This window comes from Equus caballus, chromosome 10, assembly GCF_041296265.1.
Source record: "Equus caballus isolate H_3958 breed thoroughbred chromosome 10, TB-T2T, whole genome shotgun sequence".
Lineage (NCBI taxonomy): Eukaryota > Metazoa > Chordata > Mammalia > Perissodactyla > Equidae > Equus > Equus caballus.
This window is the reverse complement of record NC_091693.1, coordinates 70,341,456-70,413,544: the sequence shown is the minus strand read 5'-3', so window position 1 is coordinate 70,413,544 and position 72,089 is coordinate 70,341,456. Positions and strand designations below refer to the sequence as shown.

Sequence of the window (72,089 nt, the reverse complement as noted above, 5' to 3'; positions counted from 1 at the left end):
TGTAATCAATCTCATTATATTACCAGGGTCTTTAAAACTGTGGAGCATGACCCATTGTTAGGACTAGAATTAATTTGGGGAGTCACAGTTAGCTTTTTCAAGAACAGAAGAATATAGGATGAAGTACAATGGAATGGGATAGAAATCGCAGAATTTTTGCCTCCCTACTAAGAGTAAACACTGTTTTAAGATTTTTTGTTTTCAGTGTGTATGCACTGGGTTATAATAAAAATTTTATTTTTTTACTGTGGGCCATAGACAAAAGTTGAATACCCACTAGATTAGACTACTGTCTCTTCTAGAACAACCTGAATCAAACTATAAGAGGAAGGATTGGAGGACTAAATTACCTGGGTTCAATCACAAGCTCCAATGCTTACTAGCCGTGTTTTCGTGGACAAATTACTTAACCTCTCAACTTCTTAATTTTCTCACCTGTAAAATGGGTATAAAAATACTACTTCCCCATGGGCTTATTGTGAAGATTAAATGAATTAATACAGTTATTGCCTGACATCGATGAGTATTTTCTAAGTATTAGCTATTCTTAAACAATAAAATACCTAAATACTCTATTAAAGATTTTAAAATTATGGGAGTACCTGAGAACCATCCCTATATAGGCATATTGTATATAATATAGAAATGGACAAATTTATCAGATTCTTTCACCTTCTTCGTGATGTGACAAATATGGAAAATGATAATGTTTGTATGGCGCCATGAGGTAAAGAGAACAAGCCATTCTGGCTGAAGATGACTGGCCAGATGTGACAGTAGCTTCTGGACAGGAAAAAATGGCAGCCTCCAGGCCTGAAGGGATCAACATCTCTACACCTGACCCATTCTCAGCACAAGGTAGGAAGTTCTAGACTCTAAACCAAGAGGTGTGTCTTTCCCATGGCCAGTTACCAGTTCAGGGTAGGCCTGTGATCGAGGCTGGCCAAGTCGACTAACGAGAAGGACTTACACTAATATGTCTGCCTTTCTCCTACTGGATGAGGAAAAGGAAGCTCATTGCCCAAATTGACACCAATCTTAAGATGGGACTGACTCTGTGGGCGGCAGAGAAAGTGATCTAAGGAAACTGATCTCTGATAAAATGACGGAGCTGCTGAATCTACCAACCCTGAAGGCCACTCTATTCTAGATTGCCTATTGGGGGATAATGTTTTCACTGTTTAAGCCATTTCAAGTTATGATTTCAATTACATTCAGCCCAAAGTATCATAACCAATTCAGTGTCTTATTCTATTTTATGGGTTTTTTCAACCTTTATAATTAATTGAGTAATACCATATCATGAAATGTAAAGTATTACATACTACTTTAGAAATCAGTATTATGGGCCACAGAACACAGATAATCAAAAGTATTTACATTTGGGGGCTGGCCTAGTGGCATAGTGGTTAACTTCACATGCTCCACTTCAGTGGCCTGAGATTTGTGGGTTCAGATCCTGGGCTCAGACCTATACACCACTCATCAAGCCAGGCTGTGGTGGCATCCCATGTACAAAATAGAGGAAGATTGGCATAGATGTTAGCTCAGTGACAATCTTCCTCAAACAAAAAGAGGAGAATTGGCAACAGATGTCAGCTCAGGGCCAATCTTCCTCACACACAAAAAAAAGTATTTACATTTGGAGTTTCAGATTCCTCTGTGATCTTCGTTTATCCTTCCATGGCAAATGTTGCTGCTAACTAGAAACTACTTGTTCCATCTGAACCTTATTTAGATTTTTCTGCTTTCTAGTGCATTTGATGCACTTCCTTAGGTCTGGATAATTTCAGAGTGTAAACTGCTGGAAGCCACAGTGCCACCTTCTGCATAATTGCTTCTTTGGGTAGCCTATGGGGAACTGTGTCATGGTAATTCCATATCTGCTGTAAAAAGATCTCAGTGCATGGAACTTAATATCTGTGTGGATATATGAGCCCCATGCCCTCTAGATGGCCCATGACCGGTTGTGCATCCTCTGATGATGTGACCATCACGAAGGTGCCAAAAGCATTCAGCTGCTGCGGATAGGAAAAGGCCATGGCAGGCACAGGGGAGCATCTTCATAAGCTGCTCATTGCTCTCCCAACTCCCCTTCAGGGTGCTGCCCAGCATCATCCTCCAAATGTATTTGCATAAATGGAAGACACATCCATGGAGCAGGCAGCCTGGGAACTCCTGAGAACTCCATTGATCACCACCATTCCAAAGCCTCTCCTGAGTGACAGAGGATGGGTGATGGGTCCCAGCTCCTGTACGTGCTTCAGCAGGTGAGTGTGTGCAGAGAATAGGACTGGAGTCAGTTTACACAGAACTCTAATGAGCGGCTGGAACAGTAATGAAGTTTCGAAGCAGACTTTACATTGTTCCTACGTTTTTAGGCAACTTTGGGTGACAAGGGGTAGCAACACATCTTCAGCCCTGCACTCACTTGAAAGGAACTCCTCCCCTCTTCTCTGCCACCTGAATTCACCTGGAGGCAGCCCACCAGGGCATGAGCAGGGCTTCTTACAAACTCCCCCTATGGCTTTTATTTGTTTGCTTTCATATTTAATATTAGAAACATTAAGGAGCCGAAGAGCTTTGGCTGCTGACACTGGTCTCCCCTTACCCATTAACTAGGTTCTGCTTCACTCCTGAGCCAGCACTTTGAATTTAGCACCCACTAAATTCAGAGCGACTTCCCCTGGGGAAGGATGGCTAACTAGGACAGGTTCTGGGGGACTCCTCGTGAGGGCCTCTGAATTCTCATCCCTTGAAGATGCAGATGGCCCGATCCTCCGCCAAGCCACCTCCACTGGGGCCCATTCCAAATTCCTCTCCCTGGAGTGTGTGATGCTTCTTTTGAGGAAACCTTCTTAAAATATTTATTTTACAGCAAAGGAATGGCCTTTTGCACAGTTAGTGGCAGTTTCAGTCCCTAGAGATGAAGACACCATCACATTTGGGTTTGCTGCCCTTCATTTTGGGAAACTTAATGGGGTTATTGATACAAAGATAAAGCTAGTAACCATCCTTTGCCCTCAGAGATTAGTTTGAGTCACCTTAAGTCTGTGACAGATGCTACAGCCTAGGATTTTAAGGATTATAGAGAACAATAAACACTGATTGAACACAGGTTAAGTTAGACATCTTCCTCAAAATAAAAAAGGAGAAAAAGTTTTCATTAGGAGGAAATTTAGGCAGTGACTCTCCTGTGAGATTATTTAGTATTGAAGAATCAATTACCAGCCATGCTCTTCTAGGCCATAGTGGCCTTGATTATTTATATGGAGCAAAGAATCTGTGTACAGTTAAAGGAAACAGATGCATCCCTGGGAGTAAATGGAGAGGAGAGAGCTTGTTCGGAGCATAGAAAGTGGCTGATGCCGGAGCCTCTCCTTACCTGGCACCCTGAGGACCCAACAGTGGGAACAGCAGCAAGAGCAGCAAAGGGGCTGCTTCAGTGGACCCTTAGACTTCCTCACAACAGTAGCTATGGCCCTTTTGGATGAAGCACACTCAGTATTCTTGAATTTATCACAGTAGTGACCCTAGAGAGATCAAAAGATGAAGGGAATAGGAGTCTCTTAAAAAGAAAAATGGCATTGTTTTATCATCTAGCCCATGAATTGAAACATAGTCGTATTACAAGCATGTGTAATGGGTATATACATTAGAGTACATAGTACTCTTTATTTTCTGTTTAATTGAGATATAATTGATGTACAATAAACTGCACATATTTAAAGTAAATAATTTTTTTTGAGGAAGATTAGCCCTGAGCTAACATCTGCTGTCAATCCTCTTTTTGCTGAGGAAGACTGGCCCTGAGCCAACATCCGTGCCCATCCTCCTTTACATTATATGTGGGGCGCCTACCACAGCATGGCTTGTCAAGCGGTGCCATGTCCACACCCAGGATCCGAACTGGCTAACCCTGGGCCGCCGAAGCGGAATGTGCACACTTAACCACTGTTCCACCTGGCCAGCCCCTAAAATAAATAATTTGATGAGTTTTGACACATGTACACCCCTGTAAAACCATTATCACAATCAGATCAGATAACGAACATACCTATCACTTCCAAAAGTTTCCTCTTGCTTCTTGGTAATCCTTCCCTCTCCTCTGCCCTTCCCTACTGCTTTTCCTGTCTCTAGACAACCGTTGATCTGCTTCCTGTCACTATAGATCAATTTGCATTTTCTAGAATTTTCTATAAATGGAACTATACAGTATGCAGTTATTTTTGTCTGGCTTCTTTCACTCGGCATAATTACCTTGAGATTCATTCATGGTGCTTCGTATATCAATAGTCCATTACTTCTTTTATACTGCATGGTATTCCTTCGGGATGGATAGACTACAATCTGTTTATCCATTTACTGTTAATGGACATTTAGGTTGTTTCGAGTTTTTGGCTATTACAAATTAAGCCCCTAGGAACATTCATTGTATAAATCTTTGTATGAACATATTCTTTCATTTCTCTTGGATAAATATTTAGGTGTGGAATGGCTGGATCATAAGATAGATATATATTTAACTTTCTAAAGAAACAGCCAAATTGTTTTCTAAAATGGTTGTACCATTTTACACTCCCACCAGTGGTGTATGAGAGTTCCATTTGCCCCACATCTTTGCCAACACTCGGTATGGTTAGTCTTTTTCATTTTAGCCATTCTGTAGACATGTAGTGGCACCTCATTGTGGTTTCGATATACATTTCTCCAATGGCTAATAAAGTTGAGCATCTTTTTCTGTGCTTGATATCTGTATATTTTCTTGGGTGAAGTGTCTGTTTAGATCTTTTGCCCACTTGTAATATCCATCTACATATAATATTGTTTAATTAAAAATACAGTTTTTTGGCTAATTCATACTAGATCAATATGTTGAGACAGATTAGTACTTCCTCCAACTGCTTATTTCCACAGCTACTAAATACAACTTACAAATAGGAAATTTGAAAAGTCTCAGCCCGTTCAAGGAGTAGAACATAGAGCCTGGAGTCTGACTCCAAAAGTTTCCACTGCCTTAGAAATTTTACAGCATGGAATTTAGATGGTCTTGGGGCAGGGGAGTGGAAGAAGTCAACTGTTAGATATGCACAGATCCTAGGTCCCGAGTATAAAAGTGGCATCCACTAAAGAGCAAGGAGGTTATAAAGTCAACTGCCGTTTGTAAGTGGCTCTGGGATGAGGGCAAGATGAGGGTCCTTTTTTGGCTGTGTTCTCTTTTTTGCCAGCATGGCTCAAAGGAGTGTTCCACCTTTCATCTGGATGTCTGTGCTGGATGGCAGCAAGAGTCACATGAGATGACAGGGTCCCCCCCAAAATCCACTGGACATTAACGCTGAAGCTCCCTTGAGAATGTAAAGAGAGTTCACAGAGGTCTATAATTAAACAGACTGGGCACACAGAATGGGAGGGGTGGTACTGCTGACAGAAAAGGACTATGATTCAGTAGGCATGGTGTTGCCCAGTGTGGCAGACAGCATTTTTCAAAAATGGCTGCCAGTATCATTCACAGTAGCCAAGATAGAGAAACAATCCAAATGCCCATCAACAGACGAATGGATAAAAAAGACGTGGTATATATACACAATGGAATATTACTTGGCTGTGAGAAAGGAAGAAATCCTGCCATTTGGGACAACATGGATGGACCTTGAGCATGTTATGCCACATGAGATAAGTCAGACAAAGATGAGTAATGTATGGTATGACTTAAATGTGGAATCTAAAAAAGAAAACCTCAAGTCTGCAAAAAAAACAGAAAGTAAAATGGTGGTTACTAGGGGATGGGGGTGATGGGGTAAGAGTGACGGTGTTTAAGGGTACAGACTTGTAACAAATAGTAAAAAAGCCATAGAGATCTAATGCACATTATAATGAATACAGACAATACTACTGTGCTATAATGATGCAATGTGATAAATATTATTTCAACGGCAATCGTATTACAATATACAAATGTATCAAAGTAACATTCTGTATGCCTTAAATTTATGAATTTTAACATGTCAAATTTGTGAAATAAAAAAAAATGTGTAGAGATAAGAGAGAGGCTGCACCTGCCGAACAATGTTCTCTGTTAAGCTTGTTCAGTTCCGCCGAATACCAGGCACTCCTCCATCATTCTGCACCATTTTAATAATAATATAATTATTATTTATGCTTACTGAGTGTTTGTCATAAAGGAAGTATTTTGAAAATTTGAAAAAAAATAGCTGCATCACTTTCAATCTGTGTTTTCCTTAAATGTGACCTTGACATTCCACCCATCAAGTAGCGAGCACTAAGTCCCCTTGCCTTGAACTGGGGTGCTCCTTCGTAGTTGCCTCATCGAAGAAAGTGCTGTGGAAGTTAAGTCATATGACTTCTGAGGCAAGACCACAAAAATGTCATGTTCTTCAACTTTGCCATCTTTGTGTGTTCATCCTTCAAACTCAGCCACCACGCTGTGAGAAATACTAAGGAACCACATGGAGACTCTCGAAGTATCCCCGACAAATAACTTACTATTTACAAATGGAAAAATAAAAACTATGCAGTGGAGAAACCTGGTGGACACCATCTTACCAAGTGATCAAAGTTAACATGGTCAGCAATGGGGAAAACGGATCCCATGTGTCTCCTGATATGATGGACACAACATCCCTTCTAGTGCTATTTCTGCAAAAACATGCAATCTAATAATGAGAAACATCAGATACACACAAAGAGAAAGATATTCTACAAAATAACTGGCCTGTACTCTTCAGAAATGGCAAAATCAAGAAAGACAAAGACAGACGGAGGGACTGTTACAGACTAAACGGAACTAAACAGAATCATAGCTACATGCAATACATGATCCTGGATTAGATCTTAAACTGGAGGAAAAAACAGCTGTAAAAGTTGTTATTGTAGTATTTGTAGAAATTTATAATAGACTCTGGATTAGATAATAGTATTCTATAAATATTAGGTCTCCTCATTTTGAGCATTCTACTCTGGTTATGTAAGGGAATGTCTTAGTTCTTAGGAAATACACACTGAAATGTTTCCAATCTACTTGCAAATGGTTCAGAAAAAAATTCTATGTGTGAATAATTGGTGAATCTGGAAAAATGGTATTCAGAAGTTTCTCATACTATCCTTGCAACTACTTTGAAAGTTAAAAATTATATCAAAATAAAAAGCTCTCTTTAGGGAGCCAGCCTGGTGGTGGAGCTGTTAAGCACACACGTTCCGCTTTGGTGGCCCAGGGTTCGCCGGGTTCCGATCCCAGGTGCGGACATGGCACTGCATGGCAAGCCACGCTGTGGTAGGCATCCCACGTATAAAGTAGAGGAAAATGGGCACGAGTGTTAGCTCAGGGCCAGTCTTCCTCAGAAAAAAAAAAAAGAGGAGGATTGGCAGATGCTAGCTCAGGGCTAATCTTCCTCAGAAAAAAAAAAAAAAAAACACGTCTCTTTAACCCCCTAAAAAGAAAAGAAGGACCTAAGTGTTCATAGGGCTGGTTTGGGCACAGGCAATACTTGCTCCTAGAAGTTTCTTTGAATCCAGCAATGTTCATAGGCTGGTTGTGCTTTGGGAAGCAATGGGTGATCCCCAGAAAATGGGAATAAACTACAGAAGGATGTCATGGATTCTGGACAGGGGTTTGGACCTGCAAGGGTCGCCTTGTAGCAGAGGGTGGTCAGTCTGTGCAAGCTCTTCCTTCTGTGACATCTTGTGGCAATAGAGAGCTACTGCAGACTTCAGCGCCGTCTCTCTCTGCCAGGATTAACCTTTGAACTAGTCAGCTCTCAGAGTGTTGAAGAATTTGAGAGAAAAGATGTTAAGAGGAGACACTATGCTTCCTGTTAAAGATGGCACGTGAGTTTTCAAACAAGAAAGTGGAAAAGTAAAAGCCATAACTATATTTGTATCCTGAGTTTATGAAGTGATGCCAATCAGACTTCCTTAGCTTTATACACTCCTGTACAACAATTGTGTCAAAAACTATGCAACTGCGGGCCGGCCCCTTCAGGCGCTCTGCTTTGGCAACCCAGGATTTCACCAGTTCGAATCCTGGGCTCAGACATGGAACCACTCATCAAGCCATACTGAGGTGGCATCCCACATGCCACAACTAGAGGGACCCACAACTAAAAATACACAGTTATGTACTGGGAGGCTTTGGGGAGAAAAAGGAAAAAAAATAAAGTCTTAAAAAAAAAAAAAACCACTGTGCAACTGCTAAGAGAAGATGATGAAAATATAACTGGATAGTTCTCACAAAAGGGAAAGGTGCACCTTCAAAACAAAATCATGTAATAGTCTTTCTGCCTAATATGTGTTCTTGAAAAGCTATAAATATATTGAATTTTTATAATTGAAACCATATTTTCATTGCACATGAGAACCATTTAAAAGAACATTATAGAACATTTTAAAATGTGAAAATATACAACCTTTTTAGTTTTTTAATCTCAATTTTCAGTCTCTGAAAAAATCGTGTTTCCTTAAAGTGCAATATTCCTGCAAAGTTAGATGTTTAGATAGGTAAAAGCTAGTGATAAATCATGTAAGCTTGAGAACAGAAATTCTATGTTTTAAAATAGTCAACCACATGCTAGGAAATAAATGTGTGTATGGCTATTAAGATAATTTACTGATAGGACTGGCAAATTTTTATTTATTTTTTATAATGCTTCATGTGTTATCAAGTCTGTTTTAGTTATAAGTGACAGTGATCCAAATCAACTAGTTTAAGCAAAAAGTGGGAATTTATTGGCTTATTTCACTGGGAAGTCCAGAGATAGTTCTAAGTCTCTGGCAAATGTTTTCTCTTTCTTTCTTTGTTCCTTTTCTTTCTACCCATCATCATCATCATCTGCCATTTTTCTACTTCCCTCTACATTTCTCTTAGTTGCTCCCTGTACAAACAGCCCTCTCCTTAAGGCCAGGGAAGACAGCCAAGAGCAGACAGACTAAGTCTCTCCATTTGCTCCATCCGCAGTGTCTGGGGGAATACTCTGGTCCAATTTGGATCTCAAGCACATGCCTGGGAGGGGAGGAGGGAGGCCATGTGATTTATAACCCTTCCAAGTCATAGTCCAGGGTAGGGGGCCGTGTATAGGAGGTTATGAGGTGCAATTCACCTAAAGAACCAGAAGAGAGAAGGAAAAACGTGGTAGAGAGAAAAAAGCTATAGCTACAACTTTCCCCTATGCTTTATAAAGGCATGGTTTTATAATATAATTCTAATGGACCTAAACATAGATAACTATATATCAAAAGCTCTTCAAGGTCAACCTTGGACAAATACATAAAGACCTATTATAGCATATTTATAGAAAACACTATTCTATGAGTCAAGAATTTTTTTTTAGCCTAATAGAGGTTTGGTCAAATAAATATTATTTTATTCATGAAATGGTTTTGCATTTATTTATATAGAAATTTATTACTGAGAAGGGAAAGGCAAATTTAAAACAGTGTATACTTATAAAAAGTATATAAACATTAAACCCTTATTTTTATTTTATAGTGTATTTTCTTACCTGCTTACAGAGATATATATGCATTTAAAAAATAGGAAAGTTTATGCAACAAAATGTTACCAAGGGTTATTTCAGGCTGGAAAGAAATGGATGATTGAAGATTTTTAAAACATTGGCCTATTTATATTTTCTTATTTTCCTACCAAACTATATATAAAACAAAATTCAAGTTCTATGTAACTAAAGAGCTTTATGCATTCAACTGTAGTTGCAAGTACTTATTCATTCCAAGCCAGCATGGTGCCTGATGGCACCAATTACATGATGGCGGCAACGGGCAGGTGTCAGGCCGCACCAGCTTCCCTAGTGAACTTGGATTTGGTCAATAAGAAAACTTTGGCCAAAAATCTTAGTGGATTGCATTGACCTGCAGGAAAATGTTTGGATACCAAGGGTTGGTAATGTTTCTCAACGTGTGGATCTTAGGCCACCTATCAGAATCACTTTGAGGTGTTTGCTAAAATGCAGAGTCCGTCAATCCAGTCTTTCTGATTCTGATTCAGAAATTTAGGAAAACTGGCATTTTCAATAAGTCCCCCAGGGCATTTTTATGTACACTGAAGCGTGAGAACATCTGTTTCAGAGCTCGTGAGGTAGAAACAGTATGAGACGGAAGTGATCGAGCTGCCAAAAGAGGATTGCTGTACGTCTCAGTGCCTTCATGTTATCGTTATTATTAAAGCATGGTGCTTTCATCTAACATTCAACTATGAACGTTAATCAGGAAACATAAAGTTGTCATTAAACATTCTTTAATTTGAAAAATAGAATAATTTTTTACATATAAGTCTTCTCAGTAGGATACATTGCAAATTTTCATAAGTCAAAATTTCTATCTACAAAAATTCACATTATGGGAACCATTCTAGCATCATATCTATGTGGTTAGCAAAATGGTCTGAGAAGTATAGATAGTTCTGAAAGAAACAGAAAAGGAAAGGAAGGAGAAAACAAAAAGGAAGGAAAGAAAAACTCGTTAGAATTTTCTAGGTACCAAGTAAGTACCTAGTGCAAGCACTTATATAATCAGAAGATTCCATCAAGGTTATTTTTTAAATGATTTAAAATATAAGATACCAAAGTTCAATTTACAGATTAACTTTTGGGGAATCTAAAATTTAGGTGTTTCCTATTATCCTAAAAATTTTAACAGAATAATAATTAAATGAATAAATAAAAGTAAGACAAATAATTAACCGTACTTCAACTCTACCTAGCCAACTAGTGTTTGCAAGGATTGTAATGGAAAGTAGTGAGTAATAAAGGAAACAATTTAATGGAAGAGTTTTGTTTAATAGAATAAAATGAGCTAAGCTAAATTCTGGTAAATCTTTATTACAAAGATCCTGAATGATTTTCCATTGGGAGTAGCAAAAATCTTTACTGCCTGTGAGAAGTAGTTTTAAAGTACTTGGAAATACAGTGTAAAGGGAAATCCAATGAAATATATAAATTAAATTATCTATTTGGTCATTTTCTTCTTTAGTTTCTATGGTGTCCTAACAGCTTAAAGAGGGCTTTAATAAAGGAGAGCTGTAGTGCACCAGATTTCAGTTATGCAGCACACAGTTCCTTCTTCAGTGACATAGTACTTACCTTATTAATATGATTGTATTAGTCAGGGTTCTCCCGAGAAACTGAACCTTTGGCTTTCCCATCAATTTTGTGAGACACTCTACCCATTCCTCTTATGCTCATGGTAACCAGAATTGAGAACCAAGAACTCTGACTAATGTAATACTCCCGTCTAGGAAGTTTCAGGGGAAGTTATTGTGATATACTTTATACAGTAGTTAGAGCATAGGTGAGACTATTTCGATCTGTTACAAAGCCTGGGTTAATTTTAGAACATAATGACTTGAGTACATTTATATCAGTCATCTCAAATCTGAAGACAAATAAGACAAGTGTCCCTTCTGTTATGAACTGAATTGTGTGCCCCCAAAATTCATGTGTTGAAGCCCTAACCCCCAGAGGACCTCTGAATATGACTGTATTTGTAGATAAGCCCTTGAAAGAGATGATTGAGTTAAAATTGGGCTGTCAGGGTGGGTCCTAATCCAAGAGGACTGGTGTCCTATAAGAAGAGATTAGGACACAGACAACACAAAAGGATGACCACGTGAGGACACAGTGGAAAGGGGGCCACCTGCAAGCCAAAGACAGAGGCCTCAGGAGACACCAAACCTGCCAACACTTGGATCTTGGATTTCTAGCCTCTAGAACTCTGAGAAAACAAATTCCTATTGTTTAAACCACCCAGTCTGTGGTATGTTGTTATGGCTCCCCCAGCAAACTAATACGCATGCCTTCAAGGATCTTACAACTTTGTAAAGGGCGGTAAACAAGAATAATTCTAAGAAAAAAATTAGATGCTAATATATAAATCACATACAGGACGGTGGAGGATAAAAATATGGAGAGTTAGGAAAGAGAGGTTAGGAAAATGCTATATGAACTTAGAGATTGTCTTATTTTTAAGCAAGATCTTTTGTGTGAGGAAGATTGGCCCTGTACTAACATCTGTTGTCAATCTTCCTCTTTTTGCTTGAGGAAGATTGTCGCTGAGCTAGCATCTGTGCCAATCCTCCTCTATTTTATGTAGGATGCTGCCACAGCATGGCTTGAGGAGTGGTGCTAGGTCCGTGCCCGGAATCCGAACCTGCAAATCCCGGAAGTGGAGGGCACAAACTTAACCACTAAGCTACTGGGCCAGCCCCAAGCAAGATATTTTCTTGAACCTCATATAAATACCAGTAGTTTAAGCTTAAGAAGAAATGAAAATGAAAATGTGTTTGGCTAATTAATCTACCATCACAAAGGAAATGCAATAAAAGCAAACTACAGTCATGTGCCGCCGAATAACAGCATTTTGGTCAATGAAGGACAGCATATCCGACGGTGGTCCCACAAGATTAGGACCACATAGCCTAGGTGTGTAGTAAGCTATACTCTCTAGGTTTGTGTATGTACATGCTATGACATTTGCACAATGACAAAATTGGCTAACAACGCGTTTCTCAGAATGTATCCTCATCAGTAAGCAATGCGTGACTATATAAAGCAACTGTTAGAGAAATAAAAACAAGCCTGAACATTCTGTTTTTAAAGTTCTGCCTGAAAGACGCTTTCTAACTTACTAACATATCAACAAATGTAAACATTTATTGTGTGAACAGAGAGAATATAAAACTAGTATCAAACTATCTCTGCAAAGCAAGGTGGCCAAATTACGATACCAGCCCACCGACTGAATGTCCCTTGAAGAAAGATTACTAGTGGCACAACTAAGACCAGAGTCCACAGGGAAAATTTTAATGCTTTAGAAAATGTGAAAACTTGATTGTAGAAAGAAGAGTTAGCAGTACCAAAGAATGCAGTTTCTATGATTGTGCACACGCAGGTGGAAGTTGTTATATTAAGGAAAGTGTGGTAATCTTTTGGGGCACAGCAATGAAAAATTTGGATAAAAAAGAAAACAAGGTCACATGTCAATTATATCTCAGTAAAACTGGAAAAAAGAAAACAAATTTAGTTAGAAAAGAGAAAGAGAAGGTGAAGGAAAGTTCAGCTGGCATAATCTAACCTCCATTGCTGCTGAGTAATATCTGTTTGGGTTATCAGCATTCTCTGTCCATGTTCATATGAAAAAGATATTCAGTCTTCAATAATTTGTGATTCTATTCAAGTGCTTTTTTTTTTTGGTGGTGAGGAATATTGGCCCTGAGCTAACATCTGTTGTCAATCTTCCTCTTTTTGCTTGAGGAAGATTGTCACTGAGCTAACAACAGTACCAATCTTCCTCTATTTTGTACATGGGATGCCACCACAGCATGGCTTGATGAGCAGTGTGTAGGTTCATGCCCAGGATCTGAACCAGCGAACCCCAGGCCACCAAAGTGGGGCATGCAAACCTAACCACTGTACCATCGGACTGGCCCCAAGTGCTTTTGATTAATATTCAACTTTTTTGTGTTAACATCAGCACAAACGGGATAAGAGCACATCAATTATTCTCTGCTAAATACAAATCTGATGGAGTTTTCTAGTTAAACCTACCCAAAGCTAATGTGCAGTTTCCTGGGAATTTTTGCATTTTTTTCTCCAATGATCAAGAAGAAGAATCTAGGATTCATCCTGAGTTGGATATAAAATATCTGTGGATTCATGGTATAAGGAAAAATTTCTCATTGTTAACAATGCTTTGGCATTATAAGGTCATGAATTGTGATGCATTTGAGATTTTATCCCTCTTGGAAGCTGATAAGTTAACCTGTTCCAGCTTCTTGGATGCTGGCTGAAGTCAGGAGACGCCTGGGTTAGAGACAAAGTACTCACTTTATTGCTCACAACATAGCAAGCTGCATGAGCATCAACATATTTGAGTCAGTTCCTCTTGCCCCCAAGTCCCACTGGGAATATGTAATGGACCAAGATGACACCTGCACACAGAGTGGGTTGCATTGCAAAAGAGAATGGCAGGAGCACAGGCCCAGACTTTCGCAGCGAGCAGTGAACAAGCCAGTCTCCCTTCCCCTGAGAGTGAGCAGTGACTCGACAGTCATGACATGGGCACCTTGACCTACTCAGTTGTCTGTGTGACTGGCCTTGAGCAAGGAGACAGATAAGGCTTACACTCCGGCATATTCAGAAATAACATGCAGGGACTCTCAGGGTCACTCCGGATCTGTCTCTTCTAACAACCCATCCCACACGTTCTTGGCAGACTCAAATTTTCACTTGAACGTATAACTCTGTAGACCACTCTGATTAATCTGACTGACAGGGGCTTCATTCAACTCGTCTGCTGTGGCATTTAATTAAGGCACTGCCACCAATAGCCAAGCAGCAGGATGAGGCCAATCTGCAGTATCGACCTCAACCAAGGTCTACCTTGGAGAGCCAGTGGCTTTCTCCTTAAGATTTGACCTTTCTACTCGGTCTGAGGCATTAATCCAGTAGAGCTGGGTGCATTAGGGATGGTTCAGAACCAGCATCTAGGGCAATTCTATCATCTCTATCAACTCTGGCCAGTGAGTTGAGGTGAACCTGACCGCCTTCTAAGGCTCATGTGGTATTACCGATCGTCTTAGCTAAACTCAGGGACAGATTTCTTACCATCTTTTCTAACTGACTGACTCACCACATGAGGATAACCCACCATGGAGAGCACATAAATGAGTCAGTTATCCCTCTGGGGAGTTCCTCCAAGTAACCGAAGGTGGTCCCATTTCAGAGAGATCTCCCCTGTCATCGGAGGGCTGTGCGATCTATTGGTGGTTCCTTAAGCACTTGAAAGTCCCTTATAACCACACCTTGGGTGCAAGTTACTATGATCTTGGAAGTGGAGAAATTAATGTCTGGCTTCCACACAAGAAGTACAGTCCTGGGAGGGAACAGGGTGCCTCTAGAAAGAAAACATTGATTATAATTGTTGGGGCTCCCTAGTGGGACAAGTCTGAGAGCACAGGTTAATAGTGCCTCCAACATGGTGAAGAAGTCCCCCCATCTGGAGGAAAGTTATAACAACCAGGACATTGTTCAGGCATCTGTCTTTAAACTTACTTTCTGGCATTCAACCTGCAATCCTCTCCCCAGTTCCTCCTCATAAACAGGCAATAAAGTGGGGACCATTTAATTCCTAGTTGACCACACAATCTGGTCAATATGTTTGATATGGATTCCCATGAACTTTCCTCAAATTATGTTGGTTGGCAAGGCCCTCCTCTTTCCTTTTTCAGAAAGTTGTCTCTCTCAGCATCCTAGCCTCACCACCAAAAACTGAAGAAATGTGAAAGGTCTGAGATTTTACCCTACTTGCAAGCTAACCAGCTAGCCAATCACAGTTTCAGAGATACTAGTATAAGACACAAGACACCCATGTTAAAGACAAAGGATAATTTATTATTCAAAACAGCACTGACCAAAGTATCAGTGTTATTTTTGTGCTGTTGCCCTGAGCCCCAACTCCTACAGGCCAAGAGGAAGAGGGCCAGACGACACCTGCACTTGCAGTAGATTGCATACAGAAGAGGAACCCTGAATTTAGGGAAGCTGCATCTTCTATAACGGGTAGTAAGGATGCCTGCCCTTTGCTGCAAAGGGGGTCATTTTCTCTATCTTCCAAAGCTGTTCACTATACAAACATCTTTGAATAGATTGTTTGGAACAAAGGGCATTCAGTACCTCAGCTCTCAAGATAGTCAGAAATCTATGGAGAGTTGTCTCCCAACAGAAATCTATAGTTTCTTAGTAGAAATAAGCAGAATTCACTAACTTCTAACGCATATTTTGCATGAGTTAGGATTGTATTCAGCTACATATAACGAAATCCTGACTACAGTGGTTTAACCAAATGTGTTGTTTTGTTTTTTCCCCGCATTTAACCAGAAGTCCAGAGGTGGACAGTCCAGGTGTAGCACAGATATAAATAAGGTCGTCAAGGACCCAGGTCCCCATCTTCCTGCTCCACCATCCACACCATTTGGCTTTTCATCTGATGCATACCCCACCTCCATTTGTACAGTTCTGGTGCTCATTGGAGAGAAGTGATCAGATGTGAAGGAAAGTTAAAAAAACTGACATAGGAAAGAGGAAGAATTAAGATATATATGTAGAGTGATTAAGAGACACTAGCAAATAAATGTTCCCAGACACTATGGGTGTAGAATTTTACTAGAAAATTTGTGCAAGTATATAGATCGGATCAAAGTATTACTATGTTTTGAGGGTCATCAGCAAAGTATTAACCAATTAACAAGCTAACAGGGGTGACTTGAAAGGTTTAATGTAACTGAGTAATTTAGTAGATAAGCTATGATTCAAAAACATATTTTTAATGAAAATGCGAAATTTTAAATTTTGTTACACAAATGCACAGTTCAAATAGCACTATAATCTTTCATTGCTTGGTGCTACTGTTCTCATTTATGAGTTACAGCTTGTAGTACTGTGTAAAAATAGGCACCACGCTTCCGAGACTAGAATTCAGCTTGAGGCTGTTTTAGTTTGTGACAACACACTAGTGTTAGTCACGGTACTTCTCTACCTTCAGCATTACCCTATGGAATTGCTACACAGAATTTAACACCTTAGAGTAGAAACAAGCTTCTGTGAATAATTCTCTTATAGCAACTAAAAATTAAGCTATCTGCCGCAGTTGGTAGCAGGATATAATCCTTAGCATAGGCTGAGGCAACCGGTTTCTAAATCGTCTTATTTCTAAATAATCCGTTTATGTTTAACAGATCATTTCACTGAATAAGCTCAGAGAACTAAACATCTTCAGGACTGGAAAAATAAGTTCCTCTAGACAGAGCAGAACTAAAGAAAAATAGTTCAAGAATAAAGACAATCCTCAATTATGCATTCTATAAATGAAGCATGCTCTCAACTTTTCTTCTACTGTATATTGTCTAAAACTCCCTTGTTTTTCCTAACGGTAAAAATGTTTGATAGAGACGAGTTTGGATGTGGTAAATGAAGTTTGGAGCTTTGTCACTAGGTTTCAATAACTGATTCGACATTTAGCTCTGATGATCTAAAGTTCATTATAGGTGTTTAGGGACATGATTCTCATGGCCTGCTCTTACCAGTGAATTAAACTCCTTCTCCAATGCCAGTTTCTAAGGGTAAAATAATTCACTTCTATTGGCTTAAAATTATTAAATAATAAATAATAGGTTCTTCAACCAATCAAAATATACGTCCAGGTTTTTCTTACGAGTTCAAGGCTAGGTGTTGTGGATGCAAACAATAATTTTTATTACTATTATTACACAGAAATCATAATAATCCTTTCTATTCACATAGATCTTTACTGTTTAAAAACTATTCCATTTTGAATACTACTCAGCCATAAAGACAAAATCGTGTAATTTGTGACAACATGGATGGACCTTGAGATTATTATGCTAAGTGAAATAAATCAGACAGAGAAAGACAAATAACATATGATTTCACTCATATGTGCAAGATAAACATAGATAAGGAGAACAGATTAGTGGTTACCAGAGGGGCAGGGGGTGGAGGGAGGGCAAAAGGGGTAAAGGGGCACATAAATATGGTGAGGGATAAAAATATAGACTATTGGTGGTGAAAACAATGCAGTCTATACAGAAACTGATATATAATAATATACACCTGAAACTTACACAATGTTATAAGCCAGTATGACCTCAATAAATAGACTATTCCATATTGTTTTTCTTATTTGAGCTACTCAATATTCTTATGAGGAATTACTCTCCAAGTAACATGGCCCCCATTTTAGAGAGAAGGCAATTCAGACAGAAAAATGTTTAAGTAACTTGCCCCAAGTCATAAGCACTAGAGATACAATTATGTGCAAGACAGACATGGTGCCTCCTCTCCTGAAACTGTTTTAATGAGAACATTCAGAGAAGTTGAGGGCAACTGTAACATGCCAAGGATTGAGCTACAGGGGTACAAGTCACAACCACCATGTGAGGAGCACAGAAAACAGACTTGGGGGAGGGGACAGAGTCAGGGGAGTTTCCTGAAGTCAAGTCTCATTGCAGACAGACTTCACTATGTTGGCTCTGAGAAGAATATTAGCTTCTACTAAGTTAACTTATTGCGTTCTCAGAAACTACCAAGTTGACTTTAGACTTACTAGAGCAGAACTTTGAAAGTGAGTATCACGTAATCAACTTTACCTCTAAGCTAAGTGTAATGTTTCTTACACTGTGGTTCCTGTACCAACTGTATCAGGTACCTGGAGTACTTGTTAAAAATACAGACTTGGGGGAGGGAAATAGACGCTACCCTGGAATTACTTTTTCTAAATTTAGGGGGAGGTGAGGTCAGGAAATAAAGAGGATATTTTTGCTAGTGGCTCTGAGTGGTTCCTGCTTCAATAAGGCCTTTTTTTTTTTTTTTTTTTTTGATGGGGGTGTGGGAAAGAATGTGTTGTATTTGGGGGAAATTGTAACTGATAGAGTTGGGCTAAGAGTGCTACATTGCAGACTGTCAGCCCCCACCCTTCACCCACAAGGTGGCTGCCTTAGAGTCGGTGCTTGATAAATGTTTCTTGATTTGCTGAACACAGGGACACAGGTATTTATAACTTCCCTGAGTTTTGAAAGTCCTCTTTCCTCGCTTTCTGCTCCAATCTTCCGACGTCCAGCCAGCAGCAGTGGAGTAGCTAGGGTGTGTGGATTTGGGGGAAAGACTGAATTATTCAAATCCAACACCATCAACAGTTGAGAGGACTAAGTTCCTTAATTTGCCTCCCATTGAGAAAGAAGAAATAGAAATAATACTTACACCCCAGCGTTGTAGGGAGTCTCTAATGAGTTACAGGTAATCTACTATAAATAGGTATCAATGAAATCTGTTCTAAGTGCAAATGCTTAGAACGGTGCCTTACACGTAAATGCGTTCTATCAGTGCTCATTCAAACTCAGCACACTCTTCTCTTTAACTTCTGTAACAGGTCCCCCTGAAAGGTCAGAACCTCGGAGCAATTACCAGTAAAAAACATAATCAAGAAATAAATGAATAAACGAGAAAACTGACGTGACCGGAGAGAGCGTCCGTGGGCTACGGACCGGCCGGTTTGCGGCACAAGGAAGGGGTTCGCGAGGGGTCTTTCTCCGCCCGCCTCGCGGCACGTGGCCAGCTCCGGCGGGAGCTTCGCGACAGTGGGGGAGGGGAGCGGCGTGGGACGACGTGAGGGGGTCTCCGCCGCCAAGGCTACGGTTGGGGAGGCACCGACTGCGCAGACTCGGGCTAGGCGCAACCACTGTGCGAAGGTCCGGAGGGGGGAGCGTTCACCCGGCTCCACGCTCCCTTTGTCTACTCGCAGAGCGAAAGCCTGCCCTTTTTTTCTCGTTGGGCGACCGTCTTTGGCACTGCCTTCTGCAAGTTACTCATCAATAGAAGACCTCTTATCCCAAGACTGAAGAGGCCTCTTTCTCTGGTCGCGTCCCTGCGTCCCCCCTGGGGGCCACCGTGGACGCGTCCCACCTCCCCTCGGCCTAGGAGGTGGTTTGGCTGCCCCCTCCCCCTCCCCAGTGTCGCGAGTTGGCGCTGCCGCCACCCCCTGCTCCGCGCTCTCGGCCCCTCGGCCGGGCGGTTCCGAGCCCTGCCGGCGCCCCCTCCTCGCCTCCCTCCGGTTCGCCCTTCTCGCAGGACTGCCACCCCCGCTTCACCCCAGCCGCCTTCTCTCCCCGCGAGCCCCGCGGCCGCAGCAGCAGCAGCAGCAGCAGGAGGAGGAGCCGGAGCCGGCGGCGGCGGTGGCCGGGGAGCCCATGGCGTACAGTCAGGGAGGTGGCAAGAAGAAAGTCTGCTACTACTACGATGGTGAGAGGCCGGCCGGCCGGGGCGGGCGGGGCTGGGGCGCCGGGCCGGGGCCGCCCGGCTCCGCGGCCGCCGTCGCGAGTGGGCGCCGGTGTGAGGGGTGGGGAGGAGGAGGGACCGCTGCTCGGCCGCATCTTAACCCGTTCCCGACCCGGCGCCGGCCGGGGGAGACCGTCCACGGCCCGCAGAGGCTGCGGGGGTGCCGGTGGACGCCCCCCTCCTCCGTCCTGCCCTCTCCCTCCGCCGCGCGGTCCGCCGCCCCGAAGTGGCCGCCGCTGGGACGTTGCCGGCTATCCCCGTCTTCGCGGGAGCGGCCAACGGGACGGCTCTCCCTGGCTCCTCTCCCGCCCGCCGCTCGTGGGAGCGGAGGTTTGGGGGTGCCCTGCTCCGGCCTCCTGCACCCGACCCCTCCCCCGGGTCAAAATCCCTACCCCGGCCGATACTGCACACAAAGCCCCGCGGCCTCGAGAGCTCCGCCCTGCAGCCCCCTCCCTCCCCCATCCCTGCCTGTTCCCCTCCCCTCCCCTCCGTCTCCGGCTGGACCGAATGTCTTCTCCTTTCTCCGCCTCCAGCCCCATCCCGGACCCCTGAACCCCTGGACCCGGGTCGGGGCTGGAGAGCAGTTCCTTAGGGTGGGGGTCCCCTCCTGCTTGGGGCACCCTCACACCGCTGTTTTGTGTGGGCTCCATCCCTCTCCTTTGTTCGCCGGGTTCTTTGAGCGCCACTTTCTCAGGATTCAAATGAGAAGGCTGCACTTCCTCAATAAAAATTAGGGTTTTCGAGTTTGAGGTAGTCGGTCTACGCGGGAAATACGACGGCGGTAGGGAAACGTGGAGGTGTTGCTGCTTGTGTTGTAGATGCGGAGCCTCGATGGGTCCAGGCTTGCCTCTGTGAGAGGTGGTTACCACCCACTTCTTTGTTGCTCTTTGTTCGATCAGGAAATACACCCTGCTCTGGAGGTTTAGGAGAGCATTGGCACCTTGCTTGTGAAAGCTGTTTCTGGGTGGTGGGAGTCCTGGTGTAGGAAAACTTTGAGGAGTGGTGCAGAAGTACTAAATAATCAGGTAAGCTGGAGCTCACGGTCCAGTGAATTCTAAAAGTCAGATAATTGAATTTGAGGGGTTCTTCTAATTTGGAGTTTGGGCAGTAACTTGGAATCTCTGAATCCTGTTTCCTGCGCCAGTCTAAATTATGCTAAATGGCATAGTAACCTGTTTTACAGATTTCACAAATAAATAGTGAATAGTAAATAGTTGGTAAGTAGTTCCTAATAGGTTCCTTTCCAAAAAAGGAATTCTAAAATTTAATGAAGCTGGGCTCAAATGACCTGAAGTCTGATCATATGATTTGAATGGAGCACTGTAAATTTTGGAAGCTGTTTCCTACATTCAGTGTACTATAAATCACAAAATCTTGGAAAACTAGAAAGACCTTAGAGGATTAGGTCAGAATAAATCTGACTTTAATTTGAAAATGGCCATCCCATCTCTCTTCGGTTAGCAAAGATGAATCTTTTAATGCTTGTTTATATAGAATAACCACCTGTGCCGTTTGTGGAAAAACCTAAAATCTTGCAAAACAAATTTAAGTTGTCTGGTATTAAGTAGCTAGTACTAGATAGTAACAGCTATGTTTAAAGAACACGATTTGAGAGGACCGTGTACATGTGTAGTACAGATTGATTTGAAATTACGCCGTCGTGGAGGGTGGAGATGGGAGTCCCTTTTTAATTTTAACATCAGTTATTAAAGTTTCTTAAAGTTCATTCTTGAACAATTCATGCATATTTTAGGTCACTGGTGAAACTCATGCCTTGCATTCCCTGATCAAATTGAAAAGTAAACCATGTGTGTAAGTTACTTTTTAAAACTATATTGTTTCTAAGGTTTAGGGATTTGTTCTTGTCAGGGCTTGGGGAAAGGAGGCTGGTTTAAAAAAGTTGTGGCGTCCGACGGCTCTTCCTGCAGCTCTTGGTGGCTGTTGACAGTGATGGGCTCTCATGGAGTAGCTGCTTGTACCTCCTTGTCACAGGCTGGAACTGTAGAACCGGGGAGGACACTTAAGTAGCAGTTTTGTGAACAGCTGTTTGTTCCTGGGCTCATTTATGCTGAGCCTTTGTTGGGGGAATGAGAGCAAACACTGGTCCCAAGGGCAGGATGCAGGCTTGATAGGTCAAGTGGAAACACTTAAGTCTCGTGATTGTGATTTAATCAATACTTTATACTAGGCCATTCAGCTGCTTCACCTGATGGCCACCACCAGGTGTGTAACTGACTGTGGGGAAATCTCTGCTTAGGTTGTCTTTTGTCCATGGCTCTTCCTTGACTCATTTTTAGAATGGAATTGTAGTTGCTTCCTTTTGGAATATTCTTTGGGTCTTTGTGGGGAGCCTGATAAAATATTCTGCAGAGATTATCAAATTGGATAGGTATCATTATGCTAATTGTTAGACTGTGATAGTATGCTAAACTCTGCACAGTTAATTCCAAAAGCTTTTTTTTAATTGTGAGGAAAGAGGATGCAGGTAAAGTGGCTTCTGCACCAAAGAATTCTGACTCAAAGGTATACAACAGGGTCTGGATTGGGAGTGGGTAGTGTCAGTAGTGATATGATAGGGCCTGAATAATCTGCAGGCCTAAATTAACTGGTTTTAACTTGTTGATAGAGGAAGTAGAAGGAAGAAAGAGTTAGGGAAGGAGTGAAGTAGCAAATTTGTACCCATAGGAATCCTATCTTTAGGCTTACTGAGACCCTTAGGCACACTCTTGGCAACAGAGAGAATGTCTAGCACATGTGAAAGGGACTTCTCTTTTTCTTTTTTTTCCCCAAGATTGGCACCTGAGCTAACATGTATTGCCAATCTTTCTCTTCTTCTCCCCAAAGCCCCCCAGTATGTAGTTGTGTATTCTAGTTGTGATGAAAGGAACTTCTAAAGACATAGGAGGGGCCAGCCCAAGATTTTCTGGTTCCGATCATGGGTGCAGACTTACGCACCTATTATCAAGCCATGCTGTGGCAGGTGTCCCATGTATAACGTAGAGAAAGATGGGCACGGATGTTAGCTCAGGTCCAGTCTTCCTCAGCAAAAAGAGGATTGGCAGCAGATGTTAGCTCAAGGCTAATCTTCCTCAAGAAAGAAAAATAAAAAAATAAAGACGTGTTTTTCTCTGTACGCTTTACAGTCTTGAGTATTATACCCTTTAGATCTCTGGAATCCTGATTCCAAGTGAACCTTCAAGCACTGATGGATGAGGTATCCTTAAACCTTTGAGGAAAAGTAAGAGAAGTTCATTATTTCTCTTATTGTCGCTATTGACTCATGCCTCCCAAGTTTCTAAAAACATGTTTCTAAATTTTGGTCATCTTGTCTGTACCTCAAGATTATCAATAATCTGTAAAATGATCTAGTCACTGAGATCCCTTCTGGCTTTAAAATAATGTGATTTATGTGCTTAAACATAATTAGCAAACCAAGTTGTGTTAGACTCTGATTACAGCGCGGTCATGCACCGCTCTACCGTAGACTGCATACACAATGGTGGTCCCATCAGATTAGTACCATACAGCCGAGGTGTGTAGTAGGCTGTACCATCTAGGTTTGTGTAAATACACTCGATGATGTTCGCACAATGACAAAATTGCATAAAGAAGCATTTTTCAGAACATGTCCCTGTTGTTAAGCAGTGCATGGCTGTAGTCCCATTTTTAATGCTTTATCTAGAAATGTTTACCATACTTTCTTTTGTATTAAGCCTGAGGCCAATCACATTTAGTGCCAGTTTCACTGTGTATACGATATAATAGGGTTGTATATAGATAGATAGATAGATACATAGGTGTAATTTATATAATCATGCACATATTGCTGTGTGCTCTATTTTTTCCTCCTCTGATAGAGTGCATCAAAATGTTTGGAGACAAGTGGTTCAGAGAAAAGCACTCAACACTCTACAAAGATAGAGTATAAAAGTTACCAAGATGGTACCTCCCAGTGTACTCCTATTTGACTCTAGCAGATTATAGGAATTCTACTTGGTAGCAGCCAACTATTGACAGATATTCTTAGACTTTTATTGATAACAGTGGTGCTGGTCCTTTTTTTTTTTTTTTTGGTGAGAAAGATTGGCCTTGGGCTAACATCTGTTGCCAATCTTCCTCTTTCTGCTTGAGGAAGATTGTCCCAGTCTAATGTCTGTGCCAGTCTTCCTCTGTTTTGTATTTGGGACACCACCATAGCATGGCTTGATGAGCGGTGTGTAGGTCCATGCCTGGGATCCAAACCTATGAACCCTGGGCCACCAAAGCGGAGTTTGCAGCCTTAACCACTACACCACTGGGCTGGCCCCGTATAAATCTTATTATCCATGAAATAGGAAATCATTTCTTTGGAGGTAAATCAGATTGCTGAATGAATTACGGGAGCAGTTCATAAATACCAATGGTCTTAATTGCACATTATTTGAACATAGTAGAACATAACTCCTAAATAAGACTGAGATTTTCCTGTACTTGGATCCTCTTCTCCCAGATACTCCTTACCACTCACTTCCTTCAAATTTTGCCTTATCAGAGAGGCTTTCCCCTATTACCTTAGTCCCCGTTACTGCTTTTCTCCCTATCACTTGTACCACCTAACTTTTGTCTCTCCCCACTAGAATATAAGCTCCATTAGGATATAGAATCTGTTTTGCTTATGTCTATACCTCTACCATCTAAATAAAAAAATTTAAAAGTTTTTTTGAATTATTGATGAATAAATGATTAATACCTTATATTTTTATCGATAGAGTACTTTCATATAATATTCTCTCTCTTTTTTTTTAATTGGCACCTGAGCTGACATCTGTTGCCAACCTTCTTTTTTTTTTTTACTTTCTTCTTCTCCCTAAACCCCCCCAGTACGTAGCTGTATGTATTAGTTGTAGGTCCTTCTGTCTCTGCTATGTGGGATGCCACCTCATGTGGCTTGATGAGCGGTGCCATCTCCATGCCCAGGATCTGAACCAGCGAAACCCTGGGCTGCCGAAGCGGAGCGCGTGAACTTAACCACTCAGCCATGGAGCCAGCCCGTCTCTATTTCTTAAAATTGCGCTGAGTTACAGACAAGTAGGAAGAGTGGCATTTTGTCTGTTTTACAATGAAAATACATTTATATCTCTGTTTGACTCAGTCCACCACTTATCCTTTTCCACGGTGACTAGTTTTAATGTCCAAGGAGAGGTCAGCACCTGGTACTTAGACTTTTTTCCTCCTTGGTGACACAAGAGTGGAACTGTTTCTCCACTGCTACAAAAAAAGTATTAGTAGTTATTTCTTTCCCTTAACAAAAGCTTTAAATGCTTCTGTTGACAAATCCCTAAAGGAAACAGTTGGAATTGGGGAGGGAGGCAATAATCTCCTAGGGAATGATAATAGCAATGAAACATGAATGAGGTCAGATTTAAAAGTTCAAGTGGAAGGATGTTTGTACTAGTTAATAAGTCTTATTTCCGTCCATTTCAATAGCAGCCGGCTTATACTTATTCGTGAAGTCAACTTTGGGTTCAGAAGTATCAAATGGGGTTAGAGACCCTACTGTGTGCCAGGTAGACGAGAGATTAAAGTCCCAAGAAGGAAATAAAAATCTGTTAAATAGTAAGAGAGGAGACCTTTGTGGAGTAATCAGACAAGGGAAGGCCTGAAGGAAGAGAATGGGCCAAACTGAAAAGAGTTTTCTTACATAAGAAATTGCAGACTGCAGAGGCCAAGTAGTTAGAAAGAACCTGCTGCACTTAACAGAAAGGAAGCCAAGAGGAAGACATGAGGGGACCATGGGGTGCCAGGCTGGGTAGTAAAGGGCCAGACCACACAAGACTTTGTGTTAAGAGATTTGGACTTTTATCTAGGGAGTGGAAAGCCATTGAAGGTTTTTAAGTAGAGACAACTCTTGGAAATGGAGAAAGGATGGTAAAGAGTGGTAGAATATAAGACAGAAAGCAAGAATCAAGTGTATATTGATCTACATAAAATGTAATGGTTGCAACTGATAGAAATGGACACATTTAAGAGGAGTTTTGGGAGTCAAACCAGTAGAACTTGTTGATGGATTGGAAATGGAGTTCGGGCTGGATGATGGTACAGAATAAAGGATGACTCCTAAATTTCTGGATTGCGCAGTCATGGGGCTCAATCCTGAGAGAAGAGGACTTAGGGCAGCACTCTTGTTCACTGACTTACCGAAGCACCTACACCTGCCTGGCACATGGTGGGCTCTTGATGTGTTGAATGAATGAACTTGGGAAACCCTTGATATTTAGAGGTTGGTGGAGGAGTGACTGTGGGGTAGGAGTAACACCCAGGGAAGTGTATTATGGAAGCTGAGACTTGGAATGTTTCAAGGAAGAGGAGTGGCCAGTGTGTTAAAGCTGCAGGGTGGACTAAGTCGTCTGTGGAAGCTAGAAATAGTACAGTAGCTTTTTTTGTTTTTCCCTTTGTTTCCATTTTTATATATATATTCATATAAAATCTGAGGCCTTGTTGATAAAAAGTAAGTTACTCTGATGGATTAGATAGTTTCTTTTGTTAATTTTCTTTAAATTAAAAAAGCCATAAACCTTTATTAAAAATTTGTGTTCCGTATTATGTCTGTTTCTTGTCAAGTTTGCCCTATCGTTTCTTTCTGGTGACTGTAAGTGCCATTGCTCTCCCAGTAGCTACTATTTAAGATTGGCTGAGTTGCCCTACCTGAGTTTGGATCTGACCTGTACTTGCTAGCTGTGACTTTGGCAGTATTACCTGACTTCTGCATCTCACCTTTCTTCACTATTATAAAATAGGAACAATATTAACAATACCTACATCATAGGATTATTGAGAAGATTAACGTATAACACATGTGAAGTGCTTAGAATCATACCTCTGAAAAAATTAGGAAAGAGGTGTCAAGATGGTGGCATAGGCAGACTTTGAACTCACCTCCTCCCACAGACACAACAAATTTACAGCTACTCTGGGAACAATTACACCTGGGAGAGAACTGAAAACTGAATAAAAAGAACCCCTGCAACAAGGGACAGTTTTGACTGAGGTGGAGGAGGCAGAAATTCCTTTCTGGAGAGAAAAAAAGCCACCTCCATGAACCACGGTGCTGTGTGGCCAGCTGGGAGCAATCATAATGTATGCAGCCTTCCCTAGAGGAATAGGGGGTCTGAGCAGAGGAGTGTTACTGCTATAAGCATCCTTTGGACACAGCACAGTTGAGACAAGTGTCATAATATCTGGCTTTGCTGGCTGTTAACTACAATGGGGAATACCCAAAGAAAAGCTATTGGACTTAAGGGGTGAAAAAGCTGGCTCCTAAAGGGCCCGTGGACAAATTCACCCATTTTAGAAAGCAACCTGAAATTACCAGAAAGAAAAGTACACAGTCCTTTGGTGAAAAGAGCCTCACCTGATAGGCTCTGGGTGTATCTCCGTGAGAGGTGAGACTTTTCCAGGGACTGAGAGATTGGCAGCAGCCATTATTGTGACCTGGTACAGGCCTGCTGATACAGATGCTGGCAGATGCAATTGGAGTTCTTCTGCTGGTCTGTTAACCCAGGGGTCTGCCACACCTACTAGAGCACTGATTTAATCCAGCTCAGCTAGGGCAGGCAGATGCCCTAGGGACTGGCCCCACCCAACAGCAAGCCCTCAGGCAACTTCTTCACCCTGGTGGACTGGGTGCCTGGATCCTCTGCAGGCAGGCGAGTGGATCTGCCTCTGCAGAGCAGGGCATGCATGAGGAGTGGGTACAGGGTTGCTGGATTGTGTGGGGGCCTCTGCAGTGGGGCAACTGGGTACGCTCCAGGGCATCAGGACATGTGCATGGGCCAGGACTGTGTTGATGGTGTATGTGGACCTGTGGGCCGTGGGGTTTATCAGTGGCAGAAGGACCTGTGCTTCTCAAACAGCCACGTAGGGGATCAGCCCCGCCTTCCAAAGCCTGAAACAATTGGGTGCTCCCCTGCCTGGGGCTAGCCCTACTCAGTTGCAATCCAGAGAGAGCTGACAACAATGTTGCAGGCCAGAGGCTCACAGGAATTGTAAGCACCTGAGGGTAGCAACCAGCCATGCTGGGGGTGTACTCACTTAACAGAAAAACTTCAACAGAAGTGTTCTATTAGATCTTGCAGCCAACTGTGCTGGGGCTCCCCAAACTCAATAAAGTGACTGAAGGGTCCATAGCAGCCACATGCTGCTGAGCATTACAACCAGCCTGCCAGTGGGACAGCCTAGACTCCCTGAGCACCTGCAGTAAGAGCAACCTTGCCCCAACATAAGGACACATGTAGCCCACACAGGGGTCACTCCTGGACCATTTGGAACTGGTGATGAGAGGGAAGCACACTGCTGGGCCTCATAAGGCCTCATGTAAGAGGCCACCTCTCCAAGATCAGGAGACATACTTGACCCACCTAATACATAGATGTAAGCACAGAGAAAGAGGCAAAATGGGGAGGCAAAGGAATACGTTCCAAGCAAGAGAACAGGACAAACCCCAGGAAAAGAACTAAATGAAACAGAAATAAACAATCTACCTGACAAAGAGTTCAAAGAAAAACTCATCAGGATGCTCACTGATCTTGGGAGAAGATTGCATGAACACAGTGAGAATGTCAACAAAGAATTGGAAAATATAAAAAAGAACCAATCAGAAATAAAGAATACAATACTGGAAATAAAAAATTCACTAGAAGGACTCAGTAGCAGATTAGGTGATAACAGAAGAATGGATCAACGAGCTGGACAAAAGAGGAAATCACCCAAGCTGAACAGATAAAAGAGAAAAGAATTTAAAACAACAAAAACAATCTTAGGGAACTCTGGGACAACATCAAGCGCAGTAATATTCATATTGTAGGTATCCTCGAAGGAAAAGCAAGAGACAAAGAGGCACAGAATCTATTTGAAGAAACAGTAGCTGAAAACTTTCCTAACCTGAGTAAGGAAACAGACATCCAAGTACAGGCAGCACAGAGAGCACCAAACAAGATAAACCCAAAGAGGTCCACACCAACACACATTATAATTAAAATGTCCAAAATTAAAGATAAAGAGAGAATCCTAAAAGCCACAAGAGAAAGGCAACAAGTGACATACAAAGGAAACCTCATAAGGCTGTCAGCTGACTTCTCAGCTGAAACCTTACATGCTAGGAGGGATATTTAAAGTTCTGAAAGGAAAACACCTACAGCCAAGAATGTTCTACCCAGCAAGGTAATCATTCAGAATGGAAAGAGAGTTATAGAGTTTCCCAGACAAGCAAAAATTAAAGGAGTTTATTGCCGAGAAACCAGTTTTACAAGAAGTGTTAAAGGGACTTATTTAAGTAGGAAAGAAAAGACCACAAATAGGAATAAGAAAATTAACCAAAAAAAAAAAATAACCCACAAAAGGCAATAACAACACTGGTAAAGGCAAAAATACAGTAAGGGTAGGAGATCAACCACCTATGAAGATAATATGGAGGTCAATAGACAAAAGTACTGAAATTATCTATTTTAGTGATAAGAGGATAATGGATATACACACACAAAATAGGAGGTTAGATATGATATCAGAAACATAAAATGTGAGAGGAGGGGAGCAAAAGAGTAGAGCTTTTAGAAAGAGATGAAACGAAAGAAACCATCCACTCAATACAGATTGCTATGTACAGATATATGAACTTCATGAAAGTCACAAACCAGAAACTTACAATATAAATAATTATGAGAAAGGAACCCAAACATAATACTAAAGAAAGCCGTCAAGTCGCAAGGGAAGAGAGCAGGAGAAGAAGAAAGGAACAGAGAAGAACTACTAAAGAATCCAGAAAAAAAGTAACAAAATGGCAATAAGTATCTATTTACCAGTAGCTTCTTTAAATGTCATGGACTAAATGCTCCAATCAAAAGGCATAGGGTGGCCAATTGGATTAAAAAATAAATAAACAACTGTATATATACTGCATACATGAGACACACTTTAGACCTAAAGACACTCACAAACTGAAGGTGAGGATGGGAAAAGATCATGCAAATGGCAAAGAAAAGAAAGCTATGGTAGCAGTACTTATATCAGACAAAACAGACTTTAAAACAAAAACTGTAAAAAGAGACAAAGAGGCACTCATAATGACAAAAGGAACAATCCAACAAGAGGATATAACACTTGTAAATATCTGTGCACCCAACATAGGAGCACCTAAATATATAAAGTAATTATTAACAGACATAAAAGGAAAAATAGACAGTAACACAATAATAATAGGGGACTTTAACACTCCACTTAGACCAATGGATAGATCACCCAAACAGAAGATAAGGAGACGTTGGCCTCAAACAACACATAAGACTAGATGAACTTAGTAGATATATAAAGAACATTCCATCAAAAAACTGCAGAATACACATTCTTTTCACATGCACATGGAACATTCTCCAGGATTGATCACTTATTAGCCCACAAAACAAGTCTCAATACATTTAAGATAAGATCAAAATAATACCTGGCATCTTTTCTGACCACAAAGGTATGAAACTATAGATGAACTACAGGAAAAAAATCACAAAAGCCACAAATATGTGGAGATTAAATAAAATGTTACTGAACAATGATTGTGTCAATGAAGAAATCAAAGGAGAAATCAAAAAATACCTGGAGACAAATGAAAATGAAAATACAACATGCCAAAATCTGTAGCATACAGCAAAAGCAGTTCTAAGAGGAAGTTTATAGCAATTCAGCCCTACCTCAACAAACAAGAAAAATCCCAAATAAACAATCTAACAGTTCACCTAAAGGAACTGGAAAAAGAAGAGCAAACAAAGCCCCAAATCAGCAGAAGGAAGGAAATAATAAAAATCAGAGCAGAAATAAATGAGACTAAAAAAACAATAGACAAAATCAATGAAACCAAGAGCTTGTTCTTTGAAAAGATAAACAAAATGGACAAACCTTTAGCTACACTCACCAAGAAAAAAAGAAGGCTCAAATAAATAAAACCATAAATGAAAAAGAATTACAACGGACACCTCAGAAATACAAAAGACTTCTAAGAAAATACTTTGAAAATCTGTATACCAACAAATTGGGTAATGTAGAAGAAATGGATAAATTCGTAGAATCATACAACTTTCCAAAACTGAATGAAAAAGAAATAGAGAATTTGAACAGACCACTCACAAGTAAGATCAAAACAGTAATCTAAAACCTCCTCAAAAATAAAAGTCCAGGACCAGATGGCTTCCCTGTTGAATGCTACTGAACATTCAAAGAAGACTTAATACCTGTTCTTCTCAAACTCTTCCAAAAGAAGAAAATTACAGGCCAATTTCACTGGTGAACATCAATGCAGAAATCCTCGACAAGATACTAGCGAGTCGAATACAACAATATGTTAAAAAGATCATACACTGTGATCAAATGGGATTTATTCCAGGAATGCAGGGATGCTTGAACATCTACAAATCAATCAACATGATACAACACATTAGCAAAATGAAGAATTAAAATCACACAATCGTTTCAATAAATGCAGAGAAAGCATTTGACAAGACATAGATAGCATCCGTTTATCATAAAAACTCTGGATAAAATGGGTATTGAAGGAAAGTCCCTCAACATAATAAAGGCTGTGTATGACAAGCCTGCAGCTGATACCATTCTCAGTGAAGAAAAACTGAAAGCCATCCCACTAAAAACAGGAACCAGACAAGGATGCCTGCTTTCACCACTAATTTAACATAGTATTGAAAGTCTTAGCCAGAGCAATCAGACAAGTAAAAGAAAGAAAAGGGATCCAAATTGGAAAGGAAGAAGTGAAACTGTCACTATTTGCAGATGACATGATTTTATATATAGAAAACCCTAAAGAAGCCACAAAAAAACTTTTAGAAATAATAAATGAATATAGTAAAGTGGCAGGATACAAAATCAACACAGAAAAGTCAGTTGCATTACTATACACTAGCAATGAAGTAGCAGAAAGAGAAATTAAGAATACAGTCCCATTTACAATTGCAAGAAGAATAATAAAACATCTAGGAATAAACTTAACCAAGGAGGTGAAAGATCAGTACACTGAAAACGATAAAACATTGTTGAAAGCAATTGAAGAAGACACAGAGAAATGGAAAGATATTCCATGCTCTTGGATTGGAAGAATTAACATAGTTAAAATGTCCATACTTCCTAAAGGAATCTATAGATTCAGTGCAGTCTTTATCAAAGATCCAACAACATTTTTTACAGAAATAGAACAAAGAATCCTAAAATTTATATGGAACGACAAAAGACCCTGAATAGCCAAAGGAATCCTGAGAAAAAGGAACAAAGCTGGAAGTATCACACCCTGATTTTAAAGTAGACTACAAAGCTATAGTCACCAAAACAGAATGATACTTGCACAGAAACACACACAAAGATCAATGGAACACAATTCAGAGCCCAGAAATAAACCCACACATCTCTGGACAGCTAATTTTCGACAAGGGAGCCAAGAACATACAATGGAGAAGGGAAAGTCTCTGCGGTAAATGGTATTGGGAAAACAGGACAGCCACATGCAAAAGAATGAAAGTAGACCATTATCTTACACCATACACAAAAATTAACCCGGAATGGATAAAAGACCTGAATATAGGAAATGAGACTTCTAGAAGAAAACGTAAGCAGTGCAGTCTTCGACGTTGGTCTTAGCAGCATATTTGCAAGTACGCTGTCTGACTGGGCAAGAGAAACAATAGAAAAAATGAACAAATGGGACTACATCAAACTAAGAAGCTTCTGCACAGGAAAGGAAACCATCAAGAAAATGAAAAGACAACCTAACAATGGGGAGAACATATTTGCGAACTTTATATCTGATAAAGGATTAATATCCAAAATATATAAAGAACTTGTACATCTCAACAACAAAAAAACTAACAACCCAATTAAAAAATGAGCAAAAGATCTGAACAGACGTTTCTCCAAAGAAGATATACAGATGGCCAACAAGCACATGAAAGGATGTTCAACATCATTAACTATCAGGATCATGCAAATCAAAACTACAGTGAGATATCACCTCATTCCCATCAGAATGGCAATAATTAACAAGACAGGAAATGACAAGTGTCAGATAGGATGTGGAGAGAAGAGAACCCTCATCCAGTGCTGGTGGGAGTGCACACTGTTGCAACCACTATGGAAAACAGTATGGAGATTCCTCAAAAAATTAAGAAAAGAACTACCATACAGTCCAGCAATGCCACCGCTGGGCATTTATCCAAAGAACATGGAAACACAAGTGCATAAAGATACATACACCCCTATGTTCATTGCAGCATTATTCACAATAGCAAAGACTTGGAAGCAACCTAGGTGCCCATCAAGGGACGAATGGATAAAGATGTGGTATATATGCACAATGGAATGCTACTCAGCCGTAAGAAACGATGAAGTCTGGCCGTTTGTGACAACATGGATGGACCTTGAGGGTATTATGCTAAGCAAAATAAGTCAGAGGGAGAAAGTCAAGTACCATATGATCTCACTCTTAAGTAGAAGATAGAAACAACAACAAACAGTCACATAGAGACAGAGTTTGGATTGCTGGTTACCAGAGACGGGGGCAGGGAGGAGGATGAAAGGGTGATTACGTACATGTGTCTGGTGAGGGATTGTAATTAGTCTTTGGGTGGTGAACATGATGTAATCTACACATGTATCAAAATATGATGTACACCTGAAATTTACATAATGTTATAAACCAGAGTTACTGCAGTAAAAAAAATGAACTGTAAAAATGCTGTTAAATAGAAAACTGAATGTCAGTAATTTTTATATAATCCTAAATTGTTTAAAAAAGTTATAAAAATTGCTGAAAATAAATTCTCAAAATGTAAATTATAAATGAGTAAAAAAAATCAGTGCCTCTTAGTAAGCACTCAGTAAATGTTAATTACTGTTTTCGTTGTCATTTTTTTTCAAACGCATTTGTCAGAAATTGCAACTGTACTCTCCCTTCTGTAGATTATTGGAGTCGTTCCCATTATTAGATCATTGGTGGCTTTCTGTTGGATTCTCAGTGTGTCCATAATGAGAGTATTTGATCTTAAGATATGGTAGATGTTAGAGTCGTTTCATCTTGGTAATTTTTACACAGACGGATTCAAGTTATGTGAAAATTAGAGTTTCTTTATTCTTACCCTCTTGATCTCTTTTGATAGTGATGATAACTTAGAAATACCTTCCTTGCGTTAACTTGGCTGCAGGATGCTTTGTAACTCTAGTGGGTTTCCGTATTTTAGAGTTCATTGAGATCAGGGTGCTTTCAAGGAACTGTACGTACTGCTACCTTATAGGGCAGAGCTTTATAGCAGATTCTTCCTTGGAAGATAGTTTGTTTCCTGTATTGACAGCCTCTGAATTAGGATAAGTGCAGAGGAATGTCACATGTCCCCATAGCCCTGCTTTGCTGCTTGTTTGTATGTTGTCTTAGCTCTGTTATTGGCACCTGCATTAAGAAAGGTGCCGTTTTCTTTAAATGACCGTGTATGAAAGAATTGTTTTCAGGAGAGAGCTTTTGTTGAAAATGAAAAGTCAAGTAAATTAGAGGTGTGAAACAAACAAAATCAGGTAGTAGTAGTATTAGAAACAGGCTATAAAAGTGAGGTCCATTCTGGACTACTACCAAATAATATGGAAGAGAAAAATAAAAGGTTTTGAGTTCTCACTTTCCATTAAACCAACCAAAAAAGGTGTGTATTTAGGCAAGATTTTGAAAGATTTTTCGATCCAGAAAGTGAATAAATGACATTCTTTATCCCTGGCTGTTATTGTATTAACCCATGTTGAAATGTTTGACTTCAGGTCATTAAAGGCAGTGTGCCTATCACAGCAAAATTTTGGAGTTGCTATTTAACGTCTAGAATTAGTGCTAAAAGTGATTTCTAATTTAATAAAGGTTGTTGTAAGAAGTGCCCATTACATTAGAAAAGTAGTATATATTTAACAGGCTTCCTTAACACTTTTTATTATAGAAACACTGGACCTTTACCTAGAAGTATTAATTTTATTGAAGTTTGCCAAAATCACAGATTTTCATCTACCATTATTGCTTTTAAGTAAATCTTATGCATACATTTTAAGACATTGCGGTATAAGATGTCATAAAAAGACTAGGAATTAAAACTTTTTAATCATGAAGAATGAGAAAAATACCCTTATCTTGAAAAGTGTCATGAACTATGTCATCAGAGCAAAAATTCGTTTAGGATTCAAGTGTCAGTTACCAGAATTTCTCTTAGAGACTGTAATGTGGATATAGAAGGATTTAGCCACCATGATAACCAACTGTAAAGGATTTCTGGGATGTCAATCATCCAAGAAATGATATTTGCTATAATATTTTTAAATCATACCAGTGAAACTCAGAGAATTTAACTTAAGCATTGAATTTGCCAGGGAATGCTAAAAGCAGGTATCTCTTTAAGGAACAAAAACTACATTTTTAAGTAAAGAGTATTTTATTTGGGCTCATCCTAGATAAAAAAAATTTTGGCAAACTGAAAATCAGAAAAGCTTGCTTGCCTTCATCTGTAAATAAATATGATGTATTACTGGAGTCATTGGCATGTGAAAGGGTGCGTAGTGTCTTGGTTTTCTTTTATCGTTTGAAAGTTGCAAAATCTAAAATCATTAAGATTTTAAGTCAATCTTACTTAGGGGGTAATTGCCTTCTAATGATGAACATAAATTTAGGTAGTTCATGAAGATTCTCTTGTCTGTATTGTTCAGTTTCTCTCTTTTCTGTTTTAGGTGATATTGGAAATTATTATTATGGACAGGGTCATCCCATGAAACCTCATAGAATCCGCATGACCCATAACTTGCTGCTAAATTATGGCTTATATAGAAAAATGGAAATATACGTGAGTATACCTTTTGGTAAATATTCACTGATTTTTTTTTTTTAAATTATTACTTTGAAAGTCTGCTTATTACTTCCCTTGGAGTGCTTTTAGCAGATGAAAAGTCTTGAAGAAAACAGAAACTCCTCTTATGTTTTATTCTTCAGAGAAAACTGAGAGCGTGGGAGCTGTAGCTTCTTTTCCCTTTTCTTACAACCATTTTTAGAGCAGTTTCCCCTACCCTGGGTTTCACATTTCTGGAGACAACTCAGTTTAGCATACTCAATATTTTTGTTAGAATAATTGTTGGCCTGTGTATGCTGCTGAAGAGTTGACCTGGGACTGTTACAAAAGAATTCTACAGAAAATTAATCTGACAAATATTTATTGGCATATGGAACACTGTGTTAGTGGGCAAGCAAAGTACAAATAACACACAGTCATTCATCACTTAACGATAGGGCTACATTCTGAGAAATGCATCATTAGGCAATTTCATTGTTCTGCAAAGATCAGAGCGTACTTAGGCAAACCTAGATGCTGTAGACTACTACACACCTAGGCTATATGGTACTAATCTTATGAGACCACCATTATATGTGGGGTCTGTTGTTGACTGCGACATTGTATGCAGTGTATGACTGTATGAGATACAACAACTGCCTTAAATGTTTTTGAAGATAAAGATGGGAGTATATATAAATAGATACAAGACACAACATTTCTTATATATTTGGGGAGAAAAGAAGGACTTGAAGCAGTTAACAATGTTGGGCAATGTATGTGAGTTATTTTCTTTCAGATACAGACATTTAGAGAAGAGGAGGAGTTGGATAAGACTCAGCAAGCCTTGTGGAAGAAGTATGTCATAAATGAAATTGTGCTGTTCAGAATAAGGATGATTAGGATAGGCGAGGGCACAGGAAGAGAGCTCATGAACAGAGACTTACAGTGGAGAATGAGTCTTCATCCTGGAAGGTCGTCAATGAAGTCACTGAGTATACAGCAGGTTTATCATGGAAAATGAGAGAAAGGGTTTATGAACATTGATTTGACTTTATAAAGGTTGACCTATTTCCACTAAAATAAAAGGAATGATTAATTCATAGTTGGTCTTAGACCTGTCTAATGCTTTTAAAGGAGTGTGAATTAGCTTTGGAATTGATTACTGTTTCCTAAAACACATGGATAAGTTTGGATTACCTGTGAAATTTATCTGTTTTGTTCTGGCAGACCTAGATCGTTTGAGAGGACTGCTATGAGAAATTGTATACTTTGTATTTGAAAATTCTGATATAACCAGTTGTAATTCCACAATTCTGACATTTGTTTTTCTTCACAGAGGCCCCATAAAGCCACTGCTGAAGAAATGACAAAATACCACAGTGATGAGTACATCAAATTTCTCCGTTCAATAAGACCAGATAACATGTCTGAGTATAGTAAGCAGATGCAGAGATGTACGTTTCTACTATTGCTAAGTAGAAATGAGTATTTTTAGAAGCTTATAATTAGAGTTATCCAAAGCCAGGTCTTTTTTCTGACCTAAAATATTATTTTAATTATTTATTGATTTGAAAAGTCAATGTAACAGCACTAAAGCTGCTTAAAAAGGGAACAACCTACCTGAAGCCTGTTGATCTGCCAAAGTGCCAGAGTCCTTTGGATGTTCCTCTGCTCTTTGTTTTGGTCCCATGTTGTCTTTGGGATAATGGATATTGATAGGGAGACCTCACTCCCCTGCTTTAAAAAATCTTTAGACTTTGATCGGCCTTAGCCTAGTGTGTATACCTTGTCTTCTCTATGTGTGCTTTGGTTAATCTGGACTGTCATACATATGATCTCTGTTCCCTTTGCTGTGATATTCATGAGGCTTTTCATTCTCTTCTACATGGTGTTCTCTTTTATAGATAAAAAGTATTTTATTATTAGAGATTGGTTTGCTTGGAGGTGGAATACAAAATGTCATCCTAAAATGATGGGAACAGTGTCTTTTAAAGCTCGATACTGGAGTTCATTCTCATCATTGTTTTCATTGGTGGGCTTCAGTGATGATTTTAAAGAGTTTCAATAATACTAAACTAAGTGTAGTTGCTAGATATCTCTTATATTCATAGGGCTTCATGTACCTTTCTACCATGGATTATCTAATTTGATTTAATAAAATACTGTAACATAAACAAAATAGGTATTATTTAGCCCTGTATTTTCAATAGAGATTCAGACTTAAATTAAGAAATGGATAGCCTAGGGCAAATGAATGAATTAGTGTTGATTTAAGACTTACATAATACTGAATTGTAATAAGATTATGATCATATCTGAGCAGTAAGAAACTAAATTTATTCATTATAGTGCTGATAAATGAAGAGTGTACAAAGCTATATAAAATAGTGACCATATTCTTGAAGAAGTTATAATTTGGAGAGACTGAGAATGGATTATATACGTCAGTGTCTCTTTCATTCTCTCTTTACTAAGGAACTAAATAGCTGTGGTGTCTCATATATCTGTATGTGTCGTTTCCTTGTGCCATAAGTACTCCTTCCTTCTCTACCTTTGCTATCATGAACCTGGTTAATTCTTGCCATCTTTCAGGATCGAGGTTAACCATGGGCATAGGCAACCAGCTGTTATATCTTCTTAGCACTCACTAAAATACATTTCAAGGTTATAGACATTCTGTGTACTTGAGAAGTTTTAAAGAAAGTAAATCATAAAGCAGTTGAAGTTAAAATTTTTAGAATTGTGATTAATTTATTAATGTATATTTAAAGAGAAATGCCTAGAAAAAGTAATTCTATATTTTAATTAAATAAAATATTTCAGTAGCTATTCATTTCTTGTTAATAGAGCAGAGATATTCCATAAATACTCCTGATAAAATTTGGTGGTGGTAATTCACATATAACACTTTAATTACCTTGGATAAAATCATGTTAGATTATTAAATTGAAGACTTTAGATTACTGCTGTGGTGTGTGTTTTATGATTGCATCAAGCAAAAAAGTATTTGTGGGAAATAGTTTCTGTAAGCAAAAGCTTTCATTAGTTCACAGAATAGATTGAAATTAATGAAATGCATCTTCCACAGTTAATGTTGGAGAGGATTGTCCAGTGTTTGATGGACTCTTTGAGTTTTGTCAGCTTTCCACTGGTGGCTCAGTTGGTAAGCATCCTGATTCGGTCACATTTAAAAGTTGATTTAAATGAGGTGTATATCTTTTGGGTTATTTGATTAAAGCAAAAGTTTTAATGGTGGTGGATTTTGATAACAAAAAATTAGTATATTTATAGTAGAGTACGATTTTAAAACCCATGTTTTATGATTATAACGACTCAAATCTTTTTCTTTCTAGTTTCTTGATTCTGTTGCGTTTTCACTGAGAGACTTCTTTTGCTTCCATCTCTTCTAGCTACCTTGTTACTTCCACTTTCTGTAGGTATTCTTACTAATCAGATCACAGCTATAGGAAAATATGTATCTAAGGATAAACTGTTAGTGCCCTAGACAATGATTCTTACCTTTTATGATTTAAAGTCTTTTGCTTATGCATGGCATACTCTTTCCTCTAGGGCTTTTGTCTAGTTACACTAATTTTTTATTTTAAACATTTTAAAAGTCTATCCTGTCTTGTTTCTTAGCTGGGGCTGTGAAGTTAAACCGACAACAAACTGATATGGCTGTTAATTGGGCTGGAGGATTACATCACGCTAAGAAATCAGAAGCGTCGGGGTTCTGTTATGTTAATGATATTGTGCTTGCCATCCTTGAGTTACTAAAGTAAGTTAATGTGTTGATATTTTCCCTATGAAAAAGTGTTTTAATTAGAACAAAAATCTATAGCTCTTTTAAAAAATATAAAATAAATGATAGGTTAAAAATAGTGGTGAATCTTCTATGGATTCATTACAAACTATTGTAGAAATACAGGAAATATGCCCACTTTTTGGGTTGTTAAGGATGAGAAATGCATATAAATTTTTTAAAGTCCCATTAAGTATCCTTTTAAAAAATATTAGAGGTAGTTTGGCAACTTGGATTTGAGTTAGTTTCCACTAATGAAAAATGACATGACCCTGCAAGTTTATGCTCTAACATTTTGTAAGTTTGTAAGGTTTGAAGGCAAAAATTTCAAACCTGTATTAAAGGAATTTTGTTTACCTGTTGAATGAGTCTAGCTAACTGCCTAGCTTCCACATGGAATGGGGCTTTGTTCTCTACTAATGGATATAATTATCTCTGAGTTGCTAAAGGAGCTATTTTTAAAGTTGTCTGACTGCAGTTTGAGAGAGATCTATAGAAGTAATTGTGAATTTGGAGATTTACAAAGATAGATATTTTTTTACCATCATCATTTGTAACACATCTTAGCAGTTTCCACATCAGACTATAGTGAATTAGTGTTTAGTCGACTTTGTTTTTGCCTGTAGTTATTCCATGCATACTATTTAAAAAGGTTAATTTTTCAGTCACTTAAAATTTGGTATTGACTCAAACAGCTGAGCTGTGTCAGTTGACTAATAGAGAGCCAAGGAAAACCACTAGAAATCGTTTGCCTTGTTTTTTTTATTGAGATCTTATTGGCTTGTAACGTTTTGTAAATTTCAGGCATACATTATTCTATTTCAGTTTCTGTGTAGACTGCATTGTGTTCACCATCAACAGTCTAGTTTGTATCTGTCACCATACCTATGTGCTCCTTTACCTCTTTTACCCTCCCCTCTGGTAACTACTAATCTGTTTTTAAGTGTGTGTTTGTCTTCCACATATGAGTGAAATCCTATGACATTTGTCTTTTTCTGTCGGACTTATTTTGCTTAGCATAATAACCTCAAGGTCTGTCCATCTCGCAAGTGGCACAATTTTGTCCTTTTTTATGGCTGAGTAGTATTCCATTGTGTGTATATATATCATGTCTTTATCCATCCGTTGGTGGGCATTTGGGTTGCCTCCCCATCTTGGCTATTGTGAATAATGCTGTGATGAACATAGGGGTGCGTAGATCTTTTAAAGATTTTTTTTTAAATTGCTTTTTCTCCCCAAATCCCCCCAATACATAGCTGTATATTTTAGTTGTGTGTCCTTCTATTTGTGGCATGTAGGATGCCTCCTCAACATGGCCTGATGTGTAGTGCCGTGTCCACGTCCAGGATCCAAACTGGCAAAAACCCTGGGCCACCAAAGTGGAGCGCGTGAACTTAACCGCTCAGCCACAGGGCCGGCCCCCATAGATCTTTTTGAATTACTGATTTCATGTTCTTTAATACCCATTAGTGGGATATAGCTGGGTCATATTATGTTTCTATTTTTAGTTTAAAATTAAAAATCTTTTGCCTTGTTTTTTAATTCATTATTGATGTTGGTTCCTGTGTCTATACCTCTGAGCAACACTTTTTGTGCACATGCTATAATACTCTTAAGTTAATTTCTCTGGACAACTTCCACTGGTGCAAACGTGATTTAATTAATTCTTGGTAAGCAGCTTATGAGCCATCAGAAACTTATTTTGCTCACAGCTTTATATTTGTTTTTATGAAGAAGTGCTGCTATGATGAGACATTCTGCTTTTTATTTTCTAAGTTTTCCAAATGTTGCTTTCCTGTGAGTTGAGAATATTCTTATAAGTGCTTAGTCTGGTAATGTCAGCTTGTATTCTTTTAATACAGCTGTGGTGTCATTGTAAAATAAACACAGTGCTCTGTGTTTATTCAATTCAGTAACATTCCTCACTTCACTGTGCCTTAAAAGGTTGACATTTGAAGTTCAGTTTCCTTTTTTCTTGTTTTGACATGGGTATACACTGGTGGTAAGATGTTCCTATATGGTGGTACGTGTGGCCCTTAAAATGTATTCGTGTTATAACTGTGTCTTTGTGATTTGTAGTGTTCCAAGCAGTGCTAAGTCATGAGAGTACCACATGATTTGTCACAACTACCCAACCCTGCAGTTAAAGTACAAAAGAGGCTGTAGACAATATGTAAACAAATGACCGTGGCCATGTTTCAATCACACTTTATTTGTGGACATTGAAATTTGAATTTCATTTAATTGTCACATATCATGCATGAAATATTCTTGTTTTAACTGATTTTATGTTTCAGCAATTTAAAAATATAAAAATATTCTTACCTTTAAAGGCTGTACAAAAAGAGGCTATTGGCTTAATTGGGACTATGGACTGTAGATTGCCAAACCCTATTTTATATATTGAAGATGTACTAGAAAAGTGTTTTAAAGTAACAATCTTAAGGATGGTGTAATCTTCAGTTGTTGATATATAGAAATATGTACTGTTCCTAAAGCATATACAATAGGCCAGATTTCATGGAAAGAGTAAATGCATTTTCTTGCCTAGATTGGGCCTAAAGGGAAGTTTTAAAGGTCTAAGGCTCAAACTGTAACAGCAGATGTTTGGATGGTCTCTTAGGCTGGAAGTAAAGTAAAAAGGGGGCTTAAACATCCTGGAATGCGAGAGATCAAAAATAGGTTTCTTGAATCTATGGTGGTTTCTTCCCATCTTGAGACCTTTTAAAAACTTACTTATGGCTTTGTTTTCAGGTATCATCAGAGAGTCTTATATATTGATATTGATATTCATCATGGTGATGGTGTTGAAGAAGCTTTTTATACAACAGATCGTGTTATGACTGTATCATTCCATAAATATGGGGAATACTTTCCTGGAACAGGAGACTTAAGGGTAAGACTGAATTCTGTCTGAATAAGTATTATGAGATTAACTGAGGAGGCTAGTAATACTATACCTGAACTGATATTTTTTCTGAGTCATTAATTTGAAACCTGTATGCAAAATTGAGTCATTTTATATGCTGTAATATCTGCTAGAATTCGCTTTTGCTGACTAAGCAAAAGTTAGTGAGAACTTAAAGGACTTTCTTTTGCTCACCTCTTTGGTTGAATAAATATTTTTGAACATCCACAAAGCGTGAAGCAGTTGTCTCGATGTTCTGTTTGAATCTTCAAAACCTACTTAATGTAGCCTATGTTGCTGAAGATTGGTGGAATAAAATAATTGACTAAGTCTCTCTCTCTCTCTCTGTTTTTTTTTTTCCTGAGGAAGATTGGCCCTGAACTAACATCCATTGCCAGTCTTCCTCTTTTTGCTTGAGGAAGATTGTCCCTGAGCTAACAGCTGTGCCAGTCTTCCTCTTTTTTCTCTGTGGGATGCCGTTACAGCATGGCTTGATGAGCAGTGTGTAGGTCCACGCCTGGGATCTGAACCACTGAACCCTGGCCGCTGAAGTGGGGCGTGCCAACTTAACTACTTCACCATCAGGATGGCCCATGACTAAGTCTTTTTTAGGTTCTTGTGTCTGCCCTCCTTTTATGATTTTTTTGATTTAATAGGTTTAATTTTTATCTTTTTCTTAGGCCTCTGAAATTTGTAATATGTATCATTTGAGGAGAGAAAGAATACTTGCCTGCCTGTTACTTTAAGTGCATTTATTTCTATTATATTTCTGTTATCTTCTTCCATTTGGTGCTTCTGTATTTTATGAATGTAAGAACCATGTTCAAATTCTGTTTCTATAAACTTCCGGAAGTTTTTTTGCTTCACTAGAGTTTTTTTTTAAACTATATGCATCTTGAAGTTTATTCAGAAATTTAAACAGCTATTTTTAATTGAGCCTGGATCATATGGGAGGTTTCTCTTAACATGGAATTCAACATTAGTTCTAAACTGTTTTGTTCAGGTTATTTTTCAGATCTGTGCTATGTCATCATAATTACTTAGCAATCGGAAGTTTAGAGGGGCCTTCAAGTCTTCAAATGTGTGACTCTTGTGTATTTGGCCACAAGGTGGTGCTCTTTCTCTAGGAATTGTGATGGTGAAACCATTCTTATAGATGGGTAGGAGGTCAGTTGTTTAATTTATCTCAGTTTAAATTATGTGGCTTTCAAAATTGCAAATTTACATTTTCAGTTGCTTGCCACTTATCTCCTTCAGTGCCCTTCCCCACTTGGTCTTATCTTACAGACCAGTGGTTCTCAGAGTATGATTCTGAAGCTAGCAGAATCTGTACTACCTGCAAACTTGTCCTAGCGTATATTTTCAGGCCGCAGAAGCTCTGAGTGATTCTGCACACTGAAGTTTGAGAAGCACTGCTCTATATCAGTAGAATTCTTTGTCTACAAGCATTGTACCTCAGTGGAAATTAAGCAAAAGCCTTCTCAGCTTTAAGCATAAAGAAAGGAAATGTCTTTGCAAAATAATTCTAATTAATCTCAGAAATGGAGAATGGAGGCCTCTGTTTTCATTTCTGACAGTATTATGATTGTTTGAAGTTGTTGGAAAATATTGGAGAATGCGTGTTTTAGAAAGACTTGAGAATGACTTTCACGTCAGTTAAATGAGGAATGATTTTTTCCTCACTTAAGATTTTATACTCACTGTATGAAATGTCATTGTAATCTTTTCCCTTTGGATATTATGAAGGTGTCCTCACATTTTGTAAGGAAACTACAATCAGTCATTATATTATATGTGTAGTTGTATTTAGACTTTCATGAGTCTCCTGTGTATCTTTGGATGTTAGTTTAATAAACGTTCCCTTTTCTACCTGACAATTTGTTTGGAATCAGAAAGGAAGGCTGCTCTGAGCTTAGATCATTGTTAAAACTGTGCTTGCATTTCTAGATCAGTAGTCTAGGTGGAAGAGAGAAAACAAAGTGTGATAAAGTAGCAGTTGTGGAATAAGAAATGAACGAGATAAAGCTTGGTCCAACCAGGGCAGCAGCTCTGAGTTGCCAGCCTTTAGCTAGAATGACAAGTGCTGACCAGCTTCCTGTATTCTGAAATCTTAGTGTCAAAGTATGTTCCTACTGTGTTTGTAGTGTAGGAGTCTAGGGATTCACAGTACTTTATCCATGCTTGTATAGTTTGTATTTAATTGTATATAAAAACTTAGATTTCTTTTAAGAAAAATTGTGAGGGGAAGTGTGTGATTTCCACTTCCTTTTTCTTCATTGAAAGTTGGGTCATAATAACTCTAATATTGAAGGGTGAACTATGCTTTTTAAATAATGGATTTAAGCTGAGATCATTCCATGAGAGATAAGGGGAGAACTTGTACGAGTGTTAGTAATCCTGAAGATTCATATATATTGAGACATTATAATTTAAAACACATAATCAGTTACCCACATTCCCTTGGTGTTGCAGTTAAAATACTATGTTGTAGAAATGTTTCTCCTGTACCATCTCTTCTAGGGATATACACATATATCTCTCTCTATATACACACACACACAGAGATACATATACACACATACATACATACAGATACACATGCATAGTATACATACATAAATATATGTGTATTAAGTGCGTGTGTAGCTGGAACCCAGCTCTTAATTTCCCCTTTGCTTCTTTTGGGAGATATTAATGCCTAGAGTAGTACTTATTCAACAAGTAGAAACAATATTTATTTCAAGCCCAGTTAGAGAACAGATTTCGATGTTTTAGTCTACAGCTGTTAAAACTTGAAGAAGTCTGTGTTTTTCTTTCATCATAAGTAAACTCACACCAGATTGTGAGCCACAAGAAGGATTGTGCATTACGAAGACAATTGTCCTGCAAGGTTCTTTGACTCAGAGTGTATATTTTTACAATTTTACATATAAAGTTGTCATATATTGTTTATGATGAATTTCTTGGGTTAATGTGTCTGGTCATGTGCTGCTTAACAATAAGGACACCTTCTGAGAAATACTTCTTCAGGCGATTTTGTTATCGTGCGAAGGTCACAGAGTATACTTACACAAACCTAGATGGTATAGCTACCGCACCCCGAGCTGTATGGTACTGATATTAGGGGACCACACTTGTATGTGCAGTCTGTCGTTGACCAAAGCGTCACATGGCACGTGACTGTAACTTGATAGCCTTTAACTTTATTTCAAATTTCTTTTCTCCCAAAATAATCATTACAAATTAATTGGAACTGGTTCTTTTCAGCTTTATAAGCAGTCTATAAATATGCACTTAACCTGTATTATTTCCTTTCTCAACCTACAAGGTGAATTCAGAATTGGGTTTTGTTATCTTTTAATCTTTTAAAAATATTTTCATAGATATGTCAGAACTTTTTATTATGAACCATTCTCTAAGGTCTATTTATATATTTTAGGATATTGGTGCAGGAAAAGGCAAATACTATGCTGTGAATTTTCCAATGAGAGATGGCATAGATGATGAGTCATATGGGCAGATATTTAAGCCTGTAAGTATTATTATTTTCAAAATCAAAATGGAATTTTCAAGTGTTTTGGAGCTAACAGACGCTTGTTACCTTGTGCGCAGATTATCTCGAAAGTGATGGAGATGTACCAGCCCAGTGCCGTGGTGCTGCAGTGCGGCGCCGACTCGCTGTCCGGGGACAGGCTGGGCTGCTTCAATCTCACGGTCAAAGGTAGGCACTTTAAAGGGGGATATTCCCAGAAAAACTTGTTTTTTCTTCTGAAAAACTTCCCATAAAAGTTGTCATTGTAACTTTTTGCCTACTATTTTAACACAGAATTGTGTTTTTGTGTTTTTCATGGGTTTTTGTTGTATGTATGTATGTATTCAGAATTGGTTTTAGTGACTACAGTTAGTCTTGTTTCAATAAATTGGGTCTTTTTTATTTTGTCAAATTTATGTACACATTCACACATGAATAGTTTTATGAGGCTTGTTGCAATCCCAACCAAGGCCACTATTTTCAGTTGATTTATTTTGCTATTTTTCTTCTCGAAATAACATGAAAACTTTGTTACTTTGAGTTTTTAATTTTTAGCCTTGTATCTTTACTTCCCATTATGAAAGAGGAGAGATTTAGCTTTTTTTCACCACTTTGTCCCCAATACACCCACACACCCTGCCAATGCCTCCATTTTTGCAATATAAATCTGGTATTTATGCCAGAGTTTTGGTTGTGGTACTCAGTGTTTACAGCATCATCAATGACATTAACGCACGTTTTAGCTTATCTGACTTTTCTTTATTGCATAACTTGTTTTCTTGTCCAGTCTTTTCATTTACTCAGTTTTCTCTTCACTCATTACTTATACCCCCAGTGTCTGAATAGCCTCATGTGTTCAGACGCATCGTGTCCTCCCAGTTTCAGCTTCTCGAGGAACAGCCCTCTGCCCTGCGCCTGTTCGCATGGGTATCCTCTGTAGACCTGGGAGAACAGGAAGCTGTTCTTTGCTTCTCTGTTGCATTGCCTCCCTCTGGTTGCTTTTTCCTCTGTCTTCCTCTTCATTTTGTCTCTCACTTTGGTGGAGCACATTCTAAAGTAGCTTTCGGAGAAAAGGTGCGTGGGAGATTAGGAGTGCTGCACTGTGCTCTTACATCGGATCAGGTGTTGAAATCAACACGTGATAGAGGTCCAGACCAAGTAAAAGATCACCATTATGGAATGAGCTTCTAGGGTATAAGCATAAGCCTGAAATTTTATTTAATAAGTCCTTAAAATTTGTAATATGTGAATCCGTAGTGATTTATCATGGATATTTTGATTTTGGAGTTTTCTTTGTGAACTTTTAGGTTATGAGTTGATGTTCTGCCTTGAGTACTCTTATAAGATGTGAAAATTCTCAAATAGAGCTTTTTCTGGAATAACTGTTGGCCTAAATGGAATTAAAAAACTAAATACAGATATTAATGTCTATTTTATTCAGTTTTTTAAATTGTTTTTTTGTGTGTGTGAGGAATATTAGCCCTGAGCTAACGGGTGTGCCAGTCTTCCTCTATTTTGCGTGTGGGGTGCCTCCACAGCATGGCTGGTGAGTGGAGTAGGTCTGTGCCCTGGATCCAAACCTATGAAGCTGAGCCACCAAAGCAGAGCACGTGGAACCTTACACTTGGCTATGAGACCAGCCCCAAAGTGTATTTTATTTAATGTTATGATTGCTAATATACCACGCAGCATTAGAATTATATATCTATTTATAATTATAAATTATAATTATATATTTATAATTATAAATTATCTAATTATTCTACTTTTTATTGGGTTGAACCATGTGAAATTAATTGCCCCTTTTCTTGGTGGGGTCAGTAATAACCAAATAGCAGCAGTGTCATATTGTTGAACTTAACATGTTGATAACCATCTATTGCCTCAAAATGGATGTGATCTGCCTACTGTATTCTTAAAATGTGTGGTAACTGTCAGTTTTCCTGTCTTAACCTTTTGAAAGTTCTTAATGTTTTGTACTTAAAAGTAATAGCTTTCATAATCATAAACTGCAACATTTTACTTTTACAATAATAAATCTACCTTGTATTTCAACCGACTGATAGAATTTCATTTGTATAAAGTATATAAGGATATTTGCAATGCCTGATCTTAAACTTAATGCTAAACTTTCTCCACTGCCAGCTTCAATTCAGATTTCTCAGGTCTGCTGAAGTCCATTACTTCTGGCCCATCTCCTTTCTACCTTCATTTGCATTGTTACTGTTGTGTTCCCTTCCATTCTTCATTGTTATAGATTTTAACCTTTAAAAAACTCTCTTTGTAGGGACCAGCCTGGTGGTGCAGCGGTTAAGTTCACACCTTCCACTTTGGCACCCTGGGGTTCACCGGTTCGTATCCCGGGTGCAGACCTATGCACCGCTTGTCAAGCCATGCTGTAGCAGGTGTCCCATATATAAAGTAGAGGAAGATGGGCTTGGATGTTAGCTCAGGGCCATTCTTCCTCAAAAAAGAAAAAAACATCCCTTTATAGTCATTTGTAGCAGGTTTTGAGATAAGGGAAAAGTAAATGTTTTTCTTTAGCCAGCTATCTTTACTTGGAAGTCTAAGTTAATTTTTTATTTTGTCTTTAAAAAGACCCATATGGTTATTTATTATTATAAGAAGCCCATGTTTTTCTAGTAGCAGTAATAAAAATTGGGTTGTGAATCATTTAATCCAACTATTGAAATCTCATGAAAATGCTAACAGTATACAATTACATGAAGAAACCAGATCATTAAACTTTAAAAAATTAACTCAGAAGGAATCAGAACGGAATATTAAAAAAAAAACTGTCTTTGAGTGATAGAGTTTTAAGCATTTTTTCTTTTTACTACTTTGAATTTTCCAAATATTCTTCAACAAGTATGCATTTCTTCTATAATTGAAGGATTTTTTTTCTTCCTATAAAGATTGACTCATGCACCTGAATGATAATATTCCAGGAAATTGCTAGTAACTTGTAATCGATTATCGAGCAATGGCTTTTACGAAAGGAAATGCTTTGGGTTTTTTGTTTGTTTGCAGAGGAAGATTTGCCCTTCACTAACGTCTGTTGCCAATCTTCCTCCTTTGGTTTTTTTCTCCCCGTCAAAGCCCCAGTACACAGTTGTGTATAGTTGTAAGTTCTTCTAGTTCTTCTGTGTGAGCTGCCCCCACAGCATGGCTACTGACAGACGAGTGATGTTGTTCCTCACCTGGGAACCAAACCTGGGCTGCTGAAGCGGAGTGCACCACACTTTGACCGCTAGGCCATCGGGGCTGGCTTGGAAATATTTTGTTTTTATGTTAGGTTTATTTTATATTCAAAGGTCTACAAATTTGTTGAAGTTGTTTTTAATAGTGATATTAATTTTATAATCTTAAGAATATTATCCGTAATACTACTACCTGGAGATAATTTACAGTTAAGCTTTGTTGTGTAGCCTTCTGTAATTTTTCTGCACTTGTCTATAGGAAAAAGTGATAATAAAAAATCCATTGAGATTGTACATAATATCTCATTGTAACCTGACCTTTTTTCCTCACATGTAACTTCATAGGAACATAACTTCTTCACATTGTATAACATCTTCCTGTGTTAATAAGACTGTGTGTAATGCTCATATTTTAATTCTAGTATAGTTGTGTATTGGACTTTTCTATCAGGGACAGTTGCTAAAATAGCTAGTTATGTCTTAACTGTGTTTTGTATATCATTGTATGAAAGGTGTCTGATAAAAGGTTTCTAGTCTAGAAATTTCTTGAAATTTTTACATATTGTTTGTTTTTAAATATTTAGAAAAGCCATTTTGGTTGAGTGAAATTTTGCTTGCATTCATTATCTTCTTAAAATTTATTTTTCAAGCTGTCAGGATATGCAGATTGATTGTTACCTGAATCTTGTTTGTCTTAGGTCATGCTAAATGTGTAGAAGTTGTAAAAACTTTCAATTTACCGTTGCTGATGCTTGGGGGAGGCGGATACACAATCCGTAATGTTGCTCGATGTTGGACATATGAGACTGCAGTTGCCCTTGATTGTGAGATTCCCAATGGTAAGTGTTCTTACTGTGATACGTTTGTTGGATGGACTGTCAGTATATGTAGAAATAGATGGGTGATTAGAGTAGGTTACAACCATGTAAATAGAGAGCAGTCGCTTAATGAATTCACATTGTGTTCACTTTGAAACATTTTCTTTGGATATATTTCATAGCTTGAATTTGGATTTTGTGCATGAATTTGTGTGAAAACTGAGTTTTTAATATGTAACTTTGTCTTTAATAGAATTGCCATATAATGATTACTTTGAGTATTTTGGACCGGACTTCAAACTGCATATTAGTCCTTCAAACATGACAAACCAGAACACTCCAGAATATATGGAAAAGATAAAGTAAGACATCATTGTTGATTTGATGAGCATTGCATTAAATTAAAGTAAGACATCATTAAATTGATTTGCTGAGCCTTTAGAAGGCCAAGTGCAGTAGGTCATTTTAGCTTTATACATATTTCCTTTGTCTTTTTCAAAAGCATTTGAAACCTTAGGATTTTTTTATTTCTTTAATTTTTTAAGATAATGGAAAATGTATGGGCTTTGTAGCTAAAAAATATTTTCATTTTCTGTTAGTTAAAATGGACTTTTAAATTGCAAGGGGCACTATGAATTTTTCGCTTTCTTGCTTTTCATGAAAGTGAAAGTGGAATTTATTTTCCAAGAACAAAGTATTTAGAGAGACATTGTAGTACACAGGCCTAGGTTTGTGTCCTCTTAACGCACACCAGCTCTGATATTTGGCAGGTTAATTTGTCATTGTACTTGTTTTTCCTCATCATTGAAATGGGAGATAAAATATTATCCGCCTTGTGAATTTTGAGGATTAAATGGGTTGATGATATGTGAAGTATCAGTGCTCAGTGAATAGTATTTTTTTTAGTTCATAGGTTAAGCTCGATAAAAGATGAAATTGTTAACGTTTCCTCTTACATGTAAGAGGAACTTGAAAGGAAATGAATTTTGTCTAATCACTTGGCGTGTATAATTCAGACAGCGTTTATTTGAAAATTTACGCATGTTACCACATGCACCTGGTGTCCAAATGCAAGCTATTCCAGAAGATGCTGTTCATGAAGACAGTGGAGATGAAGACGGAGAAGATCCAGACAAGAGAATTTCTAGTAAGATAATGCCTTGATGTGTGTTCTGTTACGTTTTTCTAGTAAGATAATGCCTTGATGTGTGTTCTGTTACATTTTTCTAGTAAGATAATGCCTTGATGTGTGTTCTGTTGCATTTTTCTGGTTTTATAAAACAACACTGCAATTTGAAGGTTTTAGCGGCTCAAGAACTTAACTATGAGTCATGTTTCATGAGTGCACTATTCTTACCCTTTTTCCCCATTTTTAATCTTGCATAGATTTAATTTCCTTATATCTCAACTGAATTGAAGTGTAAGCGATTACAGTTCATATGACTACATATATCATCAAAGTTTCCACAAATTAACCACCTATGTATATTTGAGAATAAATTGGGAAATAACCCATTTGTCCAAAGCAGAGTGAGTTGAATAATATTAAGTACCTTCTATTTGGTTCTACAGCCTCTCATTCCACTTAATATGATTGGTAGGTGTATATTGTCATGGTATAGACATTCTAACATACTTGGTATTAATGGTATGTTTTAATTTTGTCTACTACTACTCTCGGCTCTAAAGTAAAAGGTTACTTTTTTGGTGAAGACATCCCTATCTCCTATTAGAAAAACACAGTTTTCCCCCCAAAGTTTTTTTTAGTGAGATCTCCAAATATTTTTTGTATTATCTTTGAGTTATTTCTTCCTAGATCAAAGCTGAATTTTCAGTATTTAGCAAACGATGCATTCACTTCTAGTCTTAAAATCATTAAGCATTTCTTATACTGTTCTTTTAAATGTGACTGGTTAGTGCATTTGTACACGAGTGCACTGTAACAATTGTAAAACCTGTGACTGCTTTGTCACAACTTTTATTAACATCTTTACATGTCAGTTCGGGCATCAGACAAGCGGATAGCTTGTGATGAAGAATTCTCAGATTCTGAGGACGAAGGAGAAGGAGGTCGTAGAAATGTGGCTGATCATAAGAAAGGAGCAAAGAAAGCTAGAATTGAGGAAGACAAGAAAGACACAGAGGACAAAAAAACAGGTCAGATTTATTTTTTGGTAAATGTTTTAACTAAGTTTTTGAAAGTGAGCTGCACTGCAATTTTTATGAGATCCTCCAGTCTGTTATGGAAGTATTGGAGGGGTGGGTGTGCTAGGTAGATGACTTTTTTTCATATAAGTGGCGCTTAGCTCTTAAATGTCTTTTATTCAGAGCTTTCTAAATATTATTAGTCACATTTGCTTTTATAATATAGGAGACCTTATTAAACCTTCTCTTGGCTATATAGACTTAAAATAGTGAACATTGCACTATGATATAGTTTAGGTCAGAGAAGACAAAGTGGGTTATAGGTCCATTTGTAGTGTGAGCCGAGCTGAAATTCTAAGATAATGTTTAACTAGCTAAAGTTTATTTGATGGGAATAAAACACAGCAGAAGAGTTACATTATCCCTAGACAAGTTTGAAAATGCTTGGAGAACAGCCTTTGTTGAGAAATTATTTGAAGAAAACATACTCTGAGGAAAGATAGGGATTTGGGAGCTGGTTTGGGAGGAGGGAATACTTTCTGATGTATTAACTTAAAAAAGGCTGTTGGCTTGGCTGTTTAGAAAATAGATGCTCTAGGGCATTGCATTTGTTGCCAGAATCTTTCTTTTATCTTAATTCCCAGAGCATGTTCATATACCTCCGTCGTTTTATTTAGCACATCATATTATAGCATCTCATTGTAGGATTTATAAATCTCTCCACTAGATAGAGTTGCTAGTGCCTGGGGAATCCAGTATCTTAAATATCTGTGTTCTCAGCACTTCGTGCATTTTCTGGTGGGTACCTGATTCCTGTACACAAGTAACGGTGATGAGCACAAGTTTTAGTTGATGTGTTAATTTTGACCGTGTATAGTATGTGGAACACTCAGAGATACTGATCCAGCATCCTTTTGCTGTGTTTGTCACATTGAAGTTATCTAAGTTGGCTCTCACGTTCTTTCCTTTACACTAGAGTTAGGAATCCATAGCATATCTGACACATCTAGTTCTGTTCTTTTACTCCTGGATTCACTCTTCTATAGGCTACTGTTCTCTCTCCACCATTTTGTAATTTTAACTTCCCAGTGCTATTACAATGATGGCTCCAGTCTGCCCTTGTATACTCATTGACATCCAAAAATTCCAGCTATGATTGCAATAAGGAGGACTCAGCTTTAGCTGTAGGATTTTTCTAGTATTTTTCTTTCTCTCACTGTCAGTATATGTTGTTGTTGGTCTTTTTTTTTTTTTTGGTGTTTCTTCTCATTTTAAAATCTTTATCTTTTCTGTGCATTTTCTTCCAGTCAGGAAAGTGGGTGCACTAGGGTGCTTGTCTTTTACTGTTTTTTTTTTTTTTTTTTTTAGCTAAAAATGAGAGTACCTTTTGATCTGGCTTAATGGCCTGGGAGTGGATTAATCTCAGTATTTATCCCCTCAATACTTGTATTGCTGCTATCAGTTGATACTTTTTAAAGATTTTTTAAATTTAATGATGAGATTCTTATAGAGCCTTGCTATTGTTAAAATCCATCAAAAATAAAATGTTACCATCATAGAAAACTTTTTTTTTTTTAAGATTTTATTTTTCCTTTTTCTCCCCAAAGCCCCCGGTACATAGTTGTATATTCTTCGTTGTGGGTCCTTCTGGTTGTGGCATGTGGGACGCTGCCTCAGCGTGGTTTGATGAGCAGTGCCATGTCCGCGCCCAGGACTTGAACCAATGAAACAACAGGCCGCCTGCAGCGGAGCGCACGAATTTAACCACTCGGCCACGGGACCAGCCCCACCGTTATAGAAAACTTTTTTAAAGCTGTAGTTCAAAACTTAAGGTTAGGGCCATTCTTTTTCTCTTCCTTCTCCTCCAATCCCATTTTGGCTCTTTGAGTTACTAAGTTTACATATCCACACTTAAGCCGGAAGTCAAAACAAATGTCATAATATCCATATTGCCAAGGGTTTGTATTGTAAGTCAGACCATCCCCTAAAATGTCTATGTAGACTAATTAAAAATGGTATCTGTAGTTCACTGTATCGTTATTAGTAGGTCATTGCCTCTCCACTTTGGTTTATTTGCTTATTTGAAGAAAAATACAGCACGTTAGGGCTAATTTGTTTTAGCAATCTTGAGCTTACAGTTTTATTAATTTTTACTCAACTGGGAAAGCTTCAGTACTTATATAGTGAGGGTTAAAAACTAATGGTATAAGCAGTAGGCTTATACCATGTCTCTGGGCTCATCTTAATCTACTTCTCCCCTCTTCTCACAGTACTCCAGCCTCATTGGTCTTCAGTTCTTCCTTCCAACCTGCTAATTCCTTCTCGCCTCAAAGTCCTTTTACGTTTTCCTTCTGTTCAAGATACTTCTCCCCTTTTCCCACCCAAAAGCTCTTCATTCTTCAGGACGCCTCTCCAATGTCACTTCTTCCTGGTGCCCTTGCCCAACCTACCGCAGTTCTGTGCTCAGTTCTGTAGGCTGACCTGCGGAAGCACGTGTCCCAGCTGTAATACTGTCATCCCACAGAGGCAAAACTTCCAGAAGGGCGGCGACTGCTGTTACAGTGACGCCTTGAACCGCTATCATTTAGCACAGCACATAACACAAGCTTGTTTTAGTTATTGAATTCATAAATAGTAAGATTGTGTATGGCAGCTTTTATATCTTAGGTATGTTTTTAAATAAAATGTATACATTTTATATTTCAAAACGGGTTTTAATCTCTTCTTAATTTTTGTTTTTAGATGTTAAGGAAGAAGATAAATCCAAGGACAATAGTGGTGAAAAAACAGATACCAAAGGGTACATTTTATACCTTATATAGTAATTTTTATATACTATAAAAATAGTAAACACAGGTACTTGGGGAGGGTGGTATGTATTTTGAGAAGTACTGGACTGACCTGAGGACATCAGTAAGTGGTATGAGATGCTCTGAGTTTTAGTCTGTATTGGTGCATAAGACAACACATGCCGTCTTAACCATCAATTTGTATGTCATCTGCTTGACTGCTCATCTGTCAGTTATGTAGCTTGCCCCCAAAAAATTATGAAGACTGGTAATAATCAGTATTGTAACTGAATGTAAATCAGTTTGTATTTTTGTAAACAATTTATCTGAGACTTTCTTTTTGCTGTTAACTTTTATATAAGCACTCATCTTTCATGTTGCTCTTATTTCTGTATACGTGATTTTTTTAGCGTTATGAGATGGGTAAATTTAAGAAACACTGGGCTAGCATAACAATTTGGAAAAAGATAATTGAGATTTTTATTGTCAGAAAGCATGTAAATACTTGGCCACGCATGTTTTTGTCCTAACCTTTATAGGATAACTTGGAATAGATTATGAAGCCACTGGAAAGATTAAGGCAGTAGTACTCCAAAAACACCACGGCAGCAGCAGCCTGTGTGTTTCTGGGCATGAGCCTGCAGGACTTGATCGATAGGTCAGTGCATTTAAACTGAGATTGAGCCATTTTTAATGTTTCGTATTAACCTGTTTTCACAGAGCCAAATCAGAACAGCTCAGCAACCCTTGAATTTGAGAGTCTCACCAATTTCAGAAACCATAACAAAGTGAGAAAATATTGGGAAGAAAAATGTTTTCTTTTTGAAGACTTCCGGCTTCATTTTATACTACTTTGGCATGGACTGTATTTATTTTCAAAATGGCTTTTTTTGTTTTTGTTTTTCTTGGCAAGTTTTATTGTGAGTTTTCTAATTATGAAGCAAAATTTCTTTTCTCCACCATGCTTTATGTGATAGTATTTAAAATTGATGTGAGTTATTATGTCAAAAAACTGATCTATTAAAGAAGTAATTGGCCTTTCTGAGCTGATTTTTCCATCTTTTGTAATTATCTTTATTAAAAAATTGTACTTGGATTGTCTTCTGTCTGTTTATTAAAACATAAAATCTTTTTTCAGAGGCTAATGATTAATGACATGACCATTTCTGTAGAATTAGAATATTCTAGAGATAAAAGATTCCAATTACAACTTTAAAGATGTCCATTTACTGTTTCTTCAGGAAAGAGTATCTACAGTAATAATTATTTCTTAATGCAATAGGAGTTTTACATCTTGTCCTCTATAGGTTAGCCAGTCAATATCGGTGAAAATTGACACATCTCATTATAATAACTTATCTCTAAAATTAATAACAAAAGCTATGCAGTTGAGATACAGGAATTATCTTTGAGCTAAACCAAAGATTCCCAAAAATTGAAAATGGAAATTCTGAATTGAAAGATGAAGTCCATAATCAGAGAAGGAAACTGTAGCTTCCATACTGAGCCCTATGTGACTCTTTTTTGCCAGCCCCCACTATGTACCAAGTAGACAAAGAATTGTATGGTTGTATTTGACCAGAACTTTCCTGTATTTATATTAAGTTTGTCTAAAATAAAACCTGCTATTTAGACAATACCTGGTTCTTCTACTGCATTTACATGGCATCCAGGTTTCCAAATTGAGGAAGTAAACAAAGTAGTAGTTTATAATTCAATTTATTGAGTGCCCACCCATTTTAAGGCTTTGGGTGGGTATGCATGGTAGAAGATGCCTGCTCCCGCAGCTGACATCCTGATGGTAGAGAGCAGACAAATGGGGTAATTTCTACTACTAAGGTGTGCAAAGGAGAAAAAACATTCTAGGGACTTGCCAAAATCAATGAAATCTTTTTGCCAGGCCCAAAACTGATGCTTGTGAGATAAAAATTATAGAATGCTAGAAGGCAGATCAGTCAAATATGTTTCTCTGTAAGCCCCTATGTTCAGAAATACTTCAGACATGGACAAAAGCACCTGCACCTTTGTAATGAACAGGATTCACCCACCTGGATTTAACAGATGCTTTGCTTTTGCCATATTTGCTTTGAGTATTTTTTTTCTTTATGCAGAAGTTCTCTTTGTGCATTTTGTTGTTGAATTACTCTCCCACTCTTCAGAAGCAACCACTATTCTGAAGTTTGTGCATATCTTATCCATGTTTTTTTTACGCTCTCACTGCATATCTGTCAACATACAAACCTTTCTGACATTAGAAATTATGGAACTCATTCATTAGGGGAATAGTGAAATGTATTTAGTGTTTATGAAACACGTAAGTGGTATCTCATACAGACGCTTCTGTAGCTTGCTTTTTTACAGTTTATATTGTGATCTGCTGTGAAACAAGTAGAATTCACTTTGTGTTACAATGTTCCATTGTAAGGACATACCAAAATTCCATTTCAGTACTGTAGTGAACCTCTCGGCACGTTTAGGTTTTGTTTCCTTATTTCCAAATAGAGGCATTTACATAAAACTAAAACCTCAAGAGAATTATGTGGAAAAGAAAGATTCAGCCAGATGACTTGGTATAACATTAATACACAGAAATCAGCAACTGTTAATGTATCTAAACAACAACCAGATGTGTTAAAAGAACAGGCCCCGTTTAGAATAGCAATAACAAAATTCTAGAAGTAAAAGTAAAGAAGCTATGGTTCTGGTGTATAATGAGAAAGATAATGTAACACAGGATGTCAACATAGATACCTTAATACATTTGGAAATTAATATTGGATAAAAATGATGTTTCAAATTGGTGAAAGAAGAGAGGTTATTCCATAAATAGTATTGGGATAATGAGTAGCCAAATGGAATAAAAAGTTATGCTTTCAACCAGAAGAATCAGATTAATCAGAAGAGGAAAATGAAACTCTTAAGTACTAGAAACTATCAGAGACTTTTAAGATAGTAATTGGAGTAAAGAGGCCTGTCTAAGTATGATGCCAAACCTAAACTTTGAAAGAATTGATATGTTTGACCAAAAAAAGAAATTCTGGGGCCAGCCCCATGGCCTAGTGTTTAAATTCAGCACACACTGCTTTGGTGGCCTGGGTTCAGTTCCCAGGTGTGGACCTACACCACTTGTTGGCAGCCATGCTGTGGTGGTGACCCACTTATAAAATGGAGGACGATTGGCACAGATGTTAACTCAGGGAGAATCTTCCTCAGCAAAAGAGGAATTCTGTAGGCTAACAAAAAATGTAAGTTGAGAAATATGACAAATGGTGGGGGGAACGTGTGGAATTGCAACTTGTCATAGTTCGAAAGGCTAGTATCAAAAGTCAAGATTTTTTTTAAAAAAGACCTGAAGGATGGGAACAGTTAACTTGGACAGAAATACAAATGGTTCTTAAATGTGAAAATATCAACTTTAGGAAATGCAAATTAAAAGCCATGAAGATAGTTTTTAATTTTTTAGCCTATCCTGTTATAAATTTAAGAAACAACTGTTGGCAAGAGTTTTAGGAAATTGTCACATTGTGTTGTAAATCATGACCTTGAGTTTAATTTGACATCCTGTATAAAAATTACAAATACTCTGATTCAGAATTCCATTTTGGACAGTTTAACAACTTAATGTGCAAAGTGACATTTGGAAATCTTTATGCAACGTTGTTTAAAATAAAAGATTCAAACCTACGACCTAAATGTTCAATAGAAGACAGGTTGAATGATACTTAGGAAAGACTACTATACAGCAGTAACAAGTATGAGAACTACATACCGTATATAGAAAGATCTTCAAGGTATGTCATTAAGTGAAAAAAGGAAGAAGGGACACATGGCGTACTACCTTTTGTGTAAAAAGAAAAAAAAATACAAAATTACCAGATCGTGAAACTGGTAGCATTGGAGCATTGGCTGCTTTCATGGGGATTTGAATGCTAGACCATGTGAATATTACACAAAAATTTTAATAAAAAGTGCAAATGGAAGGCTGACCTGGTGGCACAGTGATTATGTTCGCACGCTCTGCTTTGGCAGCCCAGAGTCTGTGGGTTCAGATCCTGGGCCCGGACCTACACACCACCTGTCAAGCCATGCTGTACCGGCGTCCTACGTATAAAATGTTAGTTCAGGGCCAATCTCCCTCACACAGACACACACACACACACACACACACACACACGCACTGCAAATGTAATTTCTGGTCAAAGGGTTAGAAATTTTACACAACCTTACAGCTTCCTTTTTCTTTGTCTCAGATTATCTCTTGAGATGACAAAGATTCATGCAGTTTGGTGTTGCTGGGACAACAGTGACTATCTCAGTCTGATTTCTTCCCAGGAGAAGGAAGACTTGCCATATGGCTAAAAGCCCCAACACTAGAGATAAGGTTATACGTCATCTGGAAGAACCATGTGCTCCTGATTGGGGTGAAGTTGCTATCAACCATCACTATCATTTCCTTTTTTTTTATAACCACACTTTAGAAAAGCTCAACTCAGAAAAAAAAAAGTGCTTTAATTAATTTAGTGAGGGCATTGCTGATTGTCCTTAATTTTTCTCATTTTCTTGTGGCATGGGTAAACGCTTCTTCCGAGTCAGCATTGGTACTAAAAGGTAGCTGCGTAATAACTAATCTCTGCCCTCCTACCGAAGCTGCTATCATTCTGTCAATAGGAGATGCTTTGACTTTCTTACGTTGAAGTAATTTACCTGCCCCTTCTGGTTTCTGCGGCTTCAGTAGAAACGCTGCCGAAGCTTCTCGGATACCTGAGATTCATAACAGTTCTCATTTACGTTGTGATGTAAACGACATGGATTTTCAAGGTTTTACATGAAAACTTGGATTCGTAAGCTATCAGAAATAGTAAGTTTCAGTAGCTTAAGATCCCTTCTTCACCATAATCGTGTGGAAGTGACTAACTTCTCTGTGCCTCAGTTGCTTCTTAATTTAAAATGAGGAAGATGATAATAGTCCTTACCTCAGAGGGTCGTTGTGAGGATTGAGTTAATAGATAGTTAATATTCAGTTAGCCTTAGCTGCTACTGTTGTTATAATGGCAGGCAAAGGGAGGCAGATGGGGCCAAAATGGTGCCAGAGGAAAGTCTTAAATCTTCAAGTGTTCTTTAGACCTCAAATGGATGGCAGTTGAGCCTTTAGTTCCAGTTCGATGCCTGCTAGTATCAAACTAGCAGGTCATGGTGGATAGAGAAGCAATCTTCTGGAACAGATTTTAGTGAGGAAGCGAATAAGATTTAGCAAGTTTAGGGGCATCTCTTAGTGCCCCTGAAATTTACTCGAGGATAATCTGTCAAGCAAAATGATTGTGAATGGATTATAGAAAAAATAAGGCTATTGTTGGCTGTTCACACGAGCAGCAATGTTGACGTGAAGAAATAACGTTAAGGAAGGTTACAGTATTTAAAAGCTGCTCAACAATTGCTGCATTTCCTCATCTAACCACAAGATGGCAGACACTCCATTGTTTAAATTTTCTCCATTGTGCATTTTCTCCCGTAGTCACTGGTCGTCTGTTTAACAAGCAGAGCAACACATACAAAGAGGTTCTTTAGAGTCTTCTTTGAATTAATCTACAATTTGGTGTACAGATGGGGTTTTTTTTAAGTAGAACAGTTATAATACTAATTCCTGAGCTTTACATCCATAAAGCACAGTCGAGTGTATCTGGTAGTAAATGGTTACTTGTGACTTTTCTAGTCAAAAGTAGAATGGAAATTAATATTAGAGTTTGAATAATTTTTTATTTTGGCTGGAGGTGGAATCATTTAACATACATAATAATAAAGAAGATATTGAAATTTATTTCTAGAAAATGTAGCTTAGTATAGTGCAGTTAATAAGGGGCGCTGGATTCTTGTTGTGCAACTTCTGTTATCGAACTAAGCCCCTAACCTCTTTGATCTTTGAAGTTATGGCACTTTACAGAGTGGTGATGAGGATTATTAATAAATTCTCTTCTGGTGGGATAAATTATAAGGGTGAGTAGATTCCTTGATTAGATTGTGTTATTTTCTCTTTTTATTTAACAATTTAAGAATCTTTACTCTAAATGTTGAGGAAGTATGTGTAAGTTCATTATTTCTAAAATTAATGGTAGAATGCTGCAGAGGTAAGATTTTTGGCCAGGCCCACCTTATGACCAGTGGTGTGTGTTTACAAGTGAGTTGAACATAGGATTGAAATCTAAGATGTTAATCTCTTTTGGGTTGTTAATTTTTGGTTCTATTAATAAAAGCTTCCAGCTTATCTCCTGTATCATCTAACAGTTATCTTTTTTTTTCCTTCAGAAATCAGCATTTCAAGGGTGACCTCCAGTCATGTGGCCTATACTTAATAGGCTGATGTACAAGTAAAACTTTTCAATAAACAGGCAAGTATAGAAAGGCAGTTCCTAAGTTACAAGAGAAAGCTATCAAAGTTGCTTCTGCTTAACAAATACCAACAAAAGGTCATCGCATTCTGGCAACCAATAAACTGAACGTCTGATTCAAAGAGACAAGAATTTCTCTGTTTTCTTTTTTTAATTGCACTTGCACTATGTCCTAAGGTGAGAAAAGCACTTCAAAAATCTTATTTTGCAGTCTAGCACACAAGTTCGAACTTCTGTGCCCTTTGACTAGATTCTAGGTGAGAATGAGGGGCTTGGGGCCCCCCGTGTGCTCCTGTGCTGGAATACAGCCTTCCAGGTGCAAGAATGGGGGACCTATGTGTCACACTCTTAGGTAGGCTGGATTTCTATTTCCAGAGGATCTACCTAAAGTGGACATATGATATTTTCCCGGAAAAGACTTTCTCTACAATCCAAAAATTATTATCAGCTATCGTCCTCCCCATCAATCAAATGCAAATAAAACTTCTTTTTGGTGAATTAGAAAAACAAAGTCTTATTACTTGCAGACACATGTATTTGTATAATTTAGTGTTTATATGTAACAGGCTGAGGTGCTATTTCTGTGCTATTCCCTTTTGATCGTGAATATCCTCGTGAAATCTGTTTGAAAACCAGATTAATGTATGATATATCTTTAAGTTAATGGTAAAGTATTGGGCTTTCTTAATTTAATGACTCTTCTGCCATCCTGTTTGTAGCATTAGGCAGAAAACTCTGTAAGTTCAATTTGTTTCGGATCCGTTTATGACTATGATGGACAATAAATATGATTTCCCAGATATGCACCCTGGACCCTAATAGTTACGTAAGGTAAGCAGCCTTATCTTATATTTGTTGTGTGTCTTCCCTGACATCAAAACAGCATCGTCACTTAGAGCAGCGATGGGTAAAGAGCACTGGAAATCATAAACACGGAGCCTGCCCCAGCCTTTACATACACAGCTTTGCTTTGGCCAAGTCATTTAAATCTCTATGCCTCAGTTTTCTAATCTGTAAAACTGTTTAGGTTAACAGCTGACAAATAACCATGCTTTCCCACCACTTCTCTTTTACCTGTGGCAGATATCACAATTTTTTTACTTTTTACTTATTTTATTTTATTATTTTGAGGATGATTAGCCCTGAGCTAACATCCGTGCCCGTCTTCCTGTATTTTATGTGGGACGCCTGCCACAGCATGGCTTGACAAGTGGTGCATAGGTCTGCACCTGGGATCCAAACCGGTGAACCCTGGGCCACCCATGTGGAACGTGCAAACTTAACCACTGTGCCACTGGGCCGGCCCCCAGATATCACAAATTGATCATTGCTTTCTGGGCTTAAAATCCTTCTCAACCAAGACAGCCACTACGATTAATCAGAGTTGGCATTCAAGGTGAAATGCTTTGCCATCCCTGTGTTACAAGATCTTTAAAGTCCAAAATCGAGTGCCTTTATGTCCACCCACAATAGGTATGCAATGTATTTCTTGGCTGTTGAATATGATATACTTACTAGAAATTCTTTTTTGACATCAATCTTTTCCTCATATTTAAACATTTACCCACAGAGATTCATTTTTAAATTTTTAAATCAATTCATTGTACCAAGAATTGCTATTGGAAAATATCACAAAGGTCACAGAGACCAGAGTTTCCCTGTATCAAGAGTCCGATTAGGAGAGAGAAAGCACACTGTAGTCTGAACGTGGAAAGTTTAATATCATTAATTATAACAAGATTTCAGTAATGAGGGATTGCCTAGTAAAAAGTAAAGAAAATGCTAAAAAAAAATACAGGAATAACAGATAGAAGGAGCAGCTGCTACCCTCAGGGCTGAGAGAGGGTGCCCAAAGAAGAGCCCACCGCCACACCCCAGACTGAGACCCAGACTCTGGAGAGGTCATTATGGCTCACTGGATGGCACAGAAGTCACTGCGGTATTGCACGGGTGGAACTTGCTGAAACTCCTCTCTCTAGGGCACTAGGGAAAACTACTCATGGAACAATGTCTTGTGGAAGGAACTCTGCCATGAAACTGCTTGAGCTGCCTGAGCAAGTACAGGAGAAACTACTGGTTGCTGGGTGCTGCTGACCATCGTACACTCCCGGGGCCAAGTGCTGGAGAAGTGACTGGTGATGCAGGAGCCAGATGCTGGAGAAGCTACCCAGGCTGCAGGCACCAGGTGCTGGAGAAGCCACGCATGCTGCAAGGACCTGCTGAGAAAAGCACACCAGAACCAGAGAAGATCTAGCAATCTCTATTGACACAGCCTAATATCATGCCAGCTGGCAAAGCAGAAATATTTAAAGTACTCAGGTCTAATATTGCCATGCAGGCAATGAAGGATGTATTTGGAGCTGAGAGGCAATAAAGTGATAACTGGCCTGTTCTTCTTTCCAAAGGACTCTCTGATATTAGCTGTTGTGTGCAGTGGAGTTGTAAACCATCAGCCATGCTCTCTGAGGGCTCACGTTGGCTAAACTTGGGTCACTTTTGCCTTGCCCTCCATTCCCTAGAAGCAAATCCACTCTTCCATTCTGTACAACTATTTGGCATCTCCCTCAGCCACTAACACCACCAGTTGGCATCTCCTTACTGCCTTTTGAACCTTTGCTAGCAATTGCCAACACAGATTCCTGTGTCTCTAGGAGCGCTGAATATGAGTGAAGGTTAAAATAATGAACCTGTCTAGTCTTGGGATATGAGCACTAGGAGGATGAACTTGTTGATTTTTGCCATGTGGAACAGAGGGGGCTCTAAAACAAAATTTGTTTTAGAACACTTGCTGAAGCCAGATGACATTGGAGCAAATTGTGTCTACTTATGCTTGGTGAAGCTGTAGAAGGTAGTATAAAGGCCACTGACATGGGCTTCACCATTTACTATGTTTGTGACATTGGACAAGTTTCCTGAGCAATCTGAGCCTCAGTTTCCTCATCTGTAACATGGGGATAATATCAATTTCTGATTGATATAAAGATTAAATGAGATATGAGTTTATCTCTGGTTATTCTCCAAACTCCACTAATGTATTAAAAAGGAGCGAAAAATAAATCCAGAAGGAAAATGGAAGAGGATACCACAACAGAAAAAAAGAGATGATGGTTTTGGAAAGTTACAGACAAATGGTGACAGAAATCTTCTCTTGCGAGGGTAAAGCCAGGAAGCAGTCAGTTCCTTGCCAGAGCTCCAGAAAGGCTTGGAATGGGAGGCAGCACTGAAGGCTACAATGCTGATTGGAGGTGAAAATGGGAAGATTGATGATGTCTTTAAGAGGAGCAGTTAGATCCTAGATGCCATTCCTTACCCTGAGAAGCCTGGCTTGCACCCCTACTCTACCCCAATAGAAGAGGTGTGCCCTCTGTGGAAGTTGAACCAGATTGGCTCTGGGCTCAGAGACACAGGAAGTGAGGTGACACGCTGAGAAAATGGAAGCCTTCCTGCTGAACTGTGAGACCCTGCTGTGTCTCAGTGTAGACCTCTTCGTGTTTATACTTCCTGGAGTTTGTTGAGCTTCTTGGATTTGTAGATTCATATATTTCATCAAATTTGGGGAGTTATTTGAAAAGATCAACAAAACTGACAAACTTTCAGCTAGGCTAAGCAAAAGAGAGAATACATAAATAACTAAAATCGGCAACTGAAGTGGAAACATTACTACCAACATTACAGAAATAAAAGGATTATAAGAAAATATTATAAAGAATTGTGTGGCAACAATTCAATAACCTAGAGGAAATGGAGAAATTCCTAGAAATACACAAATTATCAAAACGGACTCAAGAAGAAGTAGAAAATCTCAATAGATTTATAATAAGTAAAGAATGAATTGAATCAATAATGAAAAAACCTCCCAACAAAGAAAAGTCCAGGACCAGATAGCTTTACTAGTAAACTCTGCCACACGTTAAAAGGAGAGTTAACACCAATCCTTCTCAAACTCTTCCAAAAAATAGAATAGGAAGGAACACTTCCTATCTCATGCTATGAGGCCAGTCTTTCCCTGAAAGCAAAGCCAGATGAAGAAACCACAAAAAAAGCTACAGACCAATTTCTCATATATATTAAAATGAAATGTTCTTCAGCCATAAAACGAAATGAAGTGCCGATATGTGCTACAACATGAACGAACCTTGAAAACTTTATACCAAGTGAAAGAATCCAGGCACAAAGGGTCACTTATTATATGATTCCATTTATGTGAAATAGCCAGAATAGGTAAATTTTTAGGAAGAGAATGCAGATTAGTGATTGCCAGGGGTCACAGCAGAGGGGGAAATAGGGAGTAAGTGCTTCTTGGGTACGAGATTTCCTTCTGGGGAGACGAAAATGTTTTGGAACTAGATAAAGGTGGTAGTTGTACAACATTGTGAATGTATTGAATGCCACTGAACTGTTCACTTTAAAATGGTCAATTTTATGTTATGTGAATTTCGCCTCAATAACAAAAATTCTTTTTTTTTTTTTTTGAGGAAGATTAGCCCTGAGCTAATATCTGCTGCCAATCCTCCTCTTTTTGCTGAGGAAGACTGACCCTGAGCTAACATCCGTGCCCATCTTCCTCCACTTTTTATGTGGGATGCCTGCCACAGCATGGCTTGCCAAGTGGTGCCATGTCCACACCCAAGATCCAAACCGGTGAACCCCAGGCTGCCCAAGCCAAATGTGCGCACTTAACCACTGTGCCACCGGGCCAGCCCCAACAAAAATTCTTTACATGTTTATTTTGTTTTAGACTCTGTCCTAAATGATGTATTTATTGTGGTGTTCACAGTGTTGGCTCTAAATCCATCTACCTTCTAATCTAATGCAGGAGACAGACATGAAACAAGCAAAGGTGCAGAAGAATATGTGGTTACAATTGTGGTCAGCACTATGGAAAGGAAGATGTGGTGTGAAGAGAGTAGGGAGGAAATAAGTCAGATTGGGATGTGGGGGAGGGGGTAAGGGGAGAGAGGGTGTCAGGAAGGTCCATTTGAGGAAGTGACTTTTCAGCTGGGATCTAAAGAACGAGCAGGAATTAGCCCAGTGAGGAGTTGGGTCTCATATCCTCCAGACGGAGGGAGCAACAGGCCAGGCGTCCTGAGGCAGAGAAGAGCTCAGTGCACTTGAGAAATGGAAAGAAAAGCAAGCTGGAGCCCCTGGAGCAAGACACGAGACGGCGCTGGACGCAAGGCCCCCCGAATAATATCACAGGTAAGATTAAAGCCAGCGAGGAGACTGAAGCCGGAAAGCAGCATGACATGACTCACATTTTAAAATGATTATTTCTGGCTGCTGTGTGGTGCATAAATTGTTGAGAGGCAGGAGTGAAAGCAGTAAGATCTGTTAGGGTGATGTGGCACCTTAAACAAAACTGCCTGCAAATTCGTGACACCCCTCCCCTGGAGGGGTGGCGTCTGTGCCCTCTCCACTCGGATCTGGGTGGGCTTCTGACTGTTTCAGCCAGAAGAGTACAGAGCTGACACTATGTGACTTTGGAGGCTGTCGTAAAAGACCGTCCAACTTCATCCTTGCGCTCTTGGACAGGCGTTTTGGGGGAACCCAGCTGCCATGTGAGAAGTCCCACTACCCTGTAACTGCCCTGCTGGAGAGGCCCGTGGAGATGCTCCATGACAGTCCAGCTGTGCCCAGACTTCCAGCCACCCTCCTGCCCCCAGGACACCAGACACATGAGTGAAGCCATCCCGGACTCTCGGGCCAAGCCCATGCTCCAGTGAGTGCCACGGAGCGACGACGTCAGTCAGCCCTTGAGCAGAAGACTTGCCCAGCTCAGCTGCGTGTGGCTGCCCCCTTACCCTGCTCAGACGCTGACTCTGAATGTCCCGCTGCCCCAAGCGGCTGAATGCCCCCTCATCCTGCTCTCTGATAATCCACTTTGAGGCTCCTCCAGGTGTGGGCACCTGCCTTGGCCTGCCTTGTCTGGTAGTTTTTGGATCAAATATTTTTAAACAGAGAAGGAAAAAGGAAGGGAAGCGGGTGAGCAAAAGACCAAAATTGGAGTCTTGACTCTGCCACTATGACTGCTTGTTTAAGGCAAGTTATTTAACCTTGCTTTTCCTTAGTTACCCACCCCAGCATGGGGTAGGTATTAATTATTAATTTTCATGGAAAAGAAGTGTCCTGTGGTCAGAAAATTAGAGATATGTGTGTCAATCGTCTAGATACCTTCTCATCTTGGAATATCTTTCTCCTTCATTTCCTGTGTTCAATCCATTGGCATTTATTTGTTTCTTCTTTCATAATATCTTTCAAATGTGTCCATTTAAAATCATATATTAACACTGAGCTTCTATTATATACTAGGCATTTAAAAAACTTTATAATTTAGTCTTCACAACAACTGTGTGTGTTAATTTAGCATCTGATTTCTAAGTAGAGCACGGAGGTTCAGAGAGGTTGGGTACCCTGCTCGGGGTCACAGTGCTCCTGAGTGATTGAGCTTCAATTCAAACCCAGTCCTTTCTGACTTGAAGTTCGTGCTTTTCCTGGCAGCGCATGCTGCTTTCTTTCAACTCTACTGCCACGACCTTCCTCCTTTTCCCAGTGGATGACAGCAAGAGCCGTCCAGTTTGTCTTCCTCCCGTCCGATCGCTTCTTGCTTCAGTCCACCCTGCTCCGCCCTGTGCCCTGCTGCCAGCTCAATTTCTCTTAACACATGTATCCCCAGATGACGGCCCCGAAAGCTGTGATTGAATCTGGCTGGGAAAAGAGCTGTGAGGTTCCAGTGGCTTCACAGAACTTCACCAGTGGGAAGAAATTTTCTGTACCCATTAAAATTTTCAAGGAAAAACGATCCGTTATTGGAAGAAGGTGAGACAGTCAAAATCTTCAAGAGTCCTTGAATATGAGTCCTCAAGTCAGATGGAACCTAGGGAGGCGTAGGATGTGGAGAAGGGGCGAGCCAGTGGTCCGGAGCTGGCCTGCTGTCCCTCTGCTCCCCATTGCACAGGAGACCAGGCTGGGAAACCCACCGACAGTCCACGATGGAAACTGATGTTTTGATTAGGCGAATATTTGAAATTATTTCATTCCAAAGAAAAATATCCCAATTAAAGTGCCAAATATCCAGAATTCACAAACAGAAAACAGATGCAACACGTGTTCCGTTTGAAACCGACTTGGGAATAACTCTCCCGAAACTGCGTGTGGACATATTTAAACAATATAATTCATAACAGAGCTCTAGGGGGGTTTCTAAGGGGAGAGAAAGGAGCATTATGCACACATTTAGCTGTCCCTAGACCATGAGCCTGCACCAAATGTAATAAATAGATGTCTGCTATTTAGCTCTGCCGTTGCCATGTGTTTTGAAGTGACTACGTTACTGATTACATAAGACACTAAAATCTTTTTTAGAAATATTTATAGTGGTAATGTTTTTAGAACCAAATTATAAAAATAATTAACCAGTGGAAAAAAATTTTTTTCCCTACGTCTCAAGTTCAATGCTTCCCTGAAAAAAAGTGCTGCTTCCTGATTTGGAAAATGAACCTGGAGTCAAGATTTACCTTCTCTTGGAAAAGTAATTTCAATAAAATTTTCTCATCCTTTGATCCTCTTAGAAAAATGAGGCTTATCACTCTCCAGAAAACAAAATTCCCTGATAATTTCTTGCAAAATACTTTTTGCATAAACATAAAAGTGTTTTTGGAGTGCAAAAATAGGATCATAGTTTAAAAAACAAAGTGCTATTAGGATGGCTAAATTTTAGCCAATCTCCCATCCAAGTGGATCAAAAAGTTTTAGCTGGGCCATAAAATACGTCCACATGTTTCTAACTAGAAAAATGGTGATGGATACCAAACTGTAACATTTCACAGTTAATACTGTCATCGGGATTTTATATGTAATTCTTTGTTGTTTTTCTTTGTTTCATCAAATGAAATTTCAAGCATTGGAATGTGTCGTTTCAGCAACAGTTCTCACATTCAAAATAAATTTCTATGGAATGTATTCAACAAATACACATTGAGTGCTTGCTGTGTACAAAACATTATACTGTGCATTATGAACTTTCCGTTTGAATTAAACTTTTATATTGGTTAATTTATGTGTTAATTTTATTGGCTGAGTTTTAGAAACAAATTTCCAGCTTGGTTTTCTTTATTCTACTTCCTCACTAACCTGTGCAATTGACTATAGACCTTTGTAGTCCCGATCAATAAAAAGAACGGATTTAATATGGTGTATTATGCATCCAATAAAATTTTAAATTACCAATACTAGTAAAACATGTGGAATAAGATGAAATGTTAAGTAAAATTAGAAGCACATAGATATAGTATGTGGTCTAAGACTGCTGCTATATATATATATATATATATATATATATATATATATATATATATATACGTGAACATTTAAGGAATTGTGATAGATTATATTATTGGTACCAAATTCCCCTGCCCCACTTTCCGTCCTCCGTATCCATACTCTTAGCCACACCACTTTGCAGTGTGCTCTCACAGTAGGCATACTTCTTCTAGGCTATTATTTAGATTGCATTCATTCTCTACCTTGGGGCTTAGTCATGCGAATTGCTTTGGTCAATAGAATGAAGCAGAAATGCTAGTGTGTTAGCTCCAAGATCAAGCCTCGAGAGATTTTGCTTATTTCCACTTTCTCTCTTGTGTTGCTGCCATCCGTGAGAAAGATATGCCAAGTGCCAGAGGAAGGGATTTAGACATGTGCAGGTGAGTTGCCCCAGCTAAAGTTTTCTCTCCAAACCCAGCCTACAGCGGAGCTGCCAGCCAACACACAGCTAGAGCGCAGCTCCTATCAGCTGTATTCGTTTCCAGGGCTGCCATAACAAAGTACCATAGATCAGGTGACTTAAACAACAGAAATTAATTTTTTTTTACAGTTCTGGAGGCTAGAAGTCTGTGACCAAGGTATTGGCAAGGTTAGGTTTCTTCTGAGGCCTCTGTCCTTGGTTTGCAGATGGCCGTCTTCGTATTCACGTGGCGTTCTCTCTTTCTGTGTGTCTGTGTCCAAATTTCCTCTTCTGGTAAGGACACCGACCAAATTGGATTAGGGCCCACCCTAATGACCTTGTTTTAACTTAATTACGTCTTTAAAGGCCCTGTCTCCAAATACAGTCACATTCTGAGGTACTGGGGGTTAGGACTTCAACATATACATTTTTGGAGAACACAATTCAGCCATAACATCAGCCAAACTCAGCCTAGATCAGGCAATCCTCAGGGGTCCAACAGACTCATGGGCTATAACAATACATTCGCATTTCAAGGCATTGAGTTTTGGAGAGTTTTGTAACAAAGATTTAGCTAACCAATACAAATGGTATGAAAAAAATATTTAAATAATCATTGCTGATGAGATATTAAGCAATTTAAAAATATTTTCTTTAAGATTGGGCTGCTCCATGTCCTTCTAAACTGGCTGTATTTTTTCTGAGTATAAAGTAATACTTTTCAATTAATATAAAAACAGAAAATATGGTAGTATTTTAAAACATGAAGTACAAAAACAAACATAATGTGTCCCCCACCCCATCCACAGTTGAGAACTAGTGTTACATACTTTCCAATTATTTTCCTATTTACAAATACACACGTACTCATACATATTTTGACACATACACTCATCTATATATATATACCCAAAAAAGGTATTATATTGTACATATTTTAAACTGCTTTTACTTTTTAATTTATTTTTATTGAGGCTATGACAGTTTACAACATTATGAAATGTCAGTTGTATGTTATTATCTGTCAGTCATCATATAAATGTGCCCCTTCACCCTTTGTGCCCACCCTCAAACCCTCTTCCCCCTGGTAACCACTAAACAGTTCCACATATGAGTGAAATCATACAGTGTTTGTCTTCCTCTGTCTGGCTAATTTCGCTTAACATAATACCCTCAAGGTCAATCCATGTTGTTGTGAATAGGATGATTTTGTCTTTTTTTATGGCTGCATAGTATTCCATTGTATAAATATACCATATCTTCTTTATCCAGTCATCAGTGGATGGCCACTTGGATTTTTTCCACATCTTGGCTATTATGAATAGTGCTGCAATGAACATAGGGGTGCATAAGTTTCTTTGAATTCTTAATTTCCAGTTCTTTGGATAAATATCCAGTAGTGGGATAGCTGGGTCATACAGTATTTCTATTTTTCACTTTTTGAGAAATCTTTATACTGTTTTCCATCGTGGCTGCACAAGTTTGCATTCCCACCAGCAGAGTATGAGGGTTCCTTTTTCTTCACAACCTCTCCAACATTTGTATATTTTTGTCTTGGTGATTATAGCCAATCTAACAGGTGTAAGGTGATATCTTAGTGTAGTTTTGATTTGCATTTCCCTGATGACTAGTGAAATTAAACATCTTTTCATGTGCCTATTGTCCATCTGTATATCTTCTTTGAAGAAACGTCTGTTCACATCCTCTGCGCATTTTTTGATTGGGTTGTTTGTTTTTTTGTTGTTGAGTTGTGTGAGTTCTTTATATATTATGGAGTTTAACCCTTTGTCGGATATATGATTTGCAAATATTTTCTCCCAGGTGGTGGGTTGTCTTTTCATTTTGATCCTGGTTTCCCCTGCCTTGCAGAAGCTCTTTAGTGTGATGAAGTCCTACTTGTTTAGTTTTTCTTTTGTTTCCCTTGTTTGAGTAGACATGGTATTTGAAAAGATCCTTTTAAGACTGATGTCAAAGAATATACTGTGTATATTTTCTTCAAGAAGTTTTATGGTTTCAGGTCTTACCTTCAAGTCTTTGATCCATTTCGAGT

The 72,089-nt window shown here is 38.8% G+C and overlaps 1 protein-coding gene across 1 annotated transcript; it reads left to right on the top strand.

Annotated features, from left to right (window-relative positions):
• Positions 1 to 19,061: 19,061 nt before the first annotated feature.
• On the top strand, positions 19,062 to 56,033 carry HDAC2 (histone deacetylase 2). Its single transcript, XM_023650960.2, has 14 exons — positions 19,062 to 19,841; positions 35,646 to 35,758; positions 37,080 to 37,197; positions 38,832 to 38,906; positions 39,383 to 39,521; positions 42,300 to 42,441; positions 45,893 to 45,985; positions 46,066 to 46,174; positions 49,884 to 50,024; positions 50,257 to 50,365; positions 51,020 to 51,150; positions 52,005 to 52,160; positions 54,891 to 54,948; positions 55,658 to 56,033. Exons 1-14 carry the CDS (start codon positions 19,790 to 19,792, stop codon positions 55,686 to 55,688), a joined length of 1,467 nt encoding a protein of 488 aa, XP_023506728.1. The 5' UTR covers positions 19,062 to 19,789; the 3' UTR covers positions 55,689 to 56,033.
• Positions 56,034 to 72,089: the final 16,056 nt, after the last annotated feature.

Bases quoted from the DNA above. Each gene is read 5' to 3' on its own strand.
- HDAC2 (XM_023650960.2), top strand. From the start codon at position 19,790: ATGGCGTACAGTCAGGGAGGTGGCAAGAAGAAAGTCTGCTACTACTAC. The intron at 42,442-45,892 runs GTAAGACTGAAT...TATATATTTTAG, and splicing joins CTGGAACAGGAGACTTAAGG to GATATTGGTGCAGGAAAAGG. The intron at 46,175-49,883 runs GTAGGCACTTTA...TGTTTGTCTTAG, and splicing joins CTTCAATCTCACGGTCAAAG to GTCATGCTAAATGTGTAGAA.